We start from the raw sequence: 72,089 nt of genomic DNA, 5'->3' as shown, positions 1-72,089 counted from the left end.
AGATCTATAAACGCGATACCTAAATAACTCCACATCCATTCATTTCTCCTCACCCTCCTCAAGATATCATCTTGTCTTGGCGTGACTACTGCAATTGCCTATTAAATTGTCTGCCATGTTGTTTATTGTCCTCGAAGGATCTTCCCTCCATACTGTAATTAGAATGATCTTTCCCAAATTCAAGTCTGAGTATATCACCTCCTTGCTTAAAAATTTTTGTGGATTATTTTTGGGTTTAAGGAAAAGCAAAGTCCTTAAAACGCCCTGTGAGCTCTTGCCTGTGCCTGCTTCAGCAGTCTAATTTCTGAAGTTAAACAGGCCTTTTGTTCAATTTCTCGGAGGTGCTCTGCTTCCTCTGCGATAGGGCTTTGGCAGAAGTTGTTTTTTACAGTCATAAAATGCCTTCCTCTCCTTTTCCTTATAAACTGGCCAAGGTGATTTCTCCTAATTACTCTCAGATGACCATCCTTTGGAGAACTTGTATCAGTTCTTAATAACACATTTACCTTTTAAAATTTTGATTTATATTTGTCTAACTGCAACTTTATTTCATGAGAGTAGGACTTTTTCTGCACATCTCTGTATTTCATATGTCTAGTAGGGACCTGGCCCACAGTATGAACTCAATAAGCATTTGTGGAATAAATGAGTATATGGATGGGTCTCAGCAATAGTCTTTCATATCTCTACCCTTCTTATGTGCTCTTTTTTCCTCCTGGAATACAGTCCTTCCCAGCCTTGTACCCTGATCCTTTTGGTGTATCAACTGCTTCAATATCCTTGAAGACTCAACCTTGAAAATTCAAATTTCTTCTCCTATGAGAAGCACTTCTTGTCCCCATCTTCAGAAAAGAGTTAGGTGCTCCACTTCTGTGTTCCTTATGTGCACTTCTATTTTAGCTCTTCTTATAATGTTACTAAAATTTTATTCACATTTGTTTTTCTGTATCCTCCAACACATATAGAAGACAGATGTCTTAGAAAAATGTCTGAAAAATATTAAAGACTCAATGAATATTTATTAAATTAATCAATGGTAGGTGCTGAAGGACCATCATTTGAAATAGTAGATAGTCTCCCCTGTCCTTCACTGCTCTATTGGCATCTTTTCAGAAACTGTGCATGTGGGGGAAGAAGACAGTTTTCCTCAGTTAGGAGATAAGCCTTTAACTAAGAGTGACCAAATGCCATGCTCTTCTGCTATACTTGTCAAATAAAGCAACAAGGTGTTAGGAGAGCTTCTCTGTTCTTTATGTGGTTGCATGTCTCTAAGAGCATTGATTTACAGGATATTGAAGGGTCTTAACTAATATGTCTTTGATGCATAATTGGTGATCTTTGAGAAATCAGAGAGAACCCCAAATATGCCATAAATCTGGGTGTATGTGATAGATATTATCTCAATCACTAGAAAGATAAAGTCTAGTAGTACAGATTGTCAAAGCATGACATCAATTGTATGAGAACTTTTAGAACAGATTATTAAGATATGGTTTGTAGGTCATTTGAGAGGAAAGTGACTAGCATGAGTTCTCTAAGAACAAGTCATGTTACAATAGTCTCTTTTCTCAGTATTAGTAGATTGTATCAAGGAGGGGGAAGAGCTTTAGACACCATGTGTCTGAATTTCAGAAAAGTTTTTGATCACATTTCTCCTGATAGGTTTGTGCACATAGCTGAATTTATAATTGACTCACAACCATTGGAACCTGATTAATGGGTCGATGCTGATCAATGCTGATTGATGCTTAACAGGCCTCTGTACCTTGTCCTGTGCTGGTTAAAATTTTTACTAACAGTGTAAATAAAAATATAGGATACATTATTATCAAAGGTCACAAGTGCTGGGTGGGAGAGATAGGTAATAGATTATCAGAATCAAAATTCAAAATTATTTTTAGGGTGATGACAATGTTGGTTTTAGAATTAAAGCCAACAATATGAAGATGTTTTCCTACACATATATTTTATGATTTAATCATTTTAGTAGTGTCTTAATATTACTAATAACTTCCATATATTTCATGCCTAAATGTGCTAGACTCTTTGCATAAATTATGTTACTTAGTTTCTCTAAATAATCTTTTGATATGGGTATCATTTTTCTATTTTACAGAAAATAAAACTGAAGATCAAAGAAGGTAAGTAGCTTCTTTAAGGTCTCAAAAGTAGTGGTTGAGCTGGGATATACACTCAGGGTCCGTCTGACACCTAAACTGAAAAACCCTCTTCCCTATACTCCACTAGTTTTTCAGATGCAACGTGTTGGTCAGGTGTAAATGCAGTACGAGCTGCAGAAACTCAATTCTACAAGCAGAGAACAGAGTAAACATGGTTACACAATGGTCCATGTGAAAAGATGTGAAGGGTTTGTTTGCCAATAAGCACCTTATGAATCATCAGTGTGAGTAACTGACTTCTCCCCAAATGAATACAATCTTGGGCTATGAAACAGCACAGTACTCAGAACAAAGAAAGGCAAGAGTCACATTGTGCTCAGCCATGACTAAAATATGGTGCTTGCCTCTGGGACACTCATCCTAAAAAAACAGTGTCAATGTCAGCAAGCCCAGGATACTTTGACCACGCTGATGAATTTAGGTTATGGAAATGGTTGAAGGAACTACAGTGTAGGAAACATGCTACCTCTAATGATGAATAATTAACATTTGTTAATGTATACTATAGGCCAGACACTATTCTAAATATTTCACAGCCTTAACTCATTTACTCTTTATAATAATATTTGACATAGGTACTGTTATTATTACTTCTACTTTGTAAACAAGAAAACTGAGACACTAAGAGGTAACATAAATTTCCCTAAGATCACATAGTCATAAACTCCAAAAGTTGCTTTCTGTTTTCAACAGGAACAAGAAATTAGGAGTTATATACATTATTTAGCTATGGAAAGGAAAAATGTAAACCAGGGAACATGCATTAGAAGAGTACAATTTCATTTCATCTCAAAAACTTAACCAGAGGAAAATTATGAAGATGGAGGTATAGGCAGACATGACTCACCTCTTCACACAGCCACATCAAAATTACAACTAAAATATAGAACAACCATCAGCCAGAACTATCATAAATCAAATTGAATAGAAGTCTGACAACTATGGAATTAAAGAAACCACATCCATCGAGAATGGTAGGAGGGGTGCAGACGCAGAATGGGCTTGTCTCTCACCCATGTGTGGTGGATAAAAATTCAGAAGGGATATCTAGGGAGAGAGGAGTCCTAGTCACATCTCAGGCCCCCCAGCCCAGGGTTCCAGTGCCAGCAAGATAACTCCCCACAACTGGCTACAAAAACCAGTGGGGATTGAGTCTGTGGAAGAAATTGCTTGAGCCCCAAGGAGTTCCTCTTAAAGAACCCACACATGGACTCACCTATACCCTCTGCTCCGGCACCAGGGTAGCAGCTTGAAAGGCTCCAATCGTACACAAGGAGAACCTGAAGTGTTTGGCACCAAGGCAAGCAGAGGCCATTACCTCTTATCTAAACCCTCCCCTGACAGAGTTGGCAAGCTAGTGCCATATCTGAAACTCCAACAACCTGGCTAACACTGTTTGACATGCCTTCAAGATCCCTAGAGACTCCACCCTACCCAATTTATAGGCCCCTCTACACTACCTTTCCATTTCAATGGTTGGACTTGGCTAATGCTTCACAACTTCTTAAATCCTATCAAACAAGCAACAGCTGGCCTCATTGACCTTTAAGCCCAGTACTACCAGCAGCTAGCTTAGATTCAATAGGTTGGCTTCACCTAGGAATTTCCAAGCCCAGCACAAGTAGAAGACATCTCAAATTGCTTTATAGTTCAGACAGGGTGCCCCAAGAAAAACACAGGTGGGGGCTGACCATAGCCTCCACCACTCAGGAAACCTCAGGGCCAGTGCATCCATTGGACAGCTACAGACCACGTTGGAGCACCACCACCCTGCCCCTGCACAGCTGATCCTCCATGGAGGGCAGAGGTTGGTGGTCAGTGGTCACAGTCAGTTCTTACAGCTGACTGGCCTGAGTTAATCCCTCCCATTGATCTTCCAACAGCAATCAAGGTTCAACTATAAGAGGAGGGTATCTGTATAGTACTCAGCCAACATGAAGGGTGCACCTCGAGTACCCAGCCTGGGTGATAGGGGAGGCTACACCACTGGACCCTACAGGACACCTACTACATTAGGCTACGCTACCAAGACACAGAATCAAAGCAGCTCTACCCAATACACAGAAACAAACACAAGGAGGCTGCCAAACTGAGGAGGCAAAGAAATATGGCCCAGATGAAGGAACAGGACAAAACCTCAGAAAAAAAAATTAAATGAAATGGAGATAGCCAACCTATCAAATGTAGAGTTCAAAAACAATGGTGATCAGGATGCTCAGAGAAATGATTGAGTACAGCCACAAAATAAAGGAAGAAGTGAAGGTTATACGAAGTGAAATAAAGAAAAACATACAGGGAACCAACAATGATGGGAAGAAAGCTGGAATTCAAATCAATGATGTGAAACAAAAGGAAAAAATAAGCATTCACCTGGAACAGAAAGAAAAAAAAAAGAATTGAGAAACACGAGGAGAGGATTAGAAATCTCTGGGACAACTTCACATGCACCAATATCTGAATCATAGAGCTGCCAGAAGGAGAAGAGGAAGAGCAAGAAATTGAAAACTTATTTGAAAAAGTGATGAAAGAGAAGTTCCCTAATTTGGTGAAGGAAATAGACATAAAAGTCCAGGAAGCACAGAGAGTCTCAAACAAGTTGGACCCAAAGAGGATCACACCAAGATTCATCATAATTAAAATACCAAAGGTTAAAGATAAACAGAGATCTTAAAAGCAGCAGGAGAAAAGTAGAGAGTTATCTACAAAGGAGTTCCCATAAGACTCTCAGGTGATTTCTCAAAAGAAACTTTGCAGGCAAGAAGAGGCTGGCAAGAAGTATTCCAGGTTATGAAAAGCAAGGACCTACAACCAAAACTACCCTATCCAGCAAAGCTATCATTTAGAATGGAAGGGCAGATATAGTGCTTCCCAGACAAGGTAAAGCTAAAGGAGTTCATCATCACCAAGTCATTATTACATGAAATGTTAAAAGGACTTACTTAAGAAAAAGAAGATCAAAACTATGAACATTAAAATGACAACGAACTCACAACCAACAACAATCTAAAAACTAAAAACAAAAGCAAACTAAGCAAACAACCAGGACAGGAACAGACTCATAGTATGGGGATTATTTGGAGAGCTATCAGGTGGGAGTGGGGAGGAGGAGAAAGGGGGTAATGGTGAAGGGATCAAGAAGCATAATTGGTAGAAACAAAATATACAGGTGGATGTTAGGATAATACAGGAAAGGGTGAAGTCAAAGACCTTACATTCAGGACCCATGGACATGAACTAAGGGGAGGGATTATTGGAGAGAAACAGGGTACCGGGCAGAGGGGCACAAAGGGAAAAAATTGGGACAACTTTAACAGCATAATCAATATAATATACTTAAAAAAGTATTTAAATCATCTTCATAGAATATCGCTGTGTTCTCTGTCACTAGAAGCTTTCCATCAGGCATATTTTTGAGGCATTCTGCAGCATTGGACGGGGGTGGGCTAATGTAATTTATTCATTTCCTTCCATTTCAGTGAGCCTACCAGTGTCAGCACAGTCCCATGTCTGTGGACTGTAGTGAGAGCATGTATCCTCCTGGAATCTTGAGATATATGTAGAAAACTCTGGATTAACTAAAACTTGATTTACAGAACTCTAAATTAATCAAAATGTATTGGTTTATTATGCTTATCAAAGACAAACAATGAGGTTTTTCTTTTGAGTATTTTAATGTCACTTTTACTTCCATCCATGAAAACATACATCCAGACAGTGAAGATTTTTTGAGCACCTTCTATATGTACTGCTATATGATTCCATCTTTTGCTGTTCACTCCCTTTAATTATGAGAAAATTTAGGCTCAGAAAGTTTAAGTGACTTGCCCAAATTTCCACAAGTAGGAAGAAACAGAGCAAGTCCTGGAACTCAGGTTTGGCAAATCTTGCTTCTTCCAGCATACTCTACTTCTTCCCCAAGAAAATCAGATAGACAGATATATTTCACAAGTAATTTCAATAACAGGATTTTCTACCTTGTGTATTGGGTCATTAGCTCAACAAACATGACAGGGCACTCCTTTCACTTAGGGCCAGCAGAGTGTTTACAAGGGATACAAAGATTTAAAAAGAAACAAAACAAAATACATTGTCCTATCTTGGAAGGGCTTAGTGTTGAGTGGGGAGACAGATCTGAAAACAGATCATTGCAAACTAATGAGAGAAACCGAGAGTCAGCTTGCTACAATATACATTCTTCTCATCTTCCTATTCACCAGGGCTGTACTGCCATCAGCACCCAGATTTATTCAGAAGAATGTCTGAGCATATACTCTGAGCCAGGCATGGGCACAGCACCAGGCCTGACATCTGCCCTCACAGAGGTCAAAGTTGCTTGGTTTCATGTGGAAGCTTTGGCATGACTCTTCTTGAGATTTCCATGTAGGAAACTAGAGAAACTGTGGAGTCACATATTATTTGGACATTAGGTTAGAAGTCAATGATAAAGATAAAAATAGAATATAACCAAATTACTGTTGAGAAGAGTTGTATTGGACATGATATTGTAGGCCAAAGCATCCAAAAGGGCCAGTTTTATTCATCCCCCAGTGTTGTAACAGACCGCTTTTTATTTGTTTTTATTTTTACCAAAGCACCAGACAACATAATTACCTTGCTTTGAGGGCTCATACTTTGCAATTAAGACATATCTTTAAAATCCCACCCAGCAAACACAGTGAGAGGCACGCGGAAGCTGAGACCGAGTGAGGGATCAGTGCTCTTGTGTGTTTCCGCTCACGCTCACTGCAGGGCTTGCACTCAGAGCTCGGACCTGTGGCGAGACGTGAGAGCTGCTTGGGCTGAAGCAGGATACCCAAAGAGCGTTCTCAGGCAACAAAGGGCCTGGTAGAATTACTCGATCAAAGATATGGAGAAGAATTTTGACCTTGTGGGGATAGGGTAAAATTTGGGGGAAGGTATTAAAAAGAAAAAGAAAAAAAAAAAAAAAAAGAACAGGAGGGTCTGATAAGATCACTGTGCTTAAGAGTCCAAGCTCCAGCCACCGAGCAGAGCCAGAGGGCAACATTGAAGCATCAGCACAAACCTGGCGAAGGGCACAGGCAGGGCTGGGCCAAGGGGTGGGGGTGGCTTGAGTGCCACAAGGAAATATTTGATGTTTGTCTTCTCACTCATTTCTCAGAAAGTTTGTGACTGAGCTTCCCATATTTATTGAGGAAGCTATAACAAGGCGGGAAAGGTTCAGAATATCTGAATTTCTGGGTGAGCAATGCATACATGTATATTTGCTCAAAATGTTGAGAAGCTCTTTGGTTTATGAAGTGAGATTCCCCCAAATCGTGGGCCACCAACAAAAAATAAAAAAAACAAAAACAAATGCTAACTGTGGTGCAAACGCCAGGAAAAATAACTGATTTTGTTCCTGAAAAGGAGGTTCAATGAGTTGAAAGATGAAGTGAAAAGGAGGAAGGGAATGAGGCACCTGTGTGGTGGCCGAAAGCAGTTCCAATAACATTCTAAAAAAACTCAAAATGCTTGAGGTAGGTAGATTTCTTGAGGAACCTACTGAAGGGACCCTACTTAGGGTCAAGGATGAGTTAAGGTAACACAGAGTTAGCCCACGTGGACAGAGGAGCCACGCGGATAGGGAACCTGCTCACTGAAAGGAATAGGACTCAGAACTCTGCCCTAAGCTTCCCACTCACCCATCTAATTGCCTCCTCAACATCTCCAACCAAAGTCTCTTCCTCTTCCAATGCTCCCCCATCACAGGAAATGTTCCCACCATTCAATAGGTTACCCAGGGCACATCCTTGAGATCTTTCTCACTTCTTTTCTTGTGCTGCCATTTTCAAATGCATCAGCCAATTCTGTTGGCTCTGCTAAAAAAATATATCCCAAATCTTCCAACTCTTATCACTGCTAAACTTCTCAAGTTCCTGTCACTTCAGAAGACCATTGCAGTAGCCTCCTAACTGGTGTCCCTATTTCTGTATATGCAATATAGTTTATTTTCCTCACAGAATAATCTCCTAGAAATGTAGGTCTGATCACATCAGCCCCCTGCTTAAAACTGTCCAGTGACTTCCCAAAGCCCTACAGTAGCCTAAGGACTCTCTGTGACCTGGCTGCCAACCTTATTTCCTACTCCTCTTCCTCACCTAGACTTCTTGCTATTCATCGATGTTGACAAACCCCCTACATTTTCAAAGCCCCCAATGTGGGCCATTAATAGTGGGTGAAGCTGGAACTTCAAGCTAGGCAGTTGAATTTCAGAACCAACCCCACAGCACATATCTCACTATCTGATACTGTATTATTTATATTTTTGCTTATTTGGGTTTTTCTCCCAGACTAAACCATAAACTTTGTAAGAGCAGGGACTTTGTTAGGTTCATTACACAGTATCTGGCACAAAATTGGCACTCTGTAATTATTTGTGGAAGGAATGGAGTCTTAGCTGACATCTGTGGTACAATGGCTGACACCCAAGCACTTTAGATGTATTATTTACTAGTCTTTACATAAATCTCATAAAACAGTCGCTATTGTTTTTCTTGTTTTAATGAGGAAAAGAACTATAGCTTGAAGAGGTTAAGTATTTGCCCATGGTTACACAGCTAGAAAGTAGAAGGGCAGGGATTTGTACTGGGATCTGTTCACCATCTGAGCCTAAGTTCTTAACACTTGGGCTATGTTTTCCCTATGACCCCAAAGTCCTGCTTTCTCTTCTCCCTGATCCCCCTGTGTAGTGCTATGTTTGAAGAATTCAGACCTTAAGAAAACAAAAATTCCCTATAACTGGATAGTACCTGTTCAAACATACCTTCCATTCTTCTGATTTTAGAGGGAAGTTTGAGGTGTAGAGAAGTTGAGTGGATGTCTAAAGTCATGATCTTGCAGAAAACATCCTGTGCTAAGAAACAGTAATCTTTTGGTGAGTGACTGTGTGTTTTAGGTTGATTTGTCTCTGCCCTCTCAAATGCATATACTGAAGTTCTAACACCCAGAACCTCAGAATGTTACTTGATTTGGAAATAGGTTTGTTGTAGATCTAATTAGTTAAAAGGAAGTCATACTGGAATAGTGTGGTCCTTTTACCCAATGTGATTGGTGTCTTTTTATAAAGGGGAAATTTGGACACCGGCCTGCACACAGAGAGAACACCATGTGACCACAAAGGCAGAGATGATTGTCAGAAATTACCAGAAGTTAGGGGAGAGACATGAATAAGTTATTTTGGAAACAACTGACCCTGACACCACCATGACCTTGAACTTCTAGCCTCCAGACTGTGAGAAAATATATTTCAGTTGTTTTTGCTACCCAGTGTGTGGCGCTGGGTTATAGCAGCCCTAGGACTCTAATATCAGGCAGGTCACTGGTTATCTCTGGGCCTCAGTTTCTATATTTATTAAAGGAAAGAGATGAACCAGATGATCTCTGAGGGATCTTTGTTCTAAAATCGTACAGCTTTATTATCTCAGGGCTTGGCGATGAACACCTTTTTAGATTTGAAAGCCTTAAATATAAGGTTGCATTTTTCCCTTGCACAACATCACTTGGTTCATATCAGTTCAACAAACTGAAGTATTGGATTGGGCATTGGAAGTTCAACAGGGAGTAAGATTTGGCTTCTGATTTCAACATGCTATAGTCTTTTGGAAAAAACAAAACCTAACTTAAATATATAGTTGTAGGTGTTAGTAATTAAAACATAGAGGTTGGCAAAAGTAGTTTTACAGTATGTGAAACACAGTTTATTCTTGTATTATTATAACCATAACTTGCATGCCTTTTCCCATATGAACAACTGTAAACCTACTTTTGCCAACTCCTGTATTTCTTAGACTTTTATATATTAATTCATGTAATTCACATGTAACCCTCTATAAGGCAAGTGTTAGTATAATTTCCCCCAACTAACAGATGATAAAGCAGATGCATGGGGAGTTAAGTGAGTTGCCCAAGGTTACACAGCTAATTAGTAGCAATGCATAGGCTATTCTGGGAGTTCAAAGAAGAGTCTTCATCTCAACCTGGGGAATCAGGGAAGCTTCCTGTTAAGGGGGCCACGTGATTCGAGTCTTGAATGATGTGGGAGGTAATCAAGTTGAAGAAGCCTTAGCAAGGGATACAGAATGCACAAAGTATGGGATTTCCAGCCATCCTACCCCATCTTGGTTCATGAGTTTTAAGACTCATATGATAGTAACTTGATCAGTAAGTAAGACATGGGGCTCAGAGAGGTAGCAATGTAATTGTTGAAAAAGGCCTGGGTTTATTTATGCTCATTTGACAGATTTGTAGTCCCCATTTTACTGAAGCCCAAGAAGTAGATGACTTGTCTAAGGTTGGGCAGTTAGTAAATGGAGGAGCTGGGATTTGAACCTAGGCCATGTGACAACAGACTCCATGTGATAAAACACATTCTTTCACCTGGACTCTATTAAGCTTGTTTTCTTTTTTAAAAGTATATTCTATTAATTATGCTATAATAGTTGTCCCAATTTTTCCCCTTTTGGCCCCTCTTCTGAGTAGCCCCCTACCCTCCAGCAATCCCCACCCCCCTTAGTTCATGTCCATGAGTAATGCATATAAGTTTTTTGGCTTCTCCATTTCCTACTATTCTTGACATCCCCTGGCTATTTTGTACCTACCAATTATGCTTCTTGATCCTGCATCTTTTCCCCTGTTTTCCCCCTTCCCCTTCCCAGCTGATAACCCTCCAAACAATCTCCATATCTATAATTCTGTTTCTGTTCTGGTTGTTTGCTTTTTTTTTTGTTTGTTTGTTTGTTTGTTTGTTTACATTCAGTTGTTGTTAGTTGTGAATCTGTTGTCATTTTAATGTTCATAGTTTTTATCTTCTTTTTCTTAAATAAGACCCTCTAACATTTCATGTATTAATAGCTTGGTGATGATGAACTCCTTTAGCTTTACCTTGTCTGGGAAGCACAATATCTGCCCTTCCATTCTAAACGATAGCTTTGCTGGATAGGGTAATCTTAGTTGTAGGTCTTTGCTTTTCATCACTTTGAATACTGCTTGGCATTCCTTTCTTGCCTGTAAAGTTTCTTCTGAGAAATCAGCTGGTAGTCTTCTGGGAACTCCTTTGTAGGTAACTCTGCTTTTCTCTTGCTGTTTTTAAGATTATCTCTTTATCTTTAAACGTTGGCATTTTAATTATGATGTGTCTTGGTGTGGTCCTCGTTGGGTCCAACTTGTTTGAGACTCTCTGTGCTTCCTGGACTTGTATGTCTATTTCCTTCACCAAATTAGGGAAGTTTTCTTGCATTACTTTTTCAGATAAATTTTCAATTTCTTGCTCTTCCTCTTCTCCTGGCACCCCTATGATTTGTATGTTGGTACGTTTAAAGTTGTCTCAGAGGTTCCAAAGCCTATCCTTGGTTTTTTATGTTTTTTTCTTCCTGCTGTTTTTATTGAATGATTTTTTTGTTCCTTGTGTTCCAAATAATTGATCTGATTCTTGACTTCATTCTCTCCACTGTTGGTTCCCTGTAGATTATTGTTTATTTCAATTAGTGTAAACTTCATTTCTTCCCTTATTTTTTTATTTTATTTTTTGCTGTACTCAGTGAGTTTTTTGAGCATCCTGGTCACCAGCGTTTTGAGTTCTGTATCTGATAGGTTGGTTATCCTCATTTTACTTATTTTTTTTCTGGGGTATTGTTCTGTTCTTTTTTGGGGGGCCACATTTCTTTGGCAGTCTCCCTGTGTTTGTTTCTGTGTATTACGTAGAGCTGCTTTGAAAAGACACCTGTGAATTGTGTGGGGAGGAGTCTTAGGTAATTGCCAGGGTGGGGCAACCTGCTTCACTGTTTTATGGCTCTGTCATGGGGAGAGCTGAGAAAGAGGACAATGCCACTGCCTGGCTTCTGGAGGTTTTCCTGGCACTCACCTTTTTCTAGTCACTTCACCCACTTCCTATATGCGACTGGCACTCTTCCAGCTGTCACCCTGATGGTGAATCCCAGAGTGGATGAGTTTGCATAGGTTCTACGTCCATGTGGGCCCTTTAAACAAACTCTCCTGAAAATCTGGCAGTTTCTTCCTGCCCCAACCCCCACTGGTTTTTACAGCCAGAAGTTATGGGGATCTACCTTCTGTTGCTGGTACCCTGGGCTGTGTGGTCTGGCCTGAGGCTGGAATTGCTCACTCCCAATGTGTCCCTCCCAATTTTTATTCACTACACGTGAGTGTAGGACCATTAATTCTGCTGCCACTGCCACCACCTCTCCACACCACACTGTGTCTCCTTACCTCTCCACCCATCTCCACGTCTCCACCCCCCAACCTGTCTGGATAAATGTGGCTTTCTTAAATCCTTGGTTGTCAGACTTCCATACAGCTCAATTTTCTGACAGTTCTGATTGTTATTTGCTTTGATATATAGTTGTAATTCTTTCTGTGGTTGCATGAGGAAGTGAAGCGTATCTACGTACACCTCCCTCTTGACTGGAAATCAATTAGGCTTTCTTCAGTGAACTTAGAATTACTATGACCACCCACCCCCAACTTAATTATGTCAAAATAAGCCAGTGGGAAAATGTCACAGGAGTGCCATCCTATGTGTGTACATGTGTTCACACACGTGTGTATTTCTTTTCAACTCTGACAGTTCCAGAGTCTATAAATCAGCCTTAGGCTCCTACATATTTTGTTAAGTACCAAGTGATCACCCTTAGACTTGGCAAAAATGCCATAGTAATTTCTGCTTCACAGTTGCTCCCTGCCATCAGAAACACAGGCATGCCATCACAGGTAGGAGATGGTTACACTTATGGCCTATGTTCTGAAACCAGATGATTAACTTTCTTCATTGTGGTTTTCCTGAGAACATAACCACGATTTAATATTCTGGAAAGCTTGTGTATTTGCCTCTTCAATTTGGCAGCCTCCCTGTGTTTGTTTCTGTGTATTAGGTAGAGCTGCTTTGAAAAGGCACCTGTGAATTGTGTGAAATTCTGAGCAACAGTAGTAGATTGCAAGTCCCTGCAATATAGAGTTCTGTCTTATTCATTTCTGATTCCTACTGTCATCTCTCTATGTGAACCAGTACCTGGCCATGGTAAGTGCACAGTGTCTGCGTGCAGTTGCTATGAAAGCAAGCTGCTATGGTGTGCATGTCTGTGTCACCCCAAAATTCCTACATTGAAATCCTAGCCCCCAAAGATGATATTAGGAGGTGGGATCTGTGGGAGGTGCTGAAGTCATGAGGGTGGAGACCTCGTGAATGGGATTAATGCTCTTAGAGAACCCAGGTAAATCTCTAGTCCCTTCTACCATGTGAGGACAGAGCTAGAAGTCACTGTCTATAAACTAGAAAGTGGGCTTTCATCAGAATGTAAACATATTGACGCCTTAACCTTCAACTTCCTGACCTCTAGAACTGTGAGAAATAAATTTCTATTGTTTTTAAGCTATCTAGTCTGTGGTATTTTCTTACAGCAGCCTGAATGGATTAAGACAAAACCCTTAGCTGCAAGCACATTTCTTTCTTCTGGAACAGTAGTTCTGTACTCACAATTACATATTAGATTATCTCGGGAGAATTTAAAAAATCTGGTACCCAGGGCTCTACCCAAGACCAATTCAAATAAATCTTTAGTGGGGATGGGGCCCAAAGAACCATATTTTAAAAAAACATTTATTCCCCAGGTGATTCTCATTTGGCAACAAGAATTAAGAAGCACTTCTCTGTAGAAACAGACCTGTAAATATTTATGGATATTTGTAGCTGTAGACATTTTAAAAACCACACCTGTGGCTGTGCTAACCAATTCATTTTGTTACTCAATCAGGAAAAGCTCAGAGATGGTGGAGTGCAATCAGAAATCAGGGATGGTGGTGAAGTGCTATAAACATTAGCTCTACAACCAACAGTCAAGCTGGTTGTACAATGTTGTCTCATCTCCAATTGTCTTTATAAAGAAATACTGTAATTTCAGTTTATTGAGTTCTTCTATAACAGACCCTCTCCTAGTTCACAAACTACTGCCCTGTGGTTAAAATATCATGGGCCATCCACTGATTCTTATTTGTAACCTTCCTCACTACACTCCCACTTACACATGCACACACACACACAGACACACACAGACACCCCTCAGGATAATTTTTTTAAGCTGATTTTAAGATTTCAAGAAAACATTTAAGTATTTTGCTTATGAGATTTACACAGTTCTTTTTCAGAAAGAAAAGCTCTCATATAATCAACAGGCAACTCCATGGATCACCAAGAAAACCATGAGTGTCAACCAGCACTCTGTGGAGCGTGGTTGAAAACGACTCTTTGCACCTCAGATTCTTCATGTGTCAAATGACTGATGGGACCATCTGTCTACATTAAGCTAGTGTTCCGTGATTCTATGATTCTCTTTTCTAGAGGATCCAGCCAAGCTACAGATTCCATTTACTCATCTAGTAGATTAAGCTCTTCGGATTCACGAGGTGGTTTTATTTTCCTTCACTAGCTCCCTTCTCGCTCGCTCCACTGAGTTGGGCAAACAGTTGTTAAAAAAATGTGTAATGTTCCAAGTTAAGGGACTTTTTGGAAACAGATTCTGAAACTTCCGTTGTGATGTTGGCCTGGCAAAGTGGTTGGTTTTCTTTTGTTGGGTGTGGTAGGAGAGAGGAGAAAAAAGATCTACTTTTGATACACCAGAACTAACTTGAAATGATTGGGCCTACAGTCTAATCTAATCATGCTTTTGTTTATTCACCTCATAGAAAAATCTCTTACGAATGCATTTGAACACAATATATAATAATAGTACTATAACATACATTGTGAGAAACTTTTGAAAACAATAAAACGTCCACCTGAAATAATGCAGAGTTCATAGACACACAAACCCATTGGTCATGCACATTTGTGCCATTTCTTTAACTATGAGTCACAACGCTGAACTGAAAGCATGAAATACATTTTACAAACTGAGACTGAAGCCAGTAAGAGGCCTAACAAGTGTTATTAGAAGCTTCACATTTGCATAATTTACTACATCAGTTCACATTTTATTATAAAATTCACATTGTTTTATTGTTTTCTTTTCGTAATTAATTGGAACATGACATTCCTGCTTAATGGCAGGCAGGAGGCTTTCTTTTCAAAGTCAGTAGTTTGGCTGACACCCAGAACCATCTGCACGCAAATGTAGTGTTGCTTTTTAAACCGAGGCCATGATTATAGTAGAACCCAGTTATTACCCAACTCACGCATACACAGAGTTGTATAGAACATGAGTGAAAACCACATCCTGTTGCCCCCCATCCCTATGAAATTATACAAAAGTAAAAGCTCAGTATAAACCATTTAGTATCTAATGTGAGAATCTTGTTTCCAAAACTGGTTTGTAAAGGGGTTGCGCAGTATTAGCTACTCAGGTAAAAGGGCAGAGCCTCTGAATAAAAGCCCACTGATGTCCTCACTGGCGCTGGGGCCCTATGTCTCTCTTAGCGATGCTCAGGTTATATAGTACACAATACAAAACGTGACAAGAAAAGTTGCAACTCTTAGGCAGAGTTTTCTACACAAATTTAACACCACCATTGGCAGGCAATGTTAGATATATAAATTAATAACTTACAAAACATTACATTATATACATTAAGTAATAAATACACGGTTATAAACAGAAATGGAGGTGTTAGCAGGAAGGCAGTGCAAGAGAGAGATGGCAGCATTGAATCGAAAATGGCATAATTGGGTGTGAGAGTGAAGAGAGGAGGGAGAGGGCAGGGTGGGGCCATGCGACTCCCAGTGGCCCTGGGCTTCAGGACGCGACAGCATACACTGCCTGATGAGGCTGAATTCTATTCAAACTGTTACTGTGAACAATACAACTGCTTCTTCCTGCCCCTTAGTTTGTTCAACTTGATTCTGTTGAGAGCGAGAATGTAAAACTCCAGAGGAGAGAAAATACTGTTCAAAGGGCCACTGTGGAGTTGGAAGGGACAACAGGGGAAGGAAGTAGAATGTGGTTAGAAGTGTATCCTTTCGATTTGCAAAAGTAACTGTAGTAAAGTGAAAGATATTGCCCAAGAAAGAAGGAAGACCATTTTCTTTCCTTTTTTTTTTCTCTTTTTCTTTTCATAAAGAGTCGGAAAAAAGTTCATGTCAACTTTGAATGCTTATCTGTGTAGAAGTTGATACTACACTCTAGGTATTCAACAGGCATTTTTAAAGACATGAAAATGTTTTACAAAAAAGGCACACAGGTTGGCAGACAAAGGGACAGGTGAGCAGATTTATAAGTGAATGTATTAGTCAGTTCAGTCACTAGAGGGGACAGATTCCCAAAACTTAGTGCAGAAAAATCTTGCAGTTTTGTGTCTTCTATTTTCAAGCCATTAGTCATGATGTGAACTTGGCCTCCAGTACCACATAAAGCTTCAGCTCTCCAACAGGCTTGCGAGGAAGGCAAGTCAACTGTGGAATTTCCTGAGCTGTTATTTGCTTCATGGTCTTGCACTCTGGCTCCAAACTCAAGTAACTGGAAAAGCCACATGGCCCTTGTCCTGCGCAGGCCTAGGCCCCCATGGTGGGCTGGCCCTACCATACAGCTGGCATGCTTGTCAAAGGTGGAATGTCCATGTCCACACAGAGAGGGAGATTATGTGTCAACCGGGGACTGATCTTCTGTGGCAATGTCTACATCAGTCTCTCCCGCTGAATCCCTATTTTCTGGGTCGATCACACAAAGTGTCTTTGTGCTGCTGAAATAGTTGTGGCCCTCTCCCTCTTTTTCAGGTCCTTCTGAATCTTCCTCTTCAAGGGTCAGTTCAAACTGAAATTTCTCCATCAGTCCCTGGCAGTCTCTGTTCTGCTCATCCAGCAGTGGAGAAGGACTCTGGGGTATCATGCTCTGATACCAGTTCCTGTTATCTTCTAATGTATCCAGAATGTCCTGGGCATCAGGCTGTACCAGATCTGCCCAGGTCTCCCACAGTGGATGGACAATATAGTCGATGAAACCAACCTGGAGAAAAATAAGGTTACACACCTGTTATTGTGATTGGCCCCTGAAAACCAAACAAGCAGTCCTGGTTTCCATGCAAGGATAAAGAAATAATAACCCAAGAGGGATCAATAATAAGGGATTTCATTATTTGAGCACATACTGTATGGTACATCGCCCTGCACTCGATACAATATATAAACGATCACTCTTAATTCTGCAAAGTTAGTATTGTTATCCACTATTTACCAGGAGGAAACTAAGACTCACTGAGATTAGATATCTTGACAGAGGTCACAGAGCCAGCAAGTGATGAAGCTGGCACTCAGTCCCAGCTTTGTCTGATTCCAAAGCCTGTGTTGGTCTCATGTCGCACTATAACTGACGACTTTTCCTTTTCCGTGTGCCAGATAAGAAGTCTGGATTGTAACCCTGGCTGGGAATGACTTGCTCACTATGTGGAGTCTGTGAGTCATTCTCTGAAGAAGGAAGCCCCAGGTCTAATGAGGTCTGACTCAACATTCCTTCCCTGATAACATGAAAATATGCGACGGGTCCAAAATGAATGGGAGCCAGCCCCTGGCTACTCTGAAATTTCTCAAGTTCTGTGGAATGCTTTTGGTTTGTAAACAAGTTTAGTGAAACATCTTAAAATACTTCAAGCCCCTAAACCAACAAAAATTCCCTCTGTGGACGCATCTGCAAATGTAAGGCCTACAGGCATTTCCATCAGGAGAAAGAAGGGAAAATAAAAACAATTAAGCAGTTCCTGTGCTAGTGTTCCTGTGAATAAATGGCTTATGGCTCTGCTATGGTTTATACACGGCCTATGCATCCTGCTTGAGCTGGCTCTGTGGCCTTACTCTGACCTCCTCATTGTGGGACAAACAGGAAACACTGGGGGTGGGGGCAGGTTGAGAGAAAGAATAGGCACCAGTTGAATGAGAGAATGGAATTCCCCTGTCATGGTCTGCGGAGCTGGAGAGATACTGGGTTGGGATTCAGGGGCAGATGAGCAAGGGCAATTTATATGCATCCATGGGGACATGATGTAGCTGCCTTTCCACATTATTGGAAATTTCCCTTTATTAACATTCTAGTTTTTTCACCAGTCATTTAATACATCAAAGTTGTGCCAAATCAAAGAATCTCAGTCATATGTGATTCTTTTACATCTATCTACCTATCTATCCATCCATCTGTTTTTTTTCTGGTGCTTCCCTAGCTGTAGCAAACAGAATTCACACACACAAAAAAACTGGGCAGCTCTAATCTGCATTGGTTTTATGAACTACACTGAAGATGACTCAGGTATTTCTCTTGTTTCTGCCCACTCCTTTTCTCTCCCTTTTTCTTCTTTATCTGTGTTTAGTTAACTTTAGAGACTACATGCAAGGTGTTTTCCAGGGACCTGAAAACAACAAGCTCAAGGCAATGGAGAAAACTGAATCAGCCAAACACAATGCCGTCATCTCCATTTTTCATTTGTTTTGCTTCTGTTAAATGCTAAGCAGTTTTGGAAAGGTGGCCTCTAGTTGCTTATTTCCTAGGTCCTGGGATGAGACAACTCGACATATCCTAAGAGCATCTAATCAAAGGCTTTATTGCCAGACTACCCAGATATGGGTCACCTGAGTGTATCTGTGGGACACGGTATCATGGCCCCAGGGAGACCTGTCCACAGTGATGGAGAGGGAACGGCTTTGGGTGGAGGACAGCTGAGTAACTAAAGAGCGGGTGAAATGGACCAAGAGGATAGCTTTTTCACCTGATCCACTGGGGAAATACGTGCTGCGTCTATCTTGCAAGGCTGTATGGAGGTTCAAATAGGATAATGTATTGAAAAATGTGTGGAAAACTGCATGACACTATATAAATATAAAAAAAAAATCACTGTTGTTAATAAAAGGGCCTTATTCCAATCAATCAATTAATTAATTAGTCACTGTATTGTTCTAATTAAGGCTTTAGGGTAACAATTTTTAACCAGTGTACTACAAGGGTCACACCAGTGTGGCACAAGAACTTTAAAACATGCAATACTTGAGTATTTAGTCAGGGCACTGAACTCTTTTCCCTTAGATTATCAAATAAAAAATGACAACAGCCAATAGGACAATCTCCATCTGGTGTGAATGAATCAAAATTATACCTATTTTTTATGTCAGATAGGTAAAAAATATGTTTTTGGATGTGCTGCAGAATTATAGTAATTAGTTTGTTTGTGCCATGAGAAAACGTTGAGAATCACTGCTTTAGGGTATTTGAATTGTCCCTAAATTAATATTATCTTGCATTTTTATAGCATATTAGACTTTTAGAGCACTTCCACATACTTAAAACTTATGTGATTGGTCTTTTTTTAAGAAGCAACAAAATAACTACAAAGGCACTGTATAGATATTACAAGTATATGTAAATTTGGGGGTATCAGGTAGTGAGGAAAGAGGATAAACATGAACAAAAAATACTCAGAATTCTTTTGTGATAAAGACCTTGGATAGACAGCCTATTGACTCATTCTCAATCATGCCCACCTGGCTCAGGCCATTTGTTGTCCTGAATAAAATAACATTTCAGCCACCCTAAAGCCTTTGCAGGGATATTGACAGTTTCTATTGCCACATTCTCTGCAGCTAGAGGCATCTGGGGCATTTCTGTATCCCCTTGCCTCTAGTGTATTGTCCCCAGACCTCAGCCCACAGGGAATTTGTAGCTTTGGATATAATCAAATGTCAGCATGTTCTCAGAGCGCAGATGTAACTTTGGTGGGAGGACACAGGATGGGCTTGGACTGTGAGGTAGAAGAGATTTGTAGGAATGAGATTCACTGCTTCTGGTGATGGTGGCAGTGTGCTCGGTTATGGAGACAGCACAAACAGGGTGCAGGGAACAAGAGCAGAGATCCTGACTAAAGACAGAGCTAGGAGAAATCTGGATGGATGAGACGGAGGAGGCCGCAGTATTCAGTTCAACTGGCTGGATTTGCTAAGATCACAGACAACTATATAAACTGTTTGAGGCTACACAGTACAAACCTGGATGGATTCTGATGACTGCTTTATCACACTCACCCTATAAAATCGAGTGCAATGGAGAAAACAAATGAGTCATGAGTTGAATGGAACTCAATAGGTAGTTGCTTCCTTATAATTTCATATATATATTCTGTTAAAAGAAAAGAACTCGGTAGAACCCCTTGTCTCTACAGTGAGTAGAGCTTACAAAAACTTTGGAAACCTTATGTTAGATACCTGGGATTTTTCCACAGAAGCTGTGTGCTTATCGCACATGGGGCTAATCTCCATTCCTCTCTCCCGCTCTTTGTCTCCCTGCTGGAAAAATTCCTCCATGATGCGGTCTGTCCATTGCCGATACAATTCCAGTGACTTGGTGGGGTTGCTCAGGTCTGCACAATGTACCATGTTGCGAAGGACCTGAAATCATCAAGTTTTGGAAATCTCATAAAATTACGTGTAAATACAACCAGGACATCTCATCCCTCTTGTACCAGTACACTTGGTACCAAACCCAAGAACATTTTAGTTATAGTATAATTCTAGTGTGTGCACATAAAAAGCAGAATTATAGCTGTACTGGCCAGAGTTGGTTATTTACCATTATAGGAGTCCCAAAAGGGAAAATGTGTGTCTTCTTAAATTGATGGTCATTGAATTTAAAAACTGGAACGGACATTAGAGGTCAGATACTGCCACCATTTCCCTTCTTCAGTTTGGAAAGAATGCAAAGAATTACTCAAAGTAGATATCTTCATATTTTCCGCTTGTGGAAGAGGAGACCAGCTGATCGCAATTTGTATAACCAAAACAGACTTAACTGCAGGTCAATTGGGATTTGTATCCAAACATGAGCTTTTGGGACGCGCAGTCACGTACACTCTATTACAAATACATCTTGCTATTTATTTTTAGAACTAAGCAATTCAATAAATAGGATTGTTTTTCTTCATAAATTAGAGAATGAGCTGTGATGTTTTCTTTAGTTATTGCTTAGTTTGTTCTTAAAATAAGCCCAAAGCTGTAGTAATAACCTAGGACATGCAATTAACTTAAGTTTGTTTTCATTTTTTAAATTATTGTTTGGTTTGGCTTTGTGTAAATCAAAGGCTTTTATCAAATACCTGTATGCGATCAGTATAGTTGTCCAGCAGAAGAACACCTGAGCTTGTAACTTTCTTTGTTTCTACCATTGTCTTCAGATCTGCCAGCAGGCTCATATGTTTGGACATATCAGTTGCTAACACCTTGGGTAAAAAGAAAATGAAATACTCAATGAGATCGGTTTGTTGGAGAGCAATCTCCCCTCCTGTGACAGTAACGCAGAGATGCTGAAGTCTTACCATATCAATAACCATTTTCCTGAGTGTCTGACGCTGCTTCTTGGTGAGATTCTGAAAGATGTCACAGTGCTCTTCTTGGAGCAGTTTGAAACCCACAGCCAGATGGTGGTTTTCCAACACAGATTCGTCATTATACATCAAAGCAAGTTCTGAATCTAATAAGCAAGAAAAAATGATGACTTAATAAAAAGGGGTACAATTCAAAGGTTGGCATTACCTGAATGTAAAATCAGATCTAGTTCTATTCAAATAGTTTTAAAAACCAAAATCCACACGTCACTTCTTAGAGAAAGTTTCCTTCTACAAAGGGAGACTTCTGGTAGATATTAGTGACTAAGATTTCTCTTGCACTAAAATTCATGATATTTTAAAAAATTCTTCTTCTCCTTCACATTAGCACGGATTTGATTAGTTAAAAGCATTCCCGACTACTAAGTCATATTTTTGTCTCAGATTGTAATTTCCAATATGTCTTCACACATTTTGTGCTTTGGGAGAGAATAAACTGAAAATGCCACTAAACTTAATCAAATATATTAGCATTTTCAAACTACGTATATTCATTCACTTTTTTATATGCTCACCAACTCATTCAACTGTGTTTTGGATCTTCAAAGAAGACAAGGGTGTGTGAGAGTAAAATTTTGTTCTATTAAAATAATGTAGTTTTTTGGAAATTTCTGTAAAAATGGTAACAAAACTATAATACTTTCTATAACAATCTGGATGTCAAATTTTCTGCCATCCAGTCCTATTGACCAGAGGTTGCAATATCTGGATACATAAACTACAGCTTCCAGCTTGCCTGTCACAGAAGAATCACACATCATTCATTAGGCAGAACCCTGGTCTGCAAATGAGAATGTGGTCATCAAACTCATGAGGTCACATTTTCTCTTAATCAAGAATAAAGCCAAATGAAAGTAATATGTCAGTAATTATAGGTGCTGTTATTCATCTAGCATTGCTTTAACTGGGTGCTTTGAGTTATAGCCCCAGTAAAGGTAGTGGGATATATGAGGTCATTTCAGCACCTTTGCCCCACTCACCCTGTGATCAAGGATACAGATATGCAAAATAGCTTCATATGTTGTAGTGTTGTAGGTGGCTGTAGCAAAAAGACCATTTTTCTGTGTGAAGGTAACTGGCCTATACATGGATTGATTCATGACACCACCCTATGTCAGCTGATAAAACCCACACAGACAAGTAGTTCAGTTCATGTTCTTTCAATAGAAGAATGAGCTAAAACAAAAAACAAAAAGCACACCACACCTACATCACTCAAATATTCTGATGATAAAGTATGACAAGTACTTTTCTACAGGTAGCTCGAACACTTCTATAAAACCATCAGCACTTGATGTTAATCATGACAACAGGAAACCAATATTATCACAAGAAAAAGTCCTTAGATTTTCAGCATTTAGAAATAGTACACTAACTGAGAGAATGCATGGAGTTCACTAGCATGAATCCTTAACACTTTGAGCATGACAAAAACTTTAAGCACGGCTTGGGAGTCTAAGGCTAAGCCAGCTGTGAGGTTCACTGAAGTCATCTTCCCTACCACAGACTAATCCATAATCATACCTATGTGGGGGGAAGAGAGTCTGTGGGACTTTTAATGACTCTTCCTCCTAAACTGTGGAAACCCACTGCAGTGTTGTTTTCAGAATCTTATTTTGTCTGGGGGTTCCCATGCTTATATCTACATTTGGGGCCAGTGCGTCACCATGCTCTGCATGAGAGCCCTGCATAATACTGAAAAGCATTATCCCATTATCGCCAAGCCTTTCCTTATGCTTACTAGATAATTCCACATCTGTTACTCTTTCCTCACATATTATATTTTCCAAACATTGAGTACTTTTTATGGCTCCTTTCTGACCCCTTGCAAGTTCTCCACACAGCTCAAAAGTTATATTGCCAAATTGGACACAGTATCCAGGAAAAGTCTGTCCAGTTTGAGTGGAATAGAAGGATGACCTCATTATTACTCTTATTATTCTCCATAACAAAACATTAGGAGGGAAAAAATTAAGCAGTGACTCATACAGTTACTTGAATGACTGTCCTAGTGGTGAACTCACTTGTGTTGATGAGAAACTGGTTGGATACTCCAGGATGATCAACATCATGGATAGCAGCTGCAAAAATGGCGGCCAGGATTTCCAGATCTGTGAAGACGGCCTGCAGAGCAAAATGAGCACATTTACCTCCATGTCCCATTCGCCTATCCTGCTTCTTCAGTTTCACATTGAAGTATCCCATTCCATTCTTGTTGGGAGAAGGATTGTTTGTTGATTTTTATAATGTGTCATATACTAACTTAATTAAATATAGATTCTATCCATCCTTATAAGGTTTCACATGAAAGATATGATGGCCGGAGCCCATGTCCTTATCAGGCCTACAGCCTGGGGCTCGAGAAGGCATTAGCACAACGCTCATGGTAAGTGATCATATGGTACCTGATGTTTGTTTGCTGGCTAAGTGGTAAGGAAAAATGGTGCTGATAGAACACCAACACATATAAGTCAAAGAAGCGAATAAGATTGGCTGTGCTCTGAGATATAACAAACTTCATATGTTTTCAGGTTGCATAACTTAGAGAACAGAGGCCAAATTCCAGACTCATAAGTCTGGCAGTAAATTATTTCCCAAAGCTAAATTTGTAGTGTGGTCAGGTTTCATATATTCATTCATCCATTCATTCAGTATCTATCCACTAAGTGTTTACTATGGGCAAGATTTGAGGGCATTTCTAGGAAGTGAAACCTAATGCCCCACTGCTCAATTCCTCCATGTCATGTCATGAAGCCTCCTCTGCTTCCACTGGTACGCAATGATCGAAACCTAGGATTTACTTAAGTATATATTCCTTTTGGCTAAAATGTCTTTCTCTGGCTGAAATGTCTCTCTTTATCCTCTGTGATTACTTAAGTCTTCTGACCCTCCAAATGTCAGCTCAATTTCTACCTCTCCCATAAAGACCAATCTAATTACTGAAGGACATATTGAAGCCTCCCTTCTTAAAACATCTGCAGCACTCATGGACAATTTCTGGCCACACAATAAGTATCCTATCAACAATAGTGAATAGTTGATAAACAGTGTTGGTCTACTCTGATACTTACACATAACACTTCTTTTAGGGAAATAGAATAGCCTTAGCTCCATCTCACTTCTCTGAATCTTCTTGTATTTCTTTTCTTAGAAAATATGGAACCCAAGCAATAGAGGTATGGTCTGTTTAATCTTCCTTCACCTTCCAAAAGGAACCCGCAAAGGTGGGGTTGGATAAAGGTTGGCCAGTCCCTTTGTGCAGTGATCCTACCCATTTTGGAAGCATCTGACTACCACTGCTCTATATCAAGAAAGAACTTGATCTGCTGGGCCCATTGCTGCTAATATCAGTAAATACAAATGCATTAATCTGTTGGGAAAGGAGTCACATTCATCTTTCAGCAAGATGTCTAGTGATTCTCAGCTCTAGATTTTCAGTTATTTTTCTTCAGCCCATATAATCAGTTTCATGAATTCTTAAGAAAATAAGCCTATGGATGCTTACTCCTAACAGGAACTACAGGGGATATTTTATGTTATGTTTCTATGCTATCCCTCACAATGTCTGGGAAGGTGTGGGCAGTTTAGATCAGTATGTAGCTATTGAAGATACACCATATATCAGTCATTGAACTAGATGTGTATTATATACAAGAGATACAATGAAAAATAAAAACATCCTATTAATTTCTTGATAATTAAAAAATTTTTCAATTATAAGACATATAAAAGGAAGGTTACTCTGATATTAGTAACCCAATGGATAGGTGCTATACATAATCAAGAGCCAGTTCAAGAATATGCAATTATCCAATTCCACTATTTCTGCACATATATTACATGTTGTATGGCACTTTTTAAGGCAGATGGGCAGGTATGCAAAATAGATCATAACTACTCACATCTAATGCTGGTGTTGAAAGAAGAACATGCGTTGACTGGGCTACATCAGCAGCATGTAGGCTGTTATGATATGCCACATCAGAATGGTAATGGTCTTCTAATGTCATCATGTAGGTTACAAACGTATCAGAGGAGATTTTGAATGTCTTTAGGAGGTCTCTTTCCTGTATTGTAAAATGGATTGGAAAATAAATAAGTGGATGTCCAAAAATGAAAAATAAGCCAAATCAGAAAAGTAAATGGGGATAGAAAAAAATCAGTCATACAATGGGATGAATAATCAAGATTCTTTCCAGTTTACTCACCTGGAATATGGCATACATAATGCATGTCAGGGGCCTATTGTGTGAATATCCAGCAACATTGAAGATGTTAAGGCCCCATTTGTTCAGGTCTTCTAGCTCCTGTAATCAAAATTAGAAGAATTAAGGAATAAGAACTTTTTTTTTAGCATATCTCCTTATTTTTATTTATTTTTTGGGCAATGGTTGGCTAAGTTTTTCAAATGTCTCTTTAGAGTATACTAGTTGCACGAAAAAGTTAAAATAGAATGACCTAAGAGGTTGGGTGTCCTTTTCATTCTAGTTACTGTATATTTCTGTATATTTCATTTATAAATTTAGTTGCTGACCTATATTTGCCTCATCAGTCTTCAACCAGTGTCATGTTCAAGAGATAGTTGCAAGTGATTACAGCTAGAAAACTCCTCTGTTCTTTGGTTATTATCACTAAGGGCCAGATCAGAAAGACTCAGCTGCTAGAATGTACATAAATCAACCCTAATTTAATTATGGATGCCAGTCACATATATCCTACAGCTCCTAGGCCACAGATAAACCTGGAAGAAACATCATTCAGTCCTGTGTTGTGGGATTATTCTAAGATTATCTGATTAAAGGAATAATTTATTTCATTCTTCATTATTGCCTGGAGTGAGGGATATAGACTCTCCCCAGATCCTTGGTCCAATGTATAATCGACCTTACTCTAATGCTGTCCTTCAGAAGGCCTCACTGAATGTCCTTCTGCTCACAGCAAGCTCATTTCATTTTCCCAAGGCTGAGAGAACCTTAGCAATCAGCTTGCGCAGCCCCCTAGAACATGTGTGAACTATTTCTGTGCCTTCCTCACTGCTGGGTTTTTTGGCTCAAGAGTCAGTGCTGTTAATTTTTCTCATTTCTTCTCCAGCTCTGCCAATCAACTCAGATGATCCCATTGGTCCTTGGCATACAGTTCCCTAAATGTCCTCTGGGATAATTCAACCATGCTCATTGGCCTCCCCTTGGATTCTTCCAGTGTGCCTTCAGTAGGATACTCATTCATAAGCAACTATCCACTTACAAATCCAATTTACGGTGAAAAAATGGTGTTTTGTATAGAAAAAAATGTCTTTAATTAGGTGCCCATCAATAGACAAGGAGGCCACAACAGTTTCCTTACCATACAATATAATAATAAAACAAAAGTGATCACTACTATTTTCTAGCAGGCAGTTTTAGGTATCTCCCTGCTGTGAAGCAGAGAGCTAGCTACATGCACACACACACCCATCCCACCCCCCATCTCACTCAGCTCATACCCACCTTGGCTAGATTATCTTCATTTTCCGTGTTGACTCCAAAGCGTGAGATGCTTGTATTGTTTAAGCTTGAACTATGCATTAGTTTCTTCACTCCACTTATCTGTGTCATGAGCTGTTGCTTTTTCTTCTTCTCTCTGTCTTTCTGGGTGGGAGATGGAATCTCCACATCGTTCTGCTTGTCTGCAACAAAGGAATATGTTCTTCAGACCGTGATTATCAATGAGAACCCACTGCAATATGCATAACAACTTCTAAGCATCTCCAGTGGATTTTGCATCTTAGAAAGAACTGTCATGCATTATCTCACGTGATGTTCAGGACAATCCTGTGAGGTAGATGGGAAAAATATTTGCTCCATTTTATTGCTAAGCAAACTGAGGCCCAGAGGAGCTAAATAAGTTGTTCAAGAAGTGAGAGAGGTAGGCCTCAGTACCAATTCTTCTGTTTGGAGTCCAATTTAGGAAAATTACACTTGTACATTTTCAAGGTGAGGCATCAGTATCTATGTGCATATTTTTTAAGTTAATAGCTTATGTTTGTATAATAGAAAAGTTTCATGCAGCCAAGACTAGGTTACTAAAGACAGGGTTTATGTTCTGCTCATTTTATTATATGTGTATTAATTTTTTAAATTAAAAAATTCATATAACTTTAGCTGGATATAACTTAAAATTTAATTTTAGGTAGGAAGAATATATGTTAGAGAAATGAGTGGTTTATAATCTTCAAAAAATTACTTAAAGCCCTGGCCTATTACCATTTAAGGTTTAGAGGAAGGCTGTAATTTCAGTTTTGTTTCATGACTCTTATCTATTAATTCTACTTAAAAATAATGATAATGCCTCTCATTTGTAGCAGGCATAACCTTTATTAAAATATTTATGCTTATTAAATATTTATGAACATTTTATTTAATCTCTTTTAAAAATTCTGCAACAAGGTAATAGGAGAGCTAGAATTATTGAAAAAGCATGTCTACCTGCTCATAGAAGCACTTTTCTCTATATAATACTATTACAAATATCAGCCATCAAGTATTTCATTTCACTTCACAAGGGGATGTATCCTGATATTTCTGAAAAATTCATTAACTCTTCCGGGCCACAGAATGCCTGGGAGTGCAATGAGGCAATAATGTATTACATAGCTTAACAGCTACTTCACTGAACTAGATGATACCCTGGGGTTGAAAGAGTTAATGCAGCTTTCAAAAGTTTCTACATTTATCTCTGCTTGTTACAGTGAAAATAGTACAAATACAACTTCTCCATTTGAAAATGACATATTTCCAGTTGGCATGCTGGGATTTAGACTATTTGCTTTCAACTCTTTCAGATGGCATAGTCACATGTTCTCTCCAGAGACCTCTCTCTGTCTGCTCATGGGGGCCCCGGGGACAACTCATCAAAGCAAAGCAAGCACAGGGAGACAGAAACAGCAGACATGTACAAACTCAACCCCTGGTACTCTCTCTCATCAGCATCTCAGTATCATCTCTAGGTGCCCACAAGATCCTAGACTCATCAGTCATGCTATGACTTTTGTTTATGGAGGAATTTTAGTGGCCATTTTGATGAGTTTAGGGGTTTCCAACCTGGTTCAGCATCAGAAGCACTCAGGGAACTTTCAAAAAATACAGATTTATGAGCCCCACCCGGTCCTACTGAATCAGTGCTTTTTGAAAGCTTTCCAAGTGACTCTGATGGTCAGAGCCAGGTTTGGGAACCAATAATAATACCACATTCTCACTTTTCAGATGAAGTCAGCAACTTACCCAAGCTCAAAGGGCAATTTATTCAACAGATATTTATCTTACAATTACTATGTTCCAGATACAGTGATTTAATAGCATAGAACCCAGGCCTTGAGGTTCCTGTAAAAAATCTCTTTCTGTTCTCCCAATCTCTGGCATTAAAAATGATACATCATGTTATTTTTGAAATTACTTTTCTCCCTGTCACTTCACTCCTAATAATTACTACTTCTGCTAAAACGAAAGGTCACAATAGCCCATGTCTTTCCCCATCACTGGTCTCCATGTCTGGTTAGACAGGCTGCTGGATCCTCCTGCACACCCCACTGATATAAGTACCTCTAGTGGAACTAGCAGCTTTTCCCTTTGTTTAGTTAAAGGTCCCCTGCAGCAGCAAGTAATTGGGCTGAACCACTACTGTGTCTATGTCTGGAACATTACAATCAAGAAGAAAGCCGCTATTCACACGGTGCCAATTTGACATTAATGGGCGTTTCCCTATGCAGGCATTGGAACAACTGATAGGTTTCCCTGTGCCGAATTTCCTCTGTTAAATGCTTTTCCCTATTCTGAATTTCCTCTGTTAAATGCTTAGCCAGCAAAATGTGGAAATATCCTGAAACACAGACTCAGAGAATCAGGGTAAACATTTAGTGAATTTACATTTACAGAATGCTCAGATTACAGTGGGGAAACAGTGGACCCATATAAAATCAATAAACAAAAAAGCATGCCAAACAAACAAACAAACAAAATGGTCATGTCAAAATTCTGCTAGTGGCACACTTTGAGGTGGTTTTCTTGCTAGATCACAGCATTTGATCAAGCAAAGTTCCTCAATTCTTCTCCTCGCATCTTGAAAATTCTGTTCTAGCTTTTGAGACAGTAAGTATGGGATTTAAAAGGATTGTTTTTCTGTTTATAACAATATTAACTAAACTGTAATACCACATCTAAGTATCTTGCTTTATCTATGCTCCCTCCCTGTAGGTCCTGTTTTACTGCTTTTTATACCAGCAAACTGGAGCCTGTTTTCATATAATGGCATCAAGAAGTGCCTGCAGTAGTAAATGGTCTCTTGCCTGCTTTCTGGATTATCTGGACACCATCCTTGTGATGAAAATGTAACACAAGTTTCACAGATCCCTGGAGGAAGGGATTCCCTCCCTCTGATGACACATTTTAACATTCAATAACTCTTATTGAGGTATTGTTCTTCACGTCTAACTGAAATTGCTAAGGCCTTCTCATTTTGTGCTCACTGAAATGGCTGCTGTGCTCTAACAAGACCTTTTTATATTACTGGAATCTGTTAATAAACTTTTTATTTTTAGGTTCAATAACCCTGACTCCTAAAGACTTTTCTCCAAAAGCATACAAATATTACTTAAATACCCTTAAACGTGATTTCTTTCTACATGTTCTGAGTTTCTAACAGCCTTTTTTCCTAGTTAAAAAAGGGACAGGATCTTTAGGTCTAGAAGTCAAGAGAGCCAACTCTTAGTTCTGAATCAGGAACATATGAGCCATGTAATCTTCGTCGAGTTACTTTGCCCATTTAGGTCTCAGTTTTTTCTCCTATAAAATAAGGGAATTGGATTATAAGGTCATTAAAGTTCCTTACAGCCAGTTTATGAATAAGGCTTCATTTATGGTCCTCCTGGACTTTTCATTATACTCACAAGATAAGACTAAGAATTCCATGTCCTGCATTTGCAGTTTGGATATAAAGCTTTATGTGTTTGTTTGCTTTGCTTTTTAGAATTGTCAAATTGCAAGTCTGCAGAGAATTCAGGTTGCCAGGTAAGTTTAGCAAGATGAATAAAAACCACTATATCAGAGTCATAGGATGTTAAGAGGTGGAAGGGCTCAGATGTCATCTCTTCCAATTCTCCCATTTTACAGATAAGGCAACTGAGGCATCTTATGTTTATATGATGTTTTTGTCTCCCTATATTTTTCCAAGAATATCTAACATTTTAACCTGTCTGTCTATCTGATCGGGCCTACCTTGTGCAAGTGTGCATGCACACACATGCACACACACACACACATACCACCCTCCTCATGCTAAGTCTAAGGACTCAGATCCTAACAACCTTTCTCAATAATGTGTTTTTGATCATTTAATTTTTGGAATAATAAAAAGCTAAATAATTGGTTTTCTTCAAGAGATACGCCTAAATAGCAAATGGAATGTTCGACGGAGGGTTGCCATTTGCCTGTTCTTGAGATAAAGAGTTGAGCCTGAGGACTCATCTTTATTATCTTATCAGCTTTCTCACTTGATACCCTTTGAGGACAAAAAGACATCAATGAGCATTCTAAAATATGTTAGTTGTCCTTGGCGAGTGGGCAGTGCAAGAAATGACAGTGAAGAGGGATGCTTAGGTGCAGTCTTGAATTATTAACAGCTCAGGGCCTTCATGCAGTTTTACTCTAGTCATGGGCATCTCTTCTAAGACAGAAAAGCCATGGTATGTTATGAAAACAAAAATGAATTCTTGCACTTATTGATTTCATTCTTCTCTCCCACAGTCATGTACCTGTAAAATGTTCCTAAAATAGTCCTCAGGCTTATGAAAAATAACTGGGTGTTGCACAGAATGGAGTACATCTGAAACGGACAGGGAAAAGAGGCCAGTCTTCAAAGGAATAAAGGGGGAATATGGAGAATGAAGGATTCAGTATATCATGCTTCCTTGTCATTAGATTCTAGCTACCTCTTGGAGCTCAGATGTCTGAAAAATTCTTCTTTGTTCTCTGAAAAAGGTCTGGCACAACTGCAGCTGGAGAAGACCCAGTGCTGCAGACACTTGCACACTGGAAACAGCTGGGAAGGCACTTGTTAATTGTCAGGTACCCATCAGGTGCTGAGTAATTCCCTGAGCTTTGCACTAGGCTGGTCTAAGATTGATCTGCCCATAGCAGGAACTGCCTTGGTATTAGACAAATAGGATTGATTTTCAGAATAAAAGCAGAAGAGGTATGTGTTTCCATAATGCAGCAAGGCAAATGCTCATTGATTAACGATGTGTAGTTATGCCAAAAAGAAGGGAAGTGATCAGTTGTAAAAAGGTCATTTTCCTGGAAAGTGGACTTCCGGAAACAAGGATAATTCAGGGGTAATTGAAGGTCTACAGAATCAGAATCTAAATGCTACCCATTCACTGTGAAGTACAGACTTACAGATTCTACAGGCCTCAATAAAGAAAAATATAGTCAAAATAAGTTCATTATACAATAGGATGACTTTAAACACGAGATCAGAAATCCCTAAAAACCAAACAGGATACTGGAAGTAGTTAAGGAATTATCGATGCAAACCTTTTCATGTCATCTGTTAGATACTAGCAATGTGACTACAGAGCACACAGAGTTTGAATGATTGAAATGCCCCCTCCCACCTCTTCAGAGGTCTTGGCAGAGATGGAAGTGGGTGGGGAGATAAGGGGTGGTCCATAAAAATACACTTAGGCCATATTAACTTTTCTCTTTGATGGCTATTTTTATATTTTTTAATGACATCTTCCTGCTCATTTTTTCCCATTAAAGGATGCCTTAGTTCTTATTTTAAATAGATTTGTTTTTCTATGACTTTGCCTCAATTAAAACTCACAAAGGGATGCTCCTGATGGTTTGCAGAGATTAATAATGAAAAATCTCAGTTATGAAAGAGCTTTTCCATGTAATATCTTACCTAAGAAAGTATTTGAAATGTATTCAGACACCTGGTTCCCCGATCGGCTCATTTCTGAGAGGTGTGTCAGCTCCCGGTTCAGCATTCTTTTGAACTGTGTATGAAGAACAAAAATGTATTAACCACCTAAAAAGTAACAAATTATCACTTTACATGTTTACAACTTTGCTGTCTAAGAACAAAGAGGTTGGATGAGCAGATACCATTAGATAAATTATACTGTTTTTACAAAATACAGTATAATGGTACCACAGGAAAAAGAGGTCTTCTTAAGGTTTCTTAAAATTAACATTTGATTTCTTTTGAAGGTGCAAACATAGGAAAAAGAATCTTAATATAGGACAAGATGATCTTACTTGAAAATGTAAGACCATCTTAAAATACATTTCTTAGAAATTAACTCAAAAATATAATTTGAGTTAATAACCTATACAGTGAGAAGAGATTATATGTGAAAAGTGTAAGGGAAAACAAGGGGGGGGAAAGCATCCTCTAAAAATAAGAGTTGTGTAAAAAGAATAAGATTAAGAGACAGCAGCGTCTATTTTAATACAATATAATATAACATGCCTTATTTCATAATAAGCAGTCTTATGGGGCTAAGTGACAATACAGGTCTTTCTACTTCACAGAAAACATACAGATATAAATGTTTCAAATTCTATCAAAGACACATAATAGAATCAAATGAACCCACCTTGATGTAACCCCAAGACACAGATAACAAATAGTTTGCCTCAGGCATTTTGGAATGCTCTCCTTGCCACAATCCTCAGATCCCTTTCAAAGAATTCACAGTTCTAACAGAGCAGTCCTGAGAGGATCAGGAAAGCCTTGCACATTCAGTGGTAAAATAATCAAAACTTATCAAAGACAAAGCCTCCAAAACTTAAGGCATCAAACAAAGCTCATCTTCGTACTCCATTCTTGCAAGAAGCCTGTGCTCCCTGCTTCTTTTCTGCCAGAGAGAATAATGAAATCAGGAATTGAAGAAAGAACAAGAGCTTGTCCAAATGGATTCAGCTGGCTGGTGTGCTGCACTTATGAATTATGAATAAATAGTCCTAGTGGCCGAAGGGGTTTCCACCCTATCTTAGTCCTGTTTAGCTGAACTCTGCAGGGAAGGAGCAATTCTTCTTTCCTGAGGGGTTGCCAGACTGGGAAACACAGCCATCTTTTAAAAAGGAGAAGATTAAAATGGAGGAAGCTCCATGAATATTTAAGTAAATCTGAAATCAGTACCCTCCCCCATTTCAACTAGGTGTTCTTAACCCTCTCTCCCCTGCAGAGCTGATACTCTGCAGACGCAGCCTCGCACAGAGCTCAGCCACTCTAATGGTTTCAGAGTGATGGTGCATTCAATTAATTTACTTTCTGAACATTAAAAATAGCAATGAAAGGGTTAAGACTATGGCTGTTTTCAGATGAGGCTTTCTGTATATACAAAAAAATTTTTAACTACTTTTGGAGAATTTTTTTGCTCACCAACAGTGTGCCAATGGATTTAGCTTTCTTTTACAAAGACATGAGTGGGAAAGAATTATTTCATTTTAAAAGTACTTCATAGTCAGAAGGCAATTTTCTGCACTCCACCAGCTTTTTAATATGCATATTAGATGGCAGTCAATAAATTAAACACATTAAGCCTTTTGATCTATGATCTAGAGTGCATTTGGAAATACAAGATATTGTTTGCTGCGTGAATGGTGAATTATTTGGGGATATGAATTACTATGATTTTTGATACTTTAGTGTTACATCTTCTAATTCATGTTAGAAATATTGAGGAATGAAATTTATTAATCATTTTATTTTAGTAAGCTAGGGCATGTTGAGAAAGTCATTCCTTTCCTGTAGGCATGCCGTACCCCTGCTCCCCATCCTCCGTCCCCCATTAGTACTAGAGAACAGGCCAAAGGAAAGTCTAAGACTACAATCCTACTGCAGTGGGATTCCCTACCCTGGGCCGCCCCACTCCCTGCCTGCATTCGCCCTCCTCTCTGCTACCCTACCGTGAATGCCCAGGAATTAAGTACAGCAAGTTAAAGGAGTAACAAAGCACCATGGCAACAGGCCTCCCACTCCCACCCCGCTGCCCTTGCAATTGGCTCTTTCCTGTGAGGCATTCCCCTTGTAAATGAGCATTCTGCACTGACAAAGGCTTCACTTGGAGCATCTAAGTCCCCACCATGCCACTCACTGCCTATGCCCAGGAGACCAGGCCTTTTGAGGTGAAGCCAACGCAAGTCCATGTTACTGCACACTGGCTTGCTGTGCTACCCATTGTACTCAAAGAGGCAGGCACCCCCTCTGGGTGACCCTGCTGGCGGACGTGTGTTTTCCGATGATACCATATGTTAGTAGCAGTGAGTAGGGATCTCTGAATCAGTCACTTCAGCTATTGTGTCTTACTTATTGAACCTTTATGCCATTTTGAATTCCAGGTGAATTGCATAAGTTCCAAGTTATTTGGTTTTTAAGACATAACTGCTCAGTCTTAATGATATCTCCTTTTTGGTTCTCAAAAGACAGGCACTTACACTAAAGACTTAAAATCTGGAAAATAAAGGTTTCTATGCTCTGTTGATCACCTGAATTTGGACAAAGAGGCAAACCGTACTTGGAACATTGTAAAAATATCATGTGAAAAGCATAGAGACAGATGATTTCTTTGAACTAAGTCTGTGCACTAGACTTTGACAAATGTAACATTCAAATAACCATCCTCAAAGAAAAATCATCCTCATTTTGACTCCTTTGGTCTCTCTGAAATAGTTAGAAAGATTTTGAAGTCAATCAGATTTGTACTATTTTAATCATATCATTTTATCATGTATTTGCTAAACTCCTAACTTGTGCCAGGCAAAGCACTGAAGATACAGCAGTGAAAAATAAAAAAAAAACTTTTTCATCCTTTTAATCGACGTACATCCTGGCAGAAATAGTCAGATGTATTAGAGCATGTTAGTTAACTACAATAATTAAGAGTCTGGAGAGAGTTGGGCAAGTTTTTTATTAATTATATTGGCCCTTGAGCTCAGAATATAGGAGTAGGTAGAAATTCAATGACAAAAGACTAGGAAAGGAAAAACTTTTCTCCTTATTTTCTTTTTTATCACCTCCCATTGACACAGGACCCTGCTGACATACATTATCAATCTGTCCCAATGTGGGAGCAGGGAGCAGCTTTCAGTTGCAGGGCTGAGAATAAACCAAACTACAGAAGGGGCCAGTACTCTTGTAAGTAGTTAACAGATGAATACCACCTCCCTCCTTCTCCTGCCTAAAATAGTTCTATGAGCCTGTTGCTGGAGGCATGGAAATGCCACAAAAAAACAAAGTCATCTTAAGGCAACTGTAAAACACACATAATGAAGTACGCAAATGGCGGTCACTCAGTGTCAGAAACCGACCCAGTCTTTTAAATGTTGCTTAGCAACAGCCGTTGGTTTTCCTCCTCCATAAGGGAGGGCCCGACCACACTGACTAAGGCAATCATTGCTCTCATCAAAAAGCATTTATGAAGGGCCCACTTATGCTGTGCTCTGTACACACTAAGGAAGGCAGACATGGCCTTCGAGGAGCAGAAGGGGGGCCTTTTACATTCTGGTAATGTGGAGTCCAATTAGTATGAGTAGTGCTGGCCTGTGAGAAGAGACACATCAAGGTACGGAATAGATCTGAACTGTGTTTGAGGTTAAGGCTGAGGTTAAGGTTGGGGAGCTCAGCCTAGCTGGGTTTTCAGTGTCTGACTCCCACATGGGAGTTCTTTCTGCTGAGCCAGAGGCAGCAGCAACGTGTCAGACGAATCTAGTCTCTTATTCTCAGTTCTCGATAAGTCTCTGGAAGCCACTTCACCTCTCATACACAAGATGAGAGTGATGTATGATTTAGGATCTCAGCCTCTCAGCCTCAGCCTGAACCTGATAAATTATAATAAATTATGTGGCAGCCTCCTACAGTATGGACACATTAGTTATCAGCAACCAATATTTCCCAGAAAACAAAACTCTCTCATTGCTGCCAAAAAAACAACCCAAATCAGAAATGTTTCAGTTCATAGAAGTTGCCAACAAAGGAAGAAAAATATTTATCATCCTTCCAGACTTTTATATTTTAAGAACATTAGAGTCTCCCTGTCCTCTTATCAAGGTGGGTATTCAGTTCAAAAAGGAAGGTAAAATAGCTCTGGAGGGAAAATGTGTCTCAAGGAATTACAAAACTCAAAAGGAATGGACATTATTGCTTTATCAAATGCCGTAGAGAAAGCCACAAACAGGAGCATGCTATGTTAAAGATAAATGTGTCTCTGCTACCTAATGTACACAAATTCCATTTTTCAGTAAAGAATCTGCCTTCACAAGAAAACTCTGTTATGGCCTACCTAGAAGTAATGTCCCCAGAGGAAATGGCTGAAGCCCCTTTTCAACACAGACAAGCAAAGTCTGTGAATGAACCCTTAGTACCACAAATTCTTCAATGCTTCCTTAAGCTGATGTCCAACACTAGATTTGTGACCACTGTAGAGACTGCAGTTATTTTTTGAAAAGGGAAAAAAGATAGTTTCTACATAAATGATTTAATATTGTCTGCCTAAAATATATCTTCTCTATAAAATCATGTAAATTTTTAAGATAGGCTACCATTAATAGTGGGGAGTTACTTACAATAACTGGAATAGCAAAAGCTGAAACTCAATTACACTTAATATGAACATTTTGTTAATGGCTTCAATTTTTCTTTAGCTTCAATACTACAGACAAAGTTTTTTTTTTCCTGAGGAAGATTCTTATGAAGCAATGGAACACTTCATCATTTTCTTTATTTCTCATCAGACAACTAGTCTGAGGTTTGTGCAAAGATCCACAGGTAAGCTAGGAATTCTCTTGGTAATGTTCTTAGTTAAATTAATCACATAGGAGGGGTGGTCTCAGATTCATTCTAGTCCTAAATCTCGATGTGTTTATGTTTTTAAGTGTAAAAAAAAAAAAATGCAGGAGAGTAATAATACAAGTGGCTAGTATCAAGCACATGAAAAAACAACTTCTAAGTCTAATCCTGGCTTGTCAGGGGATTGCCTAGAAATCACTTAGGAATGAATCCATCTTCTTCTGCCTATCAAAGACTGGACAAAGCAAGCAGTCTCCTCTAGTTCCTAACCTCCTGATAAAAGGAGTAGGTGAAAATTGTGCAAATGAAAATAAGTTGCCAAAGAGGGAGGAAGACAGCCCCAGTAGTTACTCTTGTGGGTGGCCGTCTACGCAGGAGCCCATCTGTGAGACAGGCGCCTTATTGTGTGGGATCTTCCTGTTTTTGCTGTTATGAAACAACTGCCCAAGTCATTAAAGCCACAATGACTTTGTTAGGGACTAAATTTTGACTCATATTTTATACTTTGTTAGTCATAACTTAATAAGAATTCCCGGGTGTCAGGAAAGTGCAGGGGCTGAGGATTCCTCCAGGAATCACAGAATGCTAGGAGTGGTGGAAGGAAGTTAAAACAGTGGTGGCACCCGTTAGTGAGAAATGGAGGTAAGGACAGCTTGTCTCCGTCCTAGCTCTGGCACTAACCAGATGTGTGATCTTGGGGCCAGATGAATTAACTTCTTTGGGCTCAGTATTTTTTAGCTGTGGGCTCAGTTTCTTTAGTTGTAAAATTGTTAATTTAGAAGGTTTCTTCTGATTAAAAAATAAAAACCCCCAAAACAATGTTGCTTCCTATAGACTCCTAAGTTTACATGGGGAGAGGTGAATGGGGACCTAAAGAAATGAAAGATTCTAATTCTAAAATACCTACATTGGGGTGGGGGGCAAAATCTGATTTAAACAGTAACTAAAGTAGGGATATAGTATACTTTCTCTGAAGACCTTTATCAAACTCAAAATTTCTACTCTGTTAATATTTCATATTATCTGACAATATGCATGTTATTGCTTGTCTTTTCTTGTCTTTCCCTATGAACTCTATCATCTGTTTGAAACTTGATGTCCAGTTCTTTAACAAAATGTTTGCCTTATTTGAAAAGCAAGTGACATTAAAAGAAGTGAGTTTGTAACAGGGTTAAGAATAACATGCTATTTTCCATTAACATCTACTTTTAATAGAGACCATAGCTCCATGATGGGCCACCCTAATAAACAAGTTCTACTGTATTAATATCTGGAGTAAAGTCATGGTACCCTAGGAAACAGTTAGGTCATTCTAGCTGTCCAGGTGCCAAATAAGAAAAAAAAAAATCATCTATATATATTAGAACTGAGTGATTCTCTTAACTGCTCAGTGATATGGTAATCCACAATAAATAAGTATATAATGGAAAACAAGCCTGAATATCTCTACCATAATTCTACAACAAAAACTGGCATTTATGATGAAGTTAAAATAAAATATATGTCACTTGCTTGTTAGAGGACTAGTATCTGCTTGAGTGGCATTTTAAAAGTCATAGTAGGGACAAACCATGACTGCTTTTGTATAAACTATCAAAAAAAAAAAAAAAATCAAAAGAATTTAAACACAACTTTGAATATGACTGCTCTATAGTGTGAGACTAGATCTTGAACAGCCCTCAAGATTATTAGGTGCTTCTTTCTCCCTATCTATCCTCTTTGCTGCTGTCCATTTTTCTTGGAATTCTGAAAACACCAAGGAAATATGGCCCATATTATTGAGAAACTAAAAAACTGACTTTGCCTAGACTCAAAGTAATTCCTGTAAGAATGGTGAGAGAAATGTCTTGGATCTAAGATTCCCCTGTCTCCAAAAGTTGCTGAGTGTCACAATTAAATAGACAAAAGGTACTATAACTTTGGGTATATTTATACCCGTGGACTTACATTTTCACTATGCATTCTTAACTGTATATACATATGTACTCACATACTGTATGGTATACATATTTTCTCATATATAGGGTTGTCACATTTAGTAAATAAAAATTCACAAAACCCCGTTAATTTTAAATAAGTATATCCCAGATATTGCATGTTCCAAGTGTCCCATAAAAAGATTAGATTTTAGTCATATACTCATACTGTGTCAGGTTTAGAGAACCTACATATTTTTAGATCATTTAAAACATTCAAGCCTTTTCTTTTTGACAGAGGTCTTTCTTCCTGGTGAGAAATACAAAATGGCATGCAACTGTTACTGGAGCCTCACAATTTTATTTTATATTCTTGACCCCTTCCCTTTAATCTGGCTGTTACTAGAGGTAAGCATATAATGAAAAGGCACTTTGGCAGATTTGGGGGGCTGGTCTGATAATTAAATATCAGAGAGGCCCTTTTTCAACAGATATCAAAATCATTATAGCAACTGAGAAAAATCAAGGAATTAAGGTACGCTATTTGGTTGTCCTTTTGTTTTTCCATTTACGTGTTCTACAACTTTTTCTGTGCATAATGGCTAATATTTAACCTCAAACTTCTAAAGCCAGTTCTAATGCCATGGATGTTAATGTGATTTCAAAGCAGATGACTAAGGTCTTCTGAACCATTTCGCAGACAGAAGTTCTACAACTTCTTGTATTTTTAAGATTAGAACTCTTACCCTGGATCAGACCCCTGGATTGTCCAGTTTAGTGTCCTCTTCTGACTAGTGGAAAACAAGACCTATGCTTCAAGACCTTCATATCTGACTTGAAGGCAATGATGCAGAACAGACAGTGAACTCATCCCCCAAACACTGTACTTTCCTTTCATAATTCTAAGAACTGATTTCCAGTTTTAATCTATAAGATCTTCTGGGTTGTTCAAAATCCTGCACTAAGTATTGCCTTATTAAAAATTCCAATACTTCTTGCAAGCACAGATATCTACTACAGCTTGTTTTGAGATGGAGACTTTACACTTTTAAACACATCACATGTTAAATATTAATTATATTGATTTCAGCTAGGAACTTTCACATGTCCCTGAGATAAAAGATAATGAAATGCTTCAAAACCTGTCATGGAAATTACTGTTTCTAAGTCAGCAGTTTGCCAGGGCTGGGACAGCCCCCTGGTCTGGAAATTTTCAAGATCAACTGTAGGGACAATCTAATAAATAAGGGAAAACCCTGGGCTACACAGACACAGTCTTTCCTTCCCTAAAAGCCAGTATGTATCTGTTTTTGGTATTTCGGTAATCCCTATGCTAGAATACACACTTCCAAATTGAGAAAATTCTGCCATAAGTTGGAGATTTGAAAATAATTTTAAACCATAAAGGATATAAACAGTAGTCTTAAGTAATTTTATCATTAAAAAAAAGATAATTATACTTGTTTTGTGTTTTGCTTTTCCTATAATTAGCTATCATAATTTAGAAGAGATGGATGGATGACTTGCACAGCAACGGGCCCCAAGATGTATAGGTATTGTTGGGTTAATGAAAGGCTTATAAAAGCAGTTCAGAGTAGGAAGCATGATGAAGACGGGGTTCTGGTTATTGGTTGACCTTACCAGTAGGGTCTAGTCTAACTGCGTTAAGAAGACTCTTAACAGCAGACCCAATAACATTCTTGCGTGACATAGGATCAGTGGAGCATCCAACTGGGTCTGAAAATAAAATTCTATACTATAACTTAGTTTGAGAAATTGGGCAGGTTGTTGAACTTCTTGGAGAGTATGTTTTTCTATCTTTAAAATGGGAAGGTTAGAAATAATGTGTGTAAAAATGATGGCAAGGTTTCTGAGACCATTGTAGGAATGTAGCTTATTCAACAGGACTTATACTTAAAGCAGAGTTTTGTTTCTGAATTTTAAAGAGGATGAGCTCATGGTACCTTCACTTGGTTTGCATTTGGGTGGAGAGTTTGGTTGGCTTTTTGGCATCTAAACTCTTTTATTCTCATTGTTGACTTGTATAAGCAATTACGTAATTCCCACAATATGCTCTTGCAGGTGTGATGCAGTGCTGTATCATATAGTTTACATGACACAGGAGTTACTTGTAGAAGTTCTGGCACACTGGTTGACATTTGGATTATTCACCGGTCTAAGGAGTGTCAACCCAGTAACACATCTGAAGTAACTGAATATATGCAGCTGGGGTAGGAGTGAGAGTAGTATCAGCAATATGTCAGGAATGAAAAATATAACCAAACAACGACAGAATGACTAAGCTGCTAGTCTCCAGACACAACAGATAATGGAGTGTGGCTGAGTTTGAGACGTGTGTTCATAGATACACGTTCCAGCTGAGTATGTGGTAGCTATTACCAGTCTCTGAAGGGCTTAGATGCTTGTCCAAAGGAGGCAGACTTTTTAAGTGAAAGGTAAGCCAAATACCCTACTGCCAAACCAAAAACAACAAAAATATACTTCACAGTTCTGCTCACAAAGAAAGAGAATTTGTCCTTGTTGATTTTGTTCTCTGTTATCTGACTTTGAATTTGGGAGAAGGCTCAGGGAGCAAGATTTCACTGCTTTGAAGAGTCATTGTGAAGCAAGTGGTGGGGTGGGTAGGGGACAGTTCTCATTCAAACTAACAATTAGAAACACTGGAGTTAGGCTAGGGAAGCACCTGCATGGTGCACTGTAATAGGAAACAGGACTCCTGGGTTCTAAGGGGTTTGCCACGAACAACATAGCTGGGCCTGGACAAATTATGTTTCTGAGCCTCATGCAACTGATCCAACAAATATTTATTCGAATGCTTACCAGGTGCCTAGCACTATTCTAAATTCTGTAACTACGAGAGTGCATAAAGCAAATACAATTCCTGTCCCTACGAAACTTACAGTCTAGAGGAAGAAAAACTAAGTTCTACAACAAACCCCTCAAACCATAAACTGATAGCAAATTGTAAAGCAAAGCTATTGAGTTAGGATAATGAGAGAAGAGATAACATCTAAACTGAGGTCTGGAAAATAAGAAGGAGGCTTGGCCAAGCTCTAGCTTTAAAGCTCTGTGATGATATGTTGTGTTAGCAAGTCATATAGGAATATAATAAATTATCCTGTGAATTTACCTTTAATTTTGAAATTACTTGAGTTTGGATCAAAGAGAATAAGATTTTATTCTAAGCATCTCCATTTAGTAGCTGAAAGGTTTAGACACATCAGTTATCTCTCTTACAACCTTGCTTCACACTGAAAATGAGGATAAACACTTTCCTAGAGGTGAGCATCATATGAGAAAACACAGGCGAAAGCCTATGTCAACAAGAAAGGGCTCTTCACATGTTATTCTCTACATGCTATTTTGGATCTGACAACACAACAATAACAAACTTTTATCCACTTCAAGAGATTGGCTCTTTAATGCTCTATCCTGCCACCACAGGAAGCTTGGAGAGCAAATAAGCTTTAAGTGAAGACTGGGGCCTTTAATATCCCTACATTGCTCCACAACTAATGTTCCCTCAGGCAGAATCAAGGTGCTTGGGGAAATGCAGTTCTGGATCACATGGTTGATTTGAAAAGCAGTGATCAAAATAGAAAAATCTCTCCTGAATTATCTCTTAATAATACCTCCTCATTTATGATCTTGAAGAAAAAAAAATCCTCATATTTTACTCACTGTAAGCCAATATATTATCTTAAAAAAAGAAAGAGAGAATCCATTTCTGCTCAGGAATGTATGTTTTTGCTTCTTTTTGGCAAGGTTCTTCTATTTTAGGATTTACTGAGGGCCCTGAAGGGTCTTTTTTGAAAAGCAATATATGACCTTTCTCAGTTTGAAAATTTTAGGATGCCAGAAATATAATACAGTATTGGATAATGACCTTATCTTAATACTTTAAGCATACAAATATTCATAAAAAAATCATTTTTAAATATGGCAATTAAAGAAAATAAATTCTCTGAAATTAAACTATAATGAATAAATATGTTTTAAAATTATATTGGTAAATCTTGATGAGATATTATCAGAAACTTCCATGCAATGGATAAGAAAGATGAAATCTGCAACCAGATCCTGCATGTGTAAAATACAGCAGGGAAAAAAATCAATGGCAGCTTACCCTGTCAAGAACACAAGTAATGTACTGGACCTGGCCAAGAAAACATACCCATTGCATCAATAAACTCAAATATACCTACATCATTCTGACTCAATTACAGGTCAAAGCCAGCAGAAGCAATCTCAATGGACTGGAGCTGAGGCAGGAGGGCACTATGCCCTTCAGCTTAGTAGATGGGTAGCATGGTGGCTGGTTAAATTAACTCTTCTGGACTATGAGTGGGATATTTAGGGCAAGAGTTGGAGTCCATTTCATTAGTGACCCATCAGAAAGTCCCTAGCTTCTCACAATCAAATGGACATGCAAAAGTATACTGGAAATGCATATTATCACTGGATGATCTAAGTGTAGTCCATGACTTTAATTTTTTTGAAAATGCTTTAAAATTTTTCTTTTTAAATATGGATAAAGTCATTAACCATCCAAGCATTTTTTTTTAAAGGATAATCATCAAAAGTCCCCACGTCAACAAGTTTCTTCAATGACCTAGTCAAGTAGAATTGCAGAGAGCTTTTTAAAATAAAATCAATCCAAAATCAACTACCACCGACGGGCAAAAGTCTACAACTGCCTTTCATTTCTCGCTTTACAATTGAGATATAGAGCTGTGATTCCTTGATACTTTTTAGCCTGTAAACAAACATAAAATCTCAAAAATTCAAAACGTGATTTCAGACCTCAAGAGTTTGCAATCTGGAGCAGATATAAATAAAACCCCAGATAACCAAAATGTTAGCTATACATTATCTGGGTAACTGGGCCAAAAAAATCTAAAGTGTAGGCATAGGGTCAAATTGAGATTGCCATCTTGATTTCAGCTTCCTAAATAAAAGCTCTGCTAAGTAGCAGGGAGAATTCAAGCATTGATTAGTTTTTCACCAGTTGATAAAACTCTCCAATTTATCACCCTCAGTTTCGGAGAGAGGAAAGGGATACACAGCAAGAAGTTGAGGGCAGTTATACTAATCGCAGGGTTTTACTATTTAAATTTTGGCATTGGGATTAGTGGGAAAGCAAACAAGTATCAAGAGCATTAAAAATGTTCATGCCCTTTAATCCATTTATTCAATTTGTAGGAATCTAACATAAGAAAAGAATCACATTGCCTTTGTAAGATGAGATTTTTTTTCTCTGATGACATATATCTCTGAATATATATATATATATATATATATGAATTCAAAAATTAAAAAAGCAAGAAGTCAAGGAAAACAACCAATACCAGAAGTATTTAAAGTAACTCACAACAACTTTTTCCTGCTGGATTTTGACCACAGAATTTTCAGGAATACTAAATTAGTTCTCTTTACTTGAAATGATTAAGACATGTATAGCCTTTACTCAAAAAAGTTAAATGGACAAAGAGGAAGTTAAAACACAATGCTAATGAAAGGAGGAATGTCCCACGTCTTAAGTTTAATAAGACTTCTGCTGATGATGAACAGAGAGCCGACCCTGTAATCAGACCTGGATTTTAGTACCTTATTCTTCCACTAATTAACCCTATGACTCTGGAGAAGTCATGTATAATACAATTATTTTTCATTTAGACTGTGTTTTATGTTTTATAAAGATGTTTGGGGTATATTAATACTTAATCCTGTCTTCATAATCCTCATCAATAAAATGAAGTCTTCAAATAGATAAGATGTAAGGCTACCTTTTGGGCTTAAAGTTGTAAGACTATAGCTAGAAATAATATAATATATTTAGATCTTTTTTTGGTTCCATTTATCACCTTTCACCATCCACACTGACCAATGACATTAGATAGTTACCAAATTAACACTTCACTTTGCCCTGTCTGATCAGCATTAGCACATAGGCTAATAATTGAGTTGGAAAGATATTTTAACTTCTTAATATTTTCTTTCCAAAATAACTATTTAAAATGTATCTTTTCAGATATCAAAGGCCAAAACCTCTCATCCTGAATCTAAATTTTAAAAATTGGTTTAAGTCCTGGCTGCTGTGGCTCAGTGTTTTGAGCGTCGGCCTGCAAGCCAAGTGCCGCTGGTTCGATTCCCAATCAGGGAACATAACTAGGTTGCAGGTCAGGTCCCCAGTTGGGGGCACGAGTGAGAGGCAACCACACAGTGATAGTTCTCTCCCTCTCTTTCTCCTTTCCCCTCTCTCTAAAAATAAATAAACAAACAAACAAACAAGCAAATAAATAAACTTTTTAAAAAATTGGTTTAATATTCTTTACTCTCTATCTGTACTCAAATTTCATTTTGATAATTGCTGAAGGTGATAATATTATGCACTATGCTGTACAAAGGAGTGAAGGGATCTTGGCCATTTAAAGGTTTTAATGATCATTTTTAAAATTGCCATATTTTGAATAGCTAAAAAAGAAAAAGAGATGAAATTGAACCATGAAGATTAATTTTCTTTTCAATAAATTCACTAAACTTCAATCTCTGAAGGCTTTACATTTCAAAAGTGGTATATTTTTAAGTTGCAAGTAATTAGCAGAGGAAACATATGACTAGTGGACAGAATTGCATGATTTTATAGCTTTTAAACTCTACTCCATAGAGAGAAAAAGATTATCAAACATTTCTTAAAAAGAAAATGATTATCAGTCACTTCTCAAAACAGAAACAAAAGAAACAGGAGTTTTATGTCTTCATCATTTCTAAATAACTTAACAGTCCTTTCTTTGTAGAAACACTTGGCTACTTTAAAGTAAATCAAACAAAGGAAGTTACAGTAAAATATCAAAGAGACTAAACAGTTTGGCAGCAGTTGAGGGAAACATCACGTACAAATGGGCAAGACAGAGGGGCTGGCAGGTCCCTGAAAAATGCCTAAGTGGAAGGATGTGGCACGCACGTCATCAAGTGGCACAGTGTCTTCAAGACTGTGAATCTACTGACTGTGGCACGATTTTGCCCTGGCATTTTCTGATTTGCTAAGTCCAAGCTTCTAGGGAGCTGGGCGCTCTCTGCTTGCGGAGCATAGTTACTTAGAAGTAAAAGATTTTGGAAGAGTAAGCTCACCCTTGGCTTTTCTTTCATAGATAACAATGACATAGATTTGGGGAGACTTCTAGACTGAGACATGTTCTTAAAAAAAAAAGACAAGAAAGAAGTATACAAAATGTAAAATAGATTTTTTCCATTAATATATTGTAATTCCATTTTCCAAAACTAGTGTTCTAAAATTATACTTGACACTCAAAACATAATTACGTAAGTTGTTTTACATGGAGAGAAAGGATCTCCTTAAAATGACTTATTTATCAGATTTTGAGAATATATAATGTTCACTAAATGGATTAGAATGAAGTGAAGAAAATAGTTCTGTAAATACCAATGCAAAATATGAAAATAAGGCAAAGTAGATTAGAAATCAAATTTATTTCAAAGCACTAGACAACTTGCAAAACCTTTTACTTGTTAAGTTTTGATATGGTTAGAACTTGGAATACTGAATTATACTCTCAATAATACAACTCAATTTTATTATAGAAAGAGTAATTAAAATGTCAGATAAGGAACAGCTTAAATGTCTCTTCCTCTTTGTTTGAAGACAAAGTCCAAGGAAGACAGTTTACATGTTACTTCCAGGAAACTTCCCCATATTCATTACTGCTGCGGAAGAAGTGCCACTCCTCTATTCTATGGTCATGTTGCATGCATTAGAAAAGAGCAGTAAAAATGAAATTCCCCCTGTTATCTGAATGATAATAAAATTAAAAAGAAAAGAATAGCCTCTCTCAATTTTCTTTTTATTTTGGGGGTTGGAGAAAAAGAGAATTTGAGGGTAGGCTAGGGATCTTTAAATAAAACTTTGTTGTCTTATCTTAGGTTATGTTATACAATTTTGGGAAATAAATAGCCTTAAATTTAGCAAACTGATCCACAAGAAATAGTGATTAGTTTAATATTGTTCTTTGTAGTTATGAGTACTTTACAATTATTTTCTACAACTATGGTCATTCTTCCTTCTCTTCCAGTTAATGGATACTACTTCCAAACCAAGAAGACTGAGCTTGAGATGATTAATAGATGATCTAGTGGAGGCCCAAGATACAATAATTACAGATTAGGATTTTGAAACAGACCCAACTAATGATGTCTAGAGTTAAAATAAACCATAACGAAATACCCTTATAAGAGATATTAAATACCTCTGTGTTTCTATATTGATCTATCCCATTGGGATCATTGATGGTGAGTCAGACAACCCTGGCTGCAAATCCTGGTTCTTTTCTTTACTTTAGGAAATTTATTTCAAGTCTCTAAGCTTCATTTTACTCATCCATAAAATGGGGATAATAGTACTTGTTTCAAAGAGTTGTTGTAAGTATTAATGACAGAATATAGGCAAGGAGCTTAGCACAATGTCTGCACACATAGTATACACATAGTAAAATTAGGCTGGTTGTTTACTATTATTGTTCTAGCAATAAATGCAAGAGCTGAAGGACACCATGGAGATAATCTTCTCCAACTATTCTGTTTTGTAGATAAGAGGCAAAAATTTTAAATGATTTCATTTATTAAGGTAATACATCTGAATTGAGTCAGAGCTAGAACCCAAACTAATGGCTTATTCCCAGCCTCTTTTCACTTTGCTGCCTCCAGTTCTATATAAATCTAAGAAGCAAGGAGATAAAAGTTAGATCAAAATATATATGAGTCCCCCACTAGGCTGTCAGGACTGATTTTCATTCTATTCTGCCCTCTAATCCAGCTTACCGCTAACATTTGTACAACCACACACCGTAAGTATAAATATATAAAGATTTAAATTGAGCTTCCTCTAACACTAATACCTGGACAGATACCCCTTCTTACAGCTTGGAGGACCAGATTGAATTTAGAATTCCTAAACTCCTTGAATAGAATGGGAAGGGGTGGGGGAATCTAGCTCTTGGACCACGCCCTGTCCATTTCCCCACCATGTCCTAACACCAGCAGGGACCCAGTATGTGGGCTTTTGTACACCCTCTGCCACAGCACGCATGTTCATGCTCCTTCCACACAATCTCCCAAGCCTAATGGTGCCTCTTTGCTACTCCTTGGGCTTAAGGGTGTACATTCCTGCAGCACATGCAGGAAAGAAGCCTGCCCAGTCCGCGAAAACACATTCAGAACCATTTAGGCAGAGAACGTGGGAGTCCATTGGATGCAATGTGGTCTGGAGTGGGGAACACAGCTGATCCCTTGGCCTGGCAGGTTCCTCCTGGAGCAGAGTACAGCTGGAGGAAGAGCAGGCTAGGGTTCTCTTAAATTATGAGGTACAGGAAAAGGACACCTCTTGCCTTAAGGGTGGTACTGCTCTAATTATGTCATTTAATGTTAGGCAGAAGTGGAATTAGTCCCTTTCAATAATTGGTCACCTGCCTATCATCTTCCTGACAGAGTTCTAAGATGAATGTTTTGATCAATAAGACCTATATCCTTTTAGTTCTGCTAAATCCAATATTTCCCCTACTTATTGATTATTCAGTTAGACTCAAACTCATCCAACTTTAAGGCAGTTAGACAGACAGGAGCAGAGTGAGGACCATAGGCCAGGTACAGAAGGTCACCAGGGCAGAAAGCCCCAGGTGCCTAGCAACAGGAAAAACTGAGAACACAAGGACCTCATCCCCAGGGTAACTTTTCCTCTCCTAGCATATTGCTGGTCATGTGGTTTAGACCCCTTGATCTTTCCTGTTGCTGCTCATGCAGTTTGAATCCTCCCCTGACCTTCCCTTCTCTGGCATGTTGCTAGCCAGGTAGGTAGTAGATCCCCGCCAAGGAGGAACAAGGGGCCAGAGAATAGCCTTATATGACTCCCATACAAGTACTGTACAACCACTCCCTTAAGCATTAAGCCCTTAGGACAATGAGGTTCTGATCAGCATCAAATAAATCTTAGGAACAAAGCCTTGAGTCAGTTGACCACAGAGACAGAGTTTTGGTCAAACTGGAGATAACATCTAGACCTCAGTTGTATTTCAGCTCCAGGCCCAGAAAAGCAGTAAGGCCAAGCGGAATGATGCCACAGCTTACATCAGGACCAGCTTCAATGACTAATGACCCCATACCCTGGTGCCAACCAATCAGGGGAGACCATGACCCTGACAGGACACACGTGGAAAGCTGATGAATATTCCATTGAGATCCTCCACTGAGACCTCCCCTGAGACCTATCTTTGAAGAAGGAATAAAAATCCTCAAGATGGAGGACCCAGCACGAGTTTTCCCTCTTTCTGGAGTACATTCACACCCTTTCCTCTCTCCTTCCCCAAGGTGTGTTACCCTTTGCTTTTCTTTCTCCTAAGCTCCAAAGGCCCTTCTTTAACCTCTGCAATTCATTTCCTGAGCCCATGCAGCCCAGCTGGCTCTTTTTTTTTTTTTTTTTTTTCTACCTCTGTGACTTTTTAAATAAACGTTCACCTTCTGTTTGAATTCCTTGGCTCTGAATTCTTTGTCAGCGAACTCAAAAACTGAGGTTGCTGAACCAAGGTCTTTAACGCCACCAGTAACATTCTGGTGCGTTTCACTGCTAACATAAACAGTCTGTCCTCATCGCATTCAAGTGTCATGAAGCTTTGGTCCCAGGTGGTTCCAGATTGGTAAAATTGTATACCTTTATCATTCCCACCCAGGAGTACAGGCAATTAGTTAATTCGTTGCCTTTATGTTCAGCATACCAGTAGGACTGCACTTAAGCAACTGGAAAAACAGCCAGGAGGATTCACTTCCCTTGTGATGGTATCTGTAGCTGACTTCATGATGCCTTCAGAGAAAAAGAACTATCTACCATTCCTATCATAGATTTTCTAAGCAAGAATTTACAGAAGCGCTCGGTCTTGATGCTTCATTCTAAAGTGAGTACTGATACTATTCAGGACTGTTCTTTTCAATAACTGAACATTCACTTCCCCAATAAGGCTCAAACCTTCCTATCACACATGAAATAGCCCCAGGGCAAAGCTAGTCTAAGAAGGATTGTGGAAGGAGCTAGTTGGAACAATTTGGAGTTGCTTGAACATAGATCTTTAATGAATCCATAGCATGTTCATTTTGCAAAACATTCAACATGCTGGGTTATGAATGATCCCTTTGACATTTTTCACCCGAAAATTTTAGGCAAAAGACTGTTTCCTGGGAAAAGCTTCCCCCCTCATCATCAGTCACAACTATGGCTCACTGGGCTTGTTCTGTGTTGCTTCTTCCTCAGCCACTGTTGCTGCAACTCTGTACTTTTCTGACTGCGTCTGTCAGGAAGGAGACAGGAAATTCTAGTCACCCTCCTAGCAGCTGCGCCATTCCTCCTATCCTCCTCCAATGACTTCAGTTGGCTTCAGTGACACGCGGGCAGGAACTGAACCACAGTGAAGGTCAGGAAGATAGGTCAGTGTTTATGCCTCTTGGGCTGGGGATCCTGCTGAGGCTGTTTGGTTTCTTCCTTTCTATACTGTTTCTCTTTCCGTTCCTCTTTTTATAATGCAGAGTCAAAGCATCCTGTTTTCAAAACATCTGACTGTTTTGCCTCTGAGAAACTCATGCTCTTATATATTTCACTGAAGTATAAAACAATTCCTCTAATTCAGGAGGTAATAAAAGTTGAAACACCAAAATTAATGAACAGTCCTAACAAGGCAAATCTGTTGTTAAAAGTAAACAGCTCTAACAGGTCTAACTGAACTTGGGCTGCTAGTAAAATGTTCACTAGACATCCTTTTCATCTTGAAAAACAATGTCATTGCCTCATAAAACTCCTGTTTAATTTATTCCATCTTGTTGTAATTCTTGGGGGAGAATAATCTGTGATATTAACCCAACTAGTTGCATCTTTCTTTATAATTCTGGGATTCCATCTGGCCTGGTGCCAGCATGAAGGACTGAGGGAAATTTGGGCCAAGAAGACAATTTTTTAAAAGTCACAGAAACAGTTTCTTATCTAACTCTCGGGGCTCTGAAGCATACTTGGGAAAGCCAGTTAGGATGGTTAAGTCACGGTTTTCTTCAAAATGTAAAAGGGTTAAAAAAGAAAAACAAACAAGAAAACACACAACCCTACCTAGAGGAAGTAAAGATGAAAGATTGCCTGCTTTTCCTCCACTAGATACAGTCAACTCTCTACCAGCTGCATGTAGACAGGCACATATGTAATTCTCAGGCACTCCCTAAGCAAAACACTGGCTCTCCCATCACTGCTTTTAAGTAAGTTCAGAGGACGCAAGCAAAATTCAGTCGTCACTTAGTTGATCAGATCTGGTGACGCATAATTGTTTGCAACGATGTAGTACGTGCTATTAATAAGTTGTCATTTATTGGACCTTTACTACACATCAGGTGCTTTGCTGACTGCTTCAGATGCATTGTCTCATTCCCAGCAACCCAGTGAGGTAGGTACCACATTTATCTCTGGTTTACAGATGAGAAAAGTAAGCCATAGAGTAGTTAAGCTGGCCAAGGTCAAGTAGCTGGTAAACTTATAGAGAAAGGATGTGAACCATGATCTTTTGACTCTAAAGCCTATGCTTTTTACATGCTGCCTCTACAGAAGATCTTCACACTTACTTTCAATTCTGTATCTCAGAGATCGCCGTGGCTCCTTTGTTCAGTGAGGGTAAGCAAAAGATGACCAAATAAGACTACACAGTAATGAGAATGATGATGATGACTATACTTTCAAAGAGCAACTAGGATGGAATGCTCCAATAATTTCAACAACATTTAAAATTGAATGTGAAATTTTATTTTTACCACAGATTTATAACTGGCATAGTCAATTTCTTTTTAGTGACCATAAAACTATTCATATTGCATATTAGATTAGATTAGACTAAACTTCACCTGAAACAATGATCTAAATAATCAAGACTTTCGAGTGAGGGAGGTAGCTAAGTAAAAACAGTCAGATCTTCTTAAACATTGAAATTACCTTCAGTTGTCAGCTGGGCATTACTCATCCACTGGATAATTGCTTTGCCCTTCAACCCTCCACTGTAGATTTAGAAAATAGGTGAGGCTACATGCCTTCTACTTAAGCTAACTGCATCAGAATTAAGGTTTAGCCCTTTCTTTAGGGTTAGCTCTATTCAACTTTCATTGCTTCCTACACATGACACCATAAAGGAGGAGCGGAAGCCTGAAGTGACTGGAATTCTTACTAGGACCAACACAGTCTCTGGTCTCAAGAGTCTTATTAGCTATGATAACAACTATATAAAAAAATTTCAATACATTTGTTAAGATAGACAATGTGTAATTTCAGCCTTCCAGACAGAAACCTAGTTAGAATCTACAACACATCAACACTCAAAATGAAAAATAATGGCAATTTGCAGTTTCTCTGAGTATTCTCCCTTTCTACCCAGCCCCTGAGTTAATTATCTACTTTATCTTAGTGACTCCAGAAGAAAGTTATGGCGAACCCTGCTGAAAAACTACCCTCAGATATAGGATCTACAACTTGTATGGGTATCAATGATCACAAAAGGCACAGAACAGAGAATTTGCTGATGCTCCAAAGTAGGCTAAAGCATGTGTGAAAATACTTGTGCAAGGAGTACAGAGTAGTTTGGAGAAATTACGCATTTGGAGAGTTAAGCTCTATTTAGGGGGAAGCAGCTTGAAATTTACAACAGCCTGGAAAAACCCAGAATTTAGCCTTCAGTTGAGAACTTCAGACAAAAACCAATAAATAGTTAAACCTCAAACCTTGTTTTTCTTTTCCTTTTTGACTTGAATCTGAAACAAAATGTAAGAAGAGGAACTTTTTTCTTTTGCCTTTTCATTAACCAATAAATCAGGAGTAAGAAGAGTCCCTCCTCCCCTCCCCTCCAGGACCTCCTAAGGAGGCAATGCTTCCTCTGCTCAGACCCTTGGAGCAGGAACCAGCAAGCCTTGATAGGAAGGTGATACTTCTAACCCCAGGAAAGAGGGGGGAGGGACCAACATCCACTAGTGTACCTCAGGGCTGGAAAGGGCATGCTGCAGTATGAAGCAAAATCTCTTCCCAGCCCCAGAACCATAAGACAATAAAACAATACCTCAGGCCAGTATGATTAGGGATTCTGAAAATGTGTACCTGTGAGGGTACAGTGTTAAGGCTTTCCATTTCTAGATATATGTACACACAACTCTCACACAGTCTACAAGGGAGAAATATAAGCAAAAAGCAACAAACCTCACTACATAAATTAGCAGTCTAAATCCTGATGTTAATTAAACAAATGATATAATGATACATCATTATAGTTATGCAACACTAAGTTTTGTCTGGGATTATATATAAAACCATTTCTTTGCAGTATGGGTGACACTTGGTTTCAAATGATTCTACATTGAAAAGCAGCAAACTTTATAGAAAATATCTTTCCTTCTTTGGAGACCAGGTATATTCTTTCTTTCTTTCTTAGCCATGCTAGCATCACAAAATAAATGTTAGAAAATCCCAAAACGTCATGAGAAGAATTTCAGAATTTATGAAACTTCAGGACAAACCATTCTCTCCATTGATATATGGAGGGCAAAGTATTTTCTCACTAAAATATGCCACATTTTATGCATTTTACACATCTTACCCTATAAATTCATTCAGATTTTATCTTTCTGATAATTGTTTTAAAAGGGGGTTTTCATTTATATAGTGATTTGTACACTTTATAAACACCTCTCAACATAAGCATATTCCGAACTACGTTAAGAAGACAGAAGTTTGGTTTCTGGGAATTAAAGCGTACTGAGGATTATACACTTTTCGGTAGCATCCAGATACAGGCAAAGTGTGGCACTTGGGGACAGAAGCTTCTGAGGTAAATCAACACACCTATTGTCACGTCGCGTCCCAGGTGCACCCCTGCCCTAGGCAGAGGCCAGGGGAGCCCCGGGCTCCCTGCGCGGTCCCACGTTCTGGGATAAAACGGTCGTCTCTTACCTTGTTGGAAGCCATCTCGCTGACCGAGCGGTAGGTCTGTATGGTCTCTAGCTGGTCTAAGCACCAGTCCAGTTCCTCCAGCGTTTCCATTGCTAATTTTTGATAAGATTCTTCTGCAAACAAACACACAGACATGTAGTTAGGCTGGAGCGGCTGCAGGCTGTCCATAGCAGAGTCACCGTCGCCGCTGCAGATCCCGGCGCTACTGAAGGTGGCCCCGTGCTCTTTCATTATTTGCGCGCCAGCTCCTTCCGTCCAGCGCTCTCCACCAGGAGAACAAATCACTGATCGCTGCGATGCCCGTGCCAAGTTTTCACCCCCCTGCCGGGATGAGGTGTCCGCGAGCTACCAACAAACTTCCTCTGAGGAAGGAGGCGGGGAACCGTCTCTTAGAAGCTCATCTGCATACATGCGTCCTAAAACTAAAAGGCAGAAGCAATGAGTTTTCTCAGGCTCTGTCTGTCTTAGTCATCCCGGGGCTCTTTAGGGTGCGTGATGTCATTTCGGAGTGTTTGCCGTCTAGAGGAGAAATGAGGAAAGCGTTTTCTCATTTTGCTGTTCTTCTAAATGAAACAGACAGTTGAAAATGGGGGTGGGGGTGGAGGGGACTGACAGTGTCGTTGGAAGGCTACGCAGTCCTTCATTTCGGGGAATGTGTGCCTGTTGGGTTAACTTTTAATTCAGCAAACACTGACCCGCACGAGGGAGAGGCAGAGGCTAGCCCTGCCCTCTTCTGAATCTCTCCTCTAAGTAGAGCCAGCACGAGGTCTCCGTGATAAGACTTCAGTCTAAGAGAGACTGTGGAGTTTTCTGTGAACACGTTTATTGGCGCTTTATTGGCCTGGGAGTCCGGCAGCTCTTGTTATACTAAACAAAGCGAAAACTTCTCTGCAATGGGCAGGATCACAGGGAAATTCTGAACCGGACTTTCAGGTGGAGCCAGAAGTGAAGGCTGCTGCAGATTTTCATCTTGAGTTATGTTGGGGGCTCTGATTTGTCGCTGTGGGAATCTAGATTTTCTGGGACTATTTGTCAGTGGTCCTCAAAAATGCTGTTTTTAAGATCATATTTTTGCTGGATAATATAGTTCTTTTAAAAAGTGTTCACAACATGTCATTCCATACCCAAAAGTTTGTGAGTCTAAATTAATAACGAAGGTTACTGACTTAAGAACTCCATGCTAGTAAACACAGAGTGAATTTTATGAATGCCAGGTGAATTAATGGTGCTACAGACCGTTATAAAACTCAGTCAGACTTTTTTGCATACATGTCTGAGTTTGAGGGGCATGGCATCCATGAACTCTCACAACCTTCCCGAAATGCATACGACAGGCACTAACATAATTAAAAATCTTGTATGGAATTCTGTTAGGAAGAAAAGACTACACACATTCCTATCAGATTTAGAATACATGCCATAAAGAAATTTTAGGGAGACCATATAGCTTTATATTATTATTTGAATAAATTTATGTGTATAGAGCTCATACTTGAAGCAGAAAGGGGAATAAACAGGAGAGTGATTGCGAGTGACTGGAATCACTCGCTCACAGCTGCATAGTTTTGGAGCATACAGGTTTTGTTTCTTCCCCAAATATGACTTTGTTTCAGGATAAACAGGGGTTAAAATTCAATATCCTGTATGTCATACTTAAAAAACCCACAAAACCACTGGAGGTGACTTCCTCTATTTTTTTTTTCACACTCCTCAAAAATGTGCAGGCAAGAAATGGGGTGTTTTTAGTAAAACTCAGTTCATGCCAGACTTGCATTACCTTCTCTCCTTTCTTCCTCCTCAATTTTGCAATGCTCCTTCAACAAGAAGCATCTCCTCACTTATGTCTAGTGTGTTCAAAACAACCCATCTTCTGTTTCCTTCTTCAGAGCACTTTTACCAAGAAAGCTTTTCTGAAGTGATAGATCCCTACTGTCCTCATTCCAGGCCTCTCATAAAAGAAAAAGTCCAACTACTTCCCAACAACCTGGGTTTTAATACCTTAGTGTCTTCCATATACAACCCATGGTTCTCAGTGGCTAAGACTGGACATTCACCAGGACGGTGGGGAGTGAGCAACCTGCTCAGAGCCTTTTCAATCAGCCAATATGCAAAATCACTATAAGATGATACATCACATTTTTCCTGCACTAAGAGGAAAAAGGGGATCTGATTTCCACTCACACTTGACAAAGGAAATACAGTAATTATAGCAGTAGATATTCAAAGATGCAGTTAAGTGTTGCCACCACCACTCTTTCACTGTCTATTACAGCAATTTTCAACCTGTTTGCCTCAAGAGGCACAATGGTGTGACAGAAGAACTTATAAAACATACAATACCTGACTGTTTAGTCAGGGGCACTGACCTCTTTTCTTTTAGACTGTCAAATTAACACATGACAATAGCCAACACAACAATAACTGGCTGGAGTGAATGAATCAAAAATACCTTTTTTTTTTTTTTTGTCAGACTGGTAAAAATAAATTTTTTTTTGGTGTGCCACAGAATTTTAGTAATGAGTTTATGTATGCCATGAGATGAAAAAGGTTGGAAATTGCTGGCCTACTACACAGAACAAGCACATATGTGCTCCTAGAGCTGGTACAATACTGATATGTCAGTGACAGGCCAACAGATGAGACAGGACCTTACTCCACTGCCCTCTCTTATTCTGGTCAGCCACAGTATTTTAAGTGAAAAATACTATATTTTGATGTTAATGAGGATTTGTTCCTTCCCAGATCCTTGATACATACTCAAGACTCTCTTTGTCCCATTTTAGAGCCTTCTTATCACAGTAACTAAGACAAGGGGTATCGATGTCAGACTGGGCTAAGTATGGGAGGTATCAAACCCCTGCTGATCATGGATACAGCCCCAAAAAAGGACCAGTGCTGCTGGGGACTGGCCTTCACGCTATAGCTTTTTAGCACCAGCATCAGATCCAGAGCTTGGTATCTAACAGATACTCAGAAAATACTTGGAGGAATGGAAACCAAAGTGATTGCCCAAGCAGCCTACAAGTAGTTGGGCACCTAAAGGTTGAATGGAAAGCTGTAGCACTGAGGAAAGAGCACCGGCTTTGGAGCGAGACTCACAAATTTTGACTTTCTCTTCTACTAATTGCTACGTGATCCTGGACCTCAATTTCCTACATCTCAAAATAAGGATACAAATATTTATCTCACAAGGTTACAAAGGGGTTAAATGAGATAAAATATATAAAGTGTTGATATGGTAGCAGGTTCTTAGCAGGTGATCAATACATAGGAGTATAATTAGTAATGGCAATCAAAGTAACCCAAAGGCCTGGCATTTGGGGGTGAGGAGAAACAGGAAGGAAGAAAGAAGAATTGCATATTCAACAAGGGTTTTTACAGTCAAGATCAGCTACAGAATTTGCAGGGCCTAGTGCAAAAGGAAAATGTAAGCCCCCTTGTTCAAAAAGCAGGAGGAAGTGCTGTTAAAAGTAGTAAAGTATGAAGTTTTTTCCCTTCTTCTGGAGTTTCTGTCTTCATCTGTACTGGTGTTGTTGTGTGTTTTTTTTTTGTTTGTTTGTTTTTTTCTTAAACCTTTTATGTAAAGTAGTTCTAGCTTTACAGAAAAGTCACAGAAATAATATAGAGAGTTCCCACATATCCCACATCCAGATTTCCCTACTGTTAACATCTTACATTATTATGGCACACTTGTCACCATCAATGAATGGGATGCTGTGTTTTATTTACTCGTTAATGTCGCATTCCCCAAGGTGTGGGGATACACGAGGAGAGTTGCAGACCCTCATTGGACTCTGTGAGCCTTGATTGCCAGTTGCTGGGGTGTGCTTTCCTGCCAGCGGCCACACTGATGTGCTACGCCCCAGCTAGGGTCAGGCTCTGGGAAAGCCACACATTTCCCTTCTACACGGTACCAATGTGCCAATCCACAACAGACAGATGACTCCTAAGGGTCATCTGCACTGGGGTATGTAGATACCTGGATCAGGGGTGGACAAGAGGCTCACACCCACCAAGACATGTTTTTAGCCATGCCAACCCAGGGCACGGATAAATGCTACTTGAAACTTTGCAAAGTACACATGTCCAACTCTTTGTACCTGCACCCAGGTCCCCTCTGGGAGTGGATGTCAGCTGTTGTCATGGATGAAGGTAGGGAGAGGGATGCTGGATGAGTCCCAGGGTGTCAGGGGTCAGGGAAAGGGTGACTGAGAACATGTTCAAGAAAGGCAGGCAGGTGGCAGGAGATCGAATGGCATATGAGCCAAGTCTCTAAAGCCATCAGAGTATGTGTCGTTGTCCCATCAGACTTCACTTAAAAACCAAAGATAAAATTATTACGAGTTTTAAGGCAGCAACTATGAAACCCTTCTGTGTGCGTGGCCTGTGTAACTAACTGCACAGGCTGCTTGCCTATGGAGCTGGTCCTGTTTCCTGTCTTACAGAAATGGCTCTGAAAAGGAACAATGCTTAACACCACAGAAGCAAGTCTCAAGGGGATAAGAGCAGGTAATGGAACAGTGTTATGGTCATGGGGTCAACACTATTTGTCTAAAATTTCCAAAGGAAAGAAGGAGGAAGGAGAGCCAACCTTTCTTCTATATTTCCTTTCTCTCCCTCTTTCACTCTAACAAGAGTGGCAAAGGAAGATTTTCTTCCTTCTGCAGATCTGGTAGGTATTGCATTCAACCCTGAGAAACAGGAAAAGAGAATGGATGAATAATTATAATTGATATTCACCTGGAAATAATATGTAGTATTCATATAGCTCTTTTCTCAAAGGATCTCCAAGTACAGTACTCATTAATCTTTGCAACATATCTGTGTGACAGGCACTGAAGAGGTATGATTATCTTTAATTTAAGGCACCAGCTAAAAAGTCATATGTTAAATTATTAGAGCAAGATCCCTGGCAAGACAATAACTTGGTCTAAGAAACAGAGGATTTAGCTCAGTGCTGAAACTGCACGCACTCCTTTAAGTGCTGCATTTAAAGTGACATTTTACCCTTGGGTCTATTCTATTTAAAATTACGTAATAACTTTTCTAAATGTTGTCATTTCTTGAGTCTCTTGTTCTCTTTTCTGACCCATTAGCACAGGGAATCTACACAATATTTGCTCAGAATACCTGGTAGTTTCTGGTCCTGCATCTTGGTTTAGTGGGTGACCCCAGGCAAGTTACCAGAGTTTGCCAAGACTAAATTTCTTTATGTAAATGAGAGAGAAGAAATACCCTTTTCTTGCAGGGAAGGTAAAATAGGAGGATACACATAAATCAGACAATATTTTAAGTATTATGAACATTTTTAAAATATTGCATTTATAGATGTGATATAGGCACATTATAGAGAAAATTAGAAAGTTACAGAGAAGCAAAAGTTTTAAATGCAGATATCACCAAGCTAACTCCTCTGTGCATGTCCTTCCATGTATGCATGTGCAAGTGTACATATGTATGTATATAATCAAAATGACATCATACTATACTGTTGAGTACCATTCTTTGTTTCTGTTTTAATAATTTTCTATTTCAGCTAATACTTAGATCATATTCCAATTTCTCCATTTTTTAAAAAACACAAATCCAGTAGAAATGTATGTGTGTTTGCAGAGAGGTGTTGAAGAGAGCTCCAGAGAAAGATGACAGGAAAGGGTAATGGGAAACCTCGGCCTGGCCACAAATAGGTCGCTACTCATAGTTTGAAAACATGGAAACAGATTTCAGCAGTTATGAAGTCAGTGCGCCAGCTGGTAAGAGACCTCAGGTGCCCTAAAAATTTCCTTCCTCCCTCTTTGTTTGAGTGTGTGTGTGATAACATTTAACATAAGATCTATCCTTTCAACAAAATTTTACGCATACAATTCAGTATTAACTATATGCATTATACTGTACAGTAGATCTCTAGGACTTTTTCACCTTGCATATATGAAACTATGTACCCTTTAACTTATACTTTCATAATCCCCCTTCCCCTAACCTCTAGTAACTATCATTTTTCTTTCAGCTTCCACAAGTTGGACTATTTTAGATTCCTGATATAAGGAGTCATTCAAAATGCAATTTTAACATAGCTCTGTATATATTAGAAATATAGCTGTCAAGTTCCCCCTACTTTCTACCCAAAAATAGTGCACAGAAAAGAAAGTAAAAAACATTTTGTTTATCTGCCTCATATAATCAGACTCTCTTCCCACTAGAGAAGGTGGTAACTATTTGCAAGTCTGTGTGGTGGTTAAATCCATTAGAACAATGGTTATGGGCAACAACTGAGATAAACCTCATAAACATAAATGTCAAGCAAAAGAAAACAGATATTAAAGAGTGCTATAGAAAGTTAAAAAAACAAATAAAAATTAATTTTATGATATTAGAAATCAAGATAGTTGTTAGTGACTGGGAAGCGATTTCAGGGGGCCTTCTATGGGGTCGGCAATGATCTATTATTGGCTCTGGGTACTTGGTAAGTGGGTGAGTTCATTTTATGAAAATTCACTGACTTCTACACTTGGGATTTGTGCACCTTTCTCTATCTGATTTTCCAGGTAGACTTTCAACAGATAGTCCCATCTAGGGAAAGGCCAGTTAAAAAAACAAAGAGCAAGATTTCTAACAACACATTTTCTTTCTTTTGTTGAACTATAGCAATGGGTATCAACAGAGTTTAAGTAAATCTCACACAGCTGAAAAACAACCCCCAAAAGACATTGGTTTTGATATTTCATAGACCAGGATGCTCTTAATAACTCAAAATTCAGTGGCACACATTGGAGTCTGACCCAGCTGTTCACAAATTCTGATTTTTCTTTACTGCAGTGTGACCTTACACAAGGTAAGTAGTCTGTGTCCCCATTTCTTTACCTGTAAAACAGGAAGATAGCATAAACTGGTTGTGAAAGTTCAGTGAATCGATGCACACCAAGCATTTGGCACAGGGTCAGACACTTTTTCATCCCCCCAACCCTCTCTCTCTCTCTCCAGCCCTCCTCATTTTCCTGAGGGTAGATTGCCACATATTTGTTAGCTGAGCTGGGTGGAGTTTTGCTCTTGTGTGTGGGAGGACAGCACATGGATGGCCGTGCAATCCTAGTGCCCCTCCCATTGCATGACCTCAGATAGAAAACCACCCCTTGGTTAGAATTCATTGGTTTTTGCTTCTAAAATATTGACCTGGCCTGGTATATCATTCTGCTTTTATCGGATCCTGACTGACACACCAAATCAATGGGCCTTCAGCCTTGGAGAATTGTACAAGAAGCTATTGTTTATTCATTCATTCCACAAAAGTACAATGAGTGTCTACTATGTGCCAAGCCTGCTGCTGGGTGCTGGGTTATAGCAATGAACAAGACACATCAGCAGTAGTATGGGCTATTGCACTGAATGCTGATGTGGGAACCCCCTTTCCTATTCCCCAAGTGGTCAATCTGTAAAGCTGGATGCCTTACTCACTTCCTCCACTCTCCTGCCCCCCACCCCAAGCTCACACAGTACCTTTGTGAAGTTAGAGAAATGTGTGCTCTCTTGGCAGTTTGGAAGAGAGCACGCAAAGTGATGCATGGACTGGATTTGGGGTCCCCTCAACTGGCTCAATACCTTTGATCGGTACCCAAATGACACAACAGCCTTATGCAATGGCCTGGTGGCACATTCATGTGAGGGCAACCCAACATGAAGCTACTCCCCGTCTGGCTGGGAGTGTTCCATAAAAGCAGGGCACAGAACAGGAACCAGAGCAAAATCTGCACCTTTAAACTGAAAATAAAGCAAACCCTTGACACCAAAAGGAAAACATCCCACGACCTTTCCCAACTCTTTGTGATGAACACCATTAAATAACTGAAAAAGCATTAAATAACCCTACATAAAATAACTGAACATTTTAATTTGGTACACTAATTATGACCTTAAATACAGTTTTTGTTTTCATAGACAAAACCTTTTAAAGCAACAGCTCCATGGGGAAAATAATAATAAATAAGTTCTTGATGGAGAAAAGAAAAAAGTGAGAAGTGTGTATTAGTTGGATTCTCTACATTCACCTTATGACTCTAGCTTTAACCATAAGCTTCTAGCCTTGTAGATGTCCTCACTAGATTACATGTGGTGAAGTGAGCATGCTTGTTTCATTCTTCTGTTCCTCCTCATAGTGCAATAAGCTTTTTGTTAGAATGGAAGACATTTTCATACATATGAAAATCAGCTTCTTTATTTAAATACGTTAGGTTGGGGCTATTGCCCTCTTTATTTAGTGGTCTTGGTTACAATTTTTCCCCTTATTGTTAGCAACAACTTTTCCTTTAAGTTATTAAGTCCAAAGATATAATTTATTTTGATGACTATTTGGTAAATAAAATGCACCTGTGTAACACTGCAACATTTCAAAAAGCATGTTGTTTTAACCTTTAGTAAAACATTCTTAAAACAAATCACCAGAACTGCATAACACATGCAGTATGTAACACAATTCTTCTAAAGGCAGTCTGCAAGCCCCATGTGGCCTTTATTTAGGCAAAACTTTGTTAATGTGTCTTTATAAATATGGAACTTTGCAATTGCATATGACAGCGATTTCACTCTGGGGGGATTCACAGAAGAGGTTCAGTGTCCCCAAGGGAAATAGTGAAAAGTAGGTCATTTTGATGTTGCTCTCCCTAGCAATCCCCTTTAAGACTAAAAGTTAAGAAAAAAAAACTCCAATCATAACTAGATTTTGTATATAACTTGACAGTTTACCAAACATTTCACTTGCAGAAGTCACTTTTCCCTTGAAAAAGAAACCTCATGAGATAGATAGAAATTATTATTATGACATACATTTTCCATTACACATGTGAGAAAATTGAAGCTTGAATATATATTTTATGATTTATCAGTCATCTGATGATGGAGGGGAGAAAAAGTGGGGAGAGAGGGAGAGAAGATGAAGAAGGAGAAGGAGGAGGAAGAAGGAGGAGAAGGAGGAGGGAAGGGAAAGGGAAGAGAAGGGAAGGAAAGGAGAGGAGAGAGGAGAGATTGAACTGAAGAGAGGGAGAAGGAAGGGAGGAGGAAGAATAGAACCTAAGTTCTCTGAATTTCATGATCTTTTTTGCTAAGCCATGGGGCCTGTTATAAAGGGTCCAAGTTTCTCTCTCTTTCTCCCAGGCAGGCTTACACAGGCATAACTATGTCTTTGATATGCCAGCCTTGCAGCCCCCTTTCCTTTTGCTCTACCTCTCACTTTTTCAATGTCTTTACCCATAACAAAACCCGCTCTTCAGAAGGACTCGGACTTTACTAATGAGCATCTGAACTCATCCAGTTAATAACATGTACCACCAATGTGAAAGAGTGTTCAAAGAACTTAATTACCCACAAGAGACAGGGGGCCTCAAAAGTCTGAGAAGTGGGAATGTAATAGAGTTCAAAGAAGGCCTACCTTGGAAAATTATAACATTTGTAGGAATAAGAACTAGGCATAAAGAAAGAGGGAGGAAAGCATTCTAGGCAGAGGAACGTCAGAGTGTATTCAATGAACTGAGAGCAAGCAGTCCATGTGGTGGGAACACAGAAAGAGAAAGACCAATATAAGAAGTTTAGATCAGCTCATACACTATACACAGCTGTGAAAGGCCATGGAGAGAAACATGGACTTTATTCTGGAAACAATGGGAAAGAATTTTGGAGCTTTTTCAAAGGAGTGGCCAAGCAAAATTTACATTTTAAAAAGAACACTCCACTTGCAGTTTGGAGAATGAACTTGGAGGCACAAATGAATGGATGTATGCAAGGTGGCGAACTAAATAGTATTGTAAATCTCAGGATCTGGAGGAAGACATACAGTATTCCCTCACTTATCATGGGTATTATGTTCTAGACGTCCCCGTGGTAGGTGAAAATCCGCGAAGTAGGAACCTTACATTTATTTTAGTATTTATATATATTTTAAGGCTCTATAAACCCTTCCACACACTTATGAACCATTCCCAGTCCCTTATTAACCTTTCCCACTCTCTTATTAACCTTTTCCACACTTTTATAAACACTACTTATGTTATTAAACATATTTTACACTCTTAAAACCTATGTAACTTAACAACATAGGTACACAGTACCGCAAAATCCCATGATATAGCAAAAAATCCACGATAAATAATTAAATATAATATTTTTAAAAATCCTATGATACAGTGAGGACGCGATAAGTGAACTGCAATATAGAGAGGGACTGTTGTACATCAATTTGACTTTTGGCTTTGTCTTTTATTTTATTAACAGTGTGAACTTGAGGAAGTTACTTAATTTCTCTAAGTCTTAATTTTCCCATCTCTAACATCGAGGTATATACAAGGTCTGTTTGGAAAAAGTCCAGCCATTGTTAATATAATGAGAATGGTTTCCACAACATCGATGTAACCTGGCAGCCAAGGAGAGTGGACTGGAATGTGCATATGTGAACAGTAAGGACCTCACTGTACTCATCAGTGGGGGTGGTAGACACCATTGAGTGAGCATGTGTACTGTGTGTCACATTCAAAATGACTGAATGAGTAGAGTAACGAATCTGATTCAAATTTTGCATTAAGCTTGAACATTCCTCTGTGGAAACTATTTGGATGATTCAGAATGCCTCAGCTATGGACAACTGGTGATTGGCAGCTTCATCACGACAAGGTACCCACTCATGCATCACATCTCGTGCAAAGTTTTTTTGTGAAACATCAAATCACCCAGGTGACTCAAACCCGCTACAGCCCAGATTTGGTGTCCTTTGATTTCTGGCTTTTCCCAAAACTAAAATCACCTTTGAAAGGGAAGAGATTTCAGACCATCCATAAGATTCAGGAAAATACAACGGGGCAGTTGATCCAACTGGGAGAACTGTGTGAGGTCCCAAAGTGCCTACTTTGAAGAGGATTGAGGTATTATTGTCCTATGTACAATGTTTCTTGTATCGTGTATTTTCTTCAATAAATGTCTCTGTTTTTCATATTAGATGGCTGTATACCTTATGGACAACCCCATGGGGTTATGAAAATTTAATGAAATAATCCAGATCAAAGCACTTAGTACCTGTTAAATATTCATGCCACTAGCTAGTAGCATTATTATTTATTTTATTGCAGTAACCTAAGCAGGAGATGATGATTGCTAGAATTATGTAGTGGCAATGGAGGTGGAGACAGATAAATATATTTAAGATACTCATGGGTTTAAATCATATGGCATCTAGGATGGTAGTATTTGGTTGACGACCAAATACTGGGTGACCAAACTCCCAGTCATGTCAGCTTTCAGGTCCAGAATGTGATTTTTGTCATTGTGGTTTGACTTTATTTGCTTCTATTGGGCAAATCACAAGATCACAAAGAAAAGTAGAGACCAATTTATAGGGTGCAATAATATACTGGAAATTTTTCATGTTTTCTCATCATTACATACTCTGACATGGGAGACCAAATTCTAACCATCAGATTGCTTGGTAAATATGAAATCAGAGCAGGACAGTAGTTGGATAATAGAAGTGGCTGTTTCCCTCAAACCTGATATATTCAGCTCCACTACTGAAGTAGATTGTAGTTGTCTCTGCTTAAATATTTTCATCTGCCTTCCCCACTTTGTTCACTGGTCTAACAGTTATTTATCTTTTAGGATTCAGCCTAGAGTCATCTCGACTACAAAGCTTTCTAAATACTGTGAAGGTGGATTAAGCTCCCTTCCTTTAAGCTCCCACGACACTGTGCACTGGTCTGTCTCTATTTTCTACTGACCATATTTCATTGAAAGTATTTTCTTTCAGTTTATCTCCCCCCAGTAGGTGGTAACCTTCTTGAGAGCAGGGAACATATCTTTTTGGCTGGTCTTTTATGCAGCACAATATCTACTACCTAGTATGAGCTAAAAAAAAAATATATTGTGTGACCTGCTGACTTGCCCAACATATCAATAGATGGGATAGTGATTAGCAAAAGGAATGCAACCTTTGTTACTGAACAGTATTGGGTAAATAACGTCAGAAATGCTGGTTACTGGTTCTTTTTTCAGTAGTTTTGAAAGAAACCTCCTCTTTTCTGAGTGTGTGCTGATTTATTTAATGTTGCCACTATTAATGAGCTCTCTATATTTTTTGCATGTATATCTTAATTAGATTTCTAGGGTGATGAGTTTTAATATTGGAGACATTCTATCTACTAAGTAGATTTCTGCAAAATCACATGCACTTTGTTATTTATTTCTTCTCCCAAATAGCTGTATTCAGGCACTTTACTGTAGGTCTCTATGCAATAAGCCATACTAAAATCCCAAATAGATTTTGACAGTTGCCATATGAAAGATATAAGTAAAGTTCAGAGGTAGCACAGATAGATAAAGAAAAAGGATATCAGAAGAAATTTGGAGGCCAGGTAAAGAAGAATGGTAAAATTTTGAGAGATGAAAAAAAGAAAAAAAAAAAGGTAAGGTGATGTACCTCATGAATAAGGTATGAAATTAGAAACATGTCACATCATTCACTCTTGTTTAGGAAGAACAAATAGAACAGTCTTATTTGGTTAGAACACTAGGTTTCAGAAGGGAGTAGAGTAGAATAAATTTGCAAAAGTAGGGTAGTCAGGACCAAATGTTGAACAGCTTTATATCCTAGCTGAAGGAATCTATTTGGCAGGCAATGGGGAGCCAACGAAAATTGTTCAACAGAATGATGACACATACAAAATTATTTATAAATATTTGAATACTGTTTTACAATTGTGTAATTCTTTGCAGTTATAGATCCCTTTCATAAGTATACTTTCTTTTAATCTTCATCATACTTAGTAAGATATACAATATTGTCTCTTTTTATAGAGGAAGAGACTGAAGTTCAGGGAGTTTTTAAGTGTCTCGCCCCAAATCCCATAACTAGTAAATGCAGAACCTAGAGACTTGAATCTAGGCTTTCTGATTCCAACTTTAGTGCTTTTGCTATTAAAATGCAGCCTCTAAGAAGATAAATTATTGATCTAATAGCATAATGTTGTAAGAATTATAGGATGGGACAGAGAATAAGTACTTGGTAAATTATCAATATCAGAAATTATTATTTGCAGGAAAAGTTTGAAGAACTAATGAGATCCCAAACTGGTGTGTTAGCAGAGGGAATGGAAGGTTTATTTATATTTTAAATTTGTATTTACTTGCAGAATGAAAGTTGCCAAAGGAATTTCAAGAATCAGTGGAGAGCAGAAACAAGCGTTTGCTGTTGGGAGTGAAGGCAGTAGGTGAGGAGGTGAAGAGGCCTTGAAATTTTTCTTTCCCAGAAACACTATCAGCTAAAGTCTTTCACTTGCCTATGGGAAAGTGCCTCCACCTGGTGCCCTCCTGGATGATATCTCAGATCACACAGGACTTTGGGAACTTCACCATGTGAGAATGGCATTGCATTTGACAGTCAAGTGTTGCAGAGAGCTGAGAGCCTACTACATACAGTCTTCTCCAACTGACAAAACACTTTAAGTTTGCTTACTTCTTTCTGCAAACAAAGCCATGTAAATTATCTCCATTTTTACAAATGAGATCATTGGGGATCATCGTGGTGAGTGGATTGCTTTAGAAATCTGGAATTTCTTCGTTGTCCAGTACAGTGGTTACTAGTCATGTGTGGCCATAGAACACTTAAAATGTGACATGTGCTGTACATGTCACCTGCATTTCAAAGACTTCGTAGGAAAAAATGATGAAAAATATCTCCATAAATATATTTGATTATATGTTGAAATGATAATATTTAGGATATATTGAGTTAAGTAAAATACATTATTTAAATTATTTGTACCTGTTTCTTTTAACATGTTTCCTAGAAAATTTCAAATTACCTGTGGGGCTTGCATTATATTTCTATTGGACAGCACTGTTCTAAGTCATAAGACTATAGCCAGAGCTTGAACACTCCGAGGTCAACATTCATTCCCCCACAAATACTTGCTTGAAAAGAGGTGGTAATAATGATAATAATTGGAGTAAATATTTATTGAGTACCAGTTATACATTTCTAAGCATTTTACATGCATGAACTAATTTAATCTTCATCATAATTTCCTTACCTGAGTATTATATGTAATAGATGGAAATAGAGAAATTCAGTAGCTTTCTCAGGGTCACAAACTTAGTGGAGCCAGAATTCAGACTTAGGCAGTCTGCCTCCAGTGCCATTGGGGGATGTCTTAATGGCTGCCTGTGTTGGGTAGGTCCCAAGGAGACATTTGTATTGGCTTCATTTTACTTTGATCTACCATAAGTCAGGCAGTACATGAAGTGACTTGAGATGTTACTTCATTTAATCTTTGCAACAACAACATTAAGTAGTTATTATTCTTATCTTATAGGTTAGGAAACTGAGGCTCACAGAGGTTACACAACCTGTCCAAAGTCACATGCTGGGACTCAGTTTCTAATCCATCCTGAATCTAAAGTTGATACTCCAATATTACACCAGTCTGTGAAAGGGCCGCACCTGGATCTCCTGAGACTGAGTCCCAGGCTACACCAAAAAGTACGGAAGCGGTCCCTTTGGAGAGGGCTCTGGAAACTTGTTCTTTGTAGAATTGCTCCAGGTGACTTCTGTCCTCAGCCAGGTTTGGCGATAACTACCCTGCCTGAGTCTTTCATTTTCAATTTTTTCCCCCTGGGAGTTCTGTCTCTTCAGGCTCTCCTGGGTGTTGATTTAAAAAACAAGAAAAGAAAAAGAAAGAAAAAAAAGAAACTTTTTTTAAAAAGGAAAAAAAAAAGAAAGAAAGAAAATCAGCATTTCCTTCAGCAGCCCAGGTGTCTGAGGATGGCACTTCAGGGCGTGTAGAGTTGTTAGGTGTCAGAGGAAGGAACATAGCAAGAGACCCGGGCTCTTGAGGTGATTTATGGGATTCTGGCTGATTCAGTAAGAACCATTGGATGTGAATGAAAGCATAGAACTAGAAAAACAAAGTGACTCTTTCTGGGGTGGGGCTGTGTGTGTTCGTGTGTGTTAGGAAGGTTAACAGTATGCTTTTTTGCAGCCTTGTTTGCAGGTAGACAAGCAGTTGATTTATGTGACAGATTCAGAACTTCCAACTACTATACAACAGAATATAAAATTAGGCCCCAGGTTTCATGGCAACCTAACCCGACACAGTGACAAACAAGAATGGTTTGAAATTCAGAGAAAGAAGCCAACACTCTGTGTCACAGCCGGCTCAGCTTCCTTTGACCAGTTTCTCCTGATTTAGCAGTACTTCCGCTCCTGCCCTAATTTCCCCTGGTTTGTAAACTACGTCACTGAACTGAACTCAGCTCCAGACTTTAGAAAAACAAAATTTTGTGTTTCAGCAATGGTTTTCTTGGCATTTATACTTCTGAAAAATTTAACTTAACTCCAGTTTTTCTTTTTACCTTTGAAAGATGGTGGCTATCAGTTGTGCTTAGTCCTCTATTTCACCTTTTCTAATGCGGTGTCTAGTGCAATATAATGTAGTGTCTATTTAAAAGTGATTAAAGATTTCAGTGTTTGCTTTAAACCAATATTTACCAGTGAGATCCTGCCAACATAAATGTGCAGATGAGGTAGAAAATACTGGCTTAAATCAATCCCTTCCTGAACACCACATACAGACAGGGACTGTAAACGCTGTGCGTTGAAGTTCAGGGTCTGGCCTCTTTTGGTCAGCTTCACACATACATCAACTGAACACAGACGCAGAACAGTCTTCAAACTGAGATCATCTAGATACTAGATTCTGATAGTAATACTTTAAAAGTGGTTTTATTAGCCGAGGTGGTGGTTGTTTGTTTTGTGTTGGTGGTTCTTCTGGCACTTATTACACAATGCCATGTGATCTAGTTGAAAAGATATCTCTGAATTATGAGTAGTATTTTAGCTCAGTGGATTGAGCGTCGGCCTGCGAGCTAAGTGTCGCTGGTTCGATCTTCCAGTCAGGGTACATCAGAGAAGGAAAACTCTGACTCCAAAAAACCTCCGCTGCCTTGCGGCATACCTCTTCAGGGGAAAGGCTAAGGGAGTAAACCCCGACAGAAAATCCGGAGCCGGAGTCCCTAAGGCGGTTTGACGTTGTAGTCAACACCGGCAACTCCTGCGGTGCACCTGAAGCCAAGCTGTATTGACTCCGTCTTTCCCTTGGACCCTTCAGCTGCGAAGAGAGGGGGGGTCTGCTGCATGGGCAACAGCAGACCCTCCATATCACCCTGCCCAGGCTCTGTAGCTTCAGCGTCATCGCAAGATGTCGATTCAACACGGAAGGAGACAGATACTACCATGTCACTCCCGAGTCGGACTGCACAGCCATTCTCGGCGGTGCAGATAGACTCTTAAGAAGCTACACCATCGTCTCTCAAGACGGACGGCTGCCGACGACTAAACAAGCAAATGCTGATCTTAAAAAAAAAAAAAAAAGGTTCTACTACAAAGCTTACTGCGGAAACATACAGCAGACATTTTGAGATTGTCAGTCTTGTTGAGTGATTGCTTTAATTTAGCAAACATTTACTGAATTAAATTCATTCACTGATTGAATTTATTGAATGAATGAATTACTGCTACACTTTGAATGAATTTCAAATAGTTGTAGCTTGGAATGGAAATTATTTTTCTGAAACTGAATGGCAAAGGCAGCCAGCAGACGGAAGGCCCCAGCTGGCACCTGGCAGCCCCAGGCTGGGGAGAAGAACTGGAAGGGTGGAGAGTGTGTTTTACGTGGCCACGGCTCAGGACCAAGCCCTTGGTGAAAACTTTGAATTGCAGTTCCCACACCACACATCCTTTTAGGTAGGGAGTGCTGGGTCTGAAATGCGGAACAGGGAATGACTCATCCACAAAAAAAGGCCACTGAAATTGCCAATGACAAGCCCTAAACAGTGTCTGGTAAACAGCAGGCACTTCATCAATGCTTGCCTTATAATCAGGTAAAATGAAATGGAATAGCTTTTTTTGCTATAATTTGGGGGGTGGGTCGAGTGTGGAACATTTCAATGAACATTTAGGGGCAAGAACAATTTCTTTGTCTAGTAATGATAACATCCCTTTTGTTACTTTCTCTAACTCCAAATACTCAAGAGCCTGTGCACCAAAAACTGAAGGACCATGGAAAGGATGAATAAGAAGAATAATGTTAATCGTAGCAACCATTAACTGAGAGAGTCCACTTGAAAAATACAACAAAAACCCTGATAAGCTTCAAAACAACCTTGTGAGGTAGACCGTAGTGTTATCATCAATGAATAGAAGATGACAGAACAGGTGGGAAAGGAAATGAACAATGGACCTGAAAAAGTGGCTGGGTGTCCGGGCTGATTGGCAGGACCTAGTGGGGAGGGACTGGTTACAAAGAAGCAAAAGACATAGTTGGTGTATCCTCAAGGACTGTGTGATTCAGGAGGGGAGCAGAAATGCAGACAGGATGGAAACTGCCGGGGCACATGGGGGTCTGGATTAAATCATAGGCAAAGGTGTGCCGGTGCTTCGAGCACAGCAGGTGCTTAGTAAACATTAGTGCAAGAGCCCTGAACTTAACTGAATTAAAAGCCAGGTAAAGGTAATCATAGGAGGAAAGGCTTGGAGTTCAAAATAAAATGCAAAGCAAGTAAGTCTTGCTGAACGGACAGTGTTGGAAAAAAAAAATGTGGTTAGAGTGAGAACAGATTATGAAGGAAGGTGGAGGACTCTGGACTTGATGCAGGGATAATAAGGAGCTATTGGAGGTTCATGAAAAGGAGAGAGACTTAAGGAGAGAGCCAATTTAAGACAAAGAG

The 72,089-nt window shown here is 39.1% G+C and overlaps 1 protein-coding gene across 1 annotated transcript; it reads right to left on the bottom strand.

The window, feature by feature from the left end:
* Positions 1-14,861: 14,861 nt before the first annotated feature.
* PDE4B (phosphodiesterase 4B) lies at positions 14,862-54,776 on the bottom strand. Its single transcript, XM_090269573.1, has 10 exons — positions 54,336-54,776; positions 32,490-32,583; positions 27,038-27,216; positions 25,760-25,858; positions 25,454-25,618; positions 23,576-23,675; positions 21,483-21,637; positions 21,264-21,386; positions 20,377-20,559; positions 14,862-17,143 (listed from the first exon to the last, which is right to left on the bottom strand). Exons 1-10 carry the CDS (start codon positions 54,564-54,566, stop codon positions 16,778-16,780), a joined length of 1,695 nt encoding a protein of 564 aa, XP_090125699.1. The 5' UTR covers positions 54,567-54,776; the 3' UTR covers positions 14,862-16,777.
* Between the last annotated feature and the right edge of the window lie 17,313 nt (positions 54,777-72,089).

This window comes from Furipterus horrens, unplaced genomic scaffold (assembly GCF_987537825.1).
Source record: "Furipterus horrens unplaced genomic scaffold, mFurHor1.1.pri manual_scaffold_3, whole genome shotgun sequence".
Classification (NCBI taxonomy): domain Eukaryota; kingdom Metazoa; phylum Chordata; class Mammalia; order Chiroptera; family Furipteridae; genus Furipterus; species Furipterus horrens.
This window is presented reverse-complemented; position numbering and strand designations above follow the sequence as displayed.

Coding starts and splice junctions, on each gene's coding strand:
- PDE4B (XM_090269573.1), bottom strand. CDS start 54,566: ATGAAAGAGCACGGGGCCACCTTCAGTAGCGCCGGGATCTGCAGCGGC. Junction 21,638..23,575: donor CCAGTTTCTCATCAACACAA/GTGAGTTCACCA, acceptor CTTGCTTATTAG/ATTCAGAACTTGCTTTGATG. Junction 17,144..20,376: donor CTTCTGTGGAAAAATCCCAG/GTATCTAACATA, acceptor ATTTTTCTCCAG/GTTGGTTTCATCGACTATAT.